The sequence below is a fragment of the Camarhynchus parvulus genome, chromosome 23 (assembly GCF_901933205.1).
Source record: "Camarhynchus parvulus chromosome 23, STF_HiC, whole genome shotgun sequence".
In the NCBI taxonomy this organism is placed as follows: domain Eukaryota; kingdom Metazoa; phylum Chordata; class Aves; order Passeriformes; family Thraupidae; genus Camarhynchus; species Camarhynchus parvulus.
Window position 1 is genome coordinate 12,652 of NC_044593.1, and position 60,948 is coordinate 73,599.

The following is a 60,948-nucleotide window of genomic DNA, read 5'->3' on the forward strand; positions in this document are numbered from 1 at the left end:
ATATGGCATTAAAAATGTCTTGTCCTTGAAAAGTCCTTTTCTGTTCTCTTTAGTGTTTTTTTCCAAGCGCTCTTGCAGAAAAGTTTCCTCCCAGGTTAAACAAAAAGCTGAGAATTTGTGGTATTGTCAGGTTTTGCCTCTCCTATGTGAACAGTCAGTTCAGGTAGATTCACACATCTTTGGTCTCTGGTTTTTGAGTAAAATAGTAAAAAAATCTGTTATTCATTTCATGATCTGCTAGATGTGCTTAGCTGTGCTGGGTAAGCACTTCCCAACCCCCTGCCAGATGTGCCAGGGGTGGGGGACTGGAGGGCCAGAGCTGTCACCCATCCCCAGGCAGGATGGGGCTGGTGAGGGCAAAGCAGTGACAGGGATGACAATGGGAATGTCTAGGGTGATGGATTGACTCTGCCAATGCATTTGACTGGAATAACAGGGATAACTGGGATAAGGCTGGGGATAACTGGGATGATGAAGGACATAACTGGGATGGTGGGGTTGATGGGAATAACTTGGGATGATGATAGGGATGACTGGGATAATAAGGATGCCAATTTAGCTTCCAGTACTGAGGTTTTGAGGGAAGATTCAGCCCCCTCAGGTTTGGGCTGAGGTTTCAACCTCCTGCACAGGGTGAGGAGTCCATCCTGGTGACCCTCTTGAGCTGCAAATGAAACTGCTGCTCCAGGAAAGAGGTTTATTGCCCACATTAGAGCAAATCATCCACTGCTGCTGATGGGCCTCCCCAGGCTGCCAAACACATTGCAATTGAGTGAGTGCCTTGATTGGGAAGTTATGCACTTGAACGGAACAATCTGGGTAGTGTTGATGGAGAGAAGAGATGGGAGGGGATGGGGCAAGCACAGGGCAGCTCCGCATTCCAGTCTCGACTCCCAAGTGGGGATGCCCTCTCCAAACCTCTTGGAAAATAAATAAGTGAAAGAAAAGTGAATAATAAGCGAAAGAAAAACTCCTGGGGCTGCTAAAAGCCACTGCTTGAAAGAGCCTGGCTTGACAAAGCCTGCACCCAGCTGTCCCTGCAGCCTGTGTGGGAGCTGGTGGGGGGCTGATGGGCTTAGTGGGGATGAGGGCACTTGCAGCCCTGAGCTCACAGCTGCAAATTGCTTGCAGGAGTATTTTTAAAAGCATCTGACAATACAGTGGCCATGGCAGTGCTGGTCAGAGCTGTGGTGGGGAGGGTGCTGGGCTTGGCTGCTCTGGAGAGGGATTCATTTGGAATTTGGCTGTGCTTGGCTCATGGTGTGTCCATTCACAGAGCTATATACCAGGGCCCTGTGTCTGCATCTGCCAGCTCCTAGCACTCTTGGACTTTGTGGCAAACTCAGTGTGGTCCCAGAGGTCCCTGACCCCCAGGATGCGCTCCAGCCGTGCTTCCAGACTACCTGGACGCCCCGCCTGGACGCCCAAGGGCACTTAGAGGTGGCATTAGGAGAAGAGCACGAGGCAAACACCCAAAATCTCCCTGGCAGTGAGGTCCAAACCCAAGCTGATCCCACCTCATAGCCCTTTCTTCCACGGACACAGGTCTCCCCTAGTCCTGGCCTAAACCCTGTCAACATGGAGCAACTCTGACAAGGACCCTGGGAAACTCCAGATGGCTTTGGCCATGGAAGGGGTGAAGACACGTGTCCCTGCAGCCCCTCCTGTCCCAGGGGCTTGGAGCATGATACTTGCTCATTTCATGGGAGATATTCTCCATCCCTGGAAGTGTTCAAGGCCAGCTTGGACAGGGCTTGGACCCACCTGGTCTAGCGGAAGGCAACCCTACCTATGTCAGGGTAGTGAAACAAGGTGGTCTATAAGGTCATTTCCAACCCGAGCCACTCTGTGATTCTGTGTTTAATTCCAGCATCAGTTGGAAAATGTGGGGCTAGACGGCGTGGTGAAGGGATCTGCGGCTGTCAGGCTGGCTAAAGCCTGGATTACGTGGAGTTACTCAGTAAAATAGAGAGGATGTTTGCACATGAAATCACTCTCTTTAAAATGGTTTCCCTCTCCTCTCTGAGCAGAACCAGCTGGAGGGGGTCTAATAACACTCATCCCTCACCCTGACATTATTCATGGCATCTGTCTCTGCTGCAATTACCTCAATTTGCTTTTTCAGACCAGGGCTCATTTTTGATGTCCCTTTTGAGTGGATGAAAAATCCCATTAGGGGTCAGGTCGGGTCAGCGAGTTACTCCCCCACACCACTCCCCATTGCCCACCCTCTTGGATGGTTAAAAACACACAGCAGAGCCCCACAAAGAGTGGGGAGCAGGGGCAGCAGAGCCTGATACCAGGGCAATGGGCACTCCGGGGTGGCTCACAGACACGTTTCAAGATGGTTTCCTTCCCTCCGGTGAGTCACCGCATTTATTTGTGCGCGTGCAGTGCCAGGCTGTGCTGACCTCTGGTAACAATAGCTATGGACTGAAAGGGATGGGGAAATGAGGGTGGAAATGGTTAAAACAATGTGAATTTGGAGGGTTTGTTTAAATCCAGCCACCAGCTCTGGTTTGGCTTTAGTGTTTTGGCCAAGCTGGGGTTACAGCATCACCTGAAGCAGTGGAAACTGGAATCACCCCACAGATTCTGGACCTACAGGACCAAGCCCCCTCCAGTGCAAAGGCGGTGGCCATGAAGCCCAGGCACCTAGTGAGACTCTTCTGCTCCCTCCTGCCAGGCTGGAGGTGTTGGGGTCTGTGCCCTCACAGACTGTGACTGTGAGCACAGCCCCATCCTTTGCTGCTGGCAGAGCTGTGGAGGAGCTCTGTCAGCCCTCGCTGCTGGCACTGGTCCTGTGGTCTGGTAAGACTTGGCTTTATGGTCCCATTTTCTATGTCAACCCATCTTAACCAGGCAGGACCACCCAGTGTCTCGGACAAAGGGACTGATGAGGTTTTGTACCTTAGCACAAGTGTGTGGCGGGATACAGCAGTATCTTGCCATGCCCCATCTTTAAAGTGGGGGGCATTTGGGTCATGTTGCTTGTTCTGGGGTGCAGAGACCCTGCAGACCCTGCCTCTGGCCCAGGGAAAGCCTCACCACAGGTGCCGAGGTCTTGGATGCAGCTGAAGTAGGTCTCTCGGCTACTGGAGCCGGTAGCCCACATTGGGGGGATCAGAGGACAGCTCAGCCGTTGTGGGAGATGGGGCTGGGCCGTGCAGTTTCTGCTCTTTGTTAGAGAAAAACAGAAGTCAGGCAGCTGCAGGAGGTGCTGGCACAAGAAGGAGCTGGGGATGGGTTGGGTGGGTAATTCCCACTGACGGAGTGAGGTGGCAGCAGCGGGAACCCGCCAGTCCCTGGCTGGGGCGGGGGGGGGGGGTCTGGACCCACCCTGCAAACAGGGCAGCTCGCAGCCCGCAGCGGCACCAGCCCTGCGGCTTCTCTTCCTCACAAAGGACAAGAGGCACCCACTTGGGGCCGGGCCGTGTCGCCCATGCCCCCCCGCCCCAAATGCCCAAACATCTCCCTCGCACTCCCCAAGCTGCTCCAGGCACACATGGCCTCTGCTTTCACCCTTTGCACAGCACCGCACCCCCCACACTTGTACAGCTTGCACACGTACTGCTCATACGCATATCGCAGCCGTCTCGATGCGCACAAGCAGTCGGTTCATACCCAACCCTCCTCCTGCTGCTGGCAAACTCACACCCAGTGCAGACACAACCGTTGCACACTCACTCCTGGTTCACGCTTACTTCTGCTGCTGTTTGACACGCAGCACACACTCACCCCTGTGTACACTTTCTCTCAGTGCAAACTCCCTCCTGGTCCTGTCTCAACCCTGGTGCGCACTCACCCCTAGTGCACATCCACTCCTGGCGCACAGTCAGCGTCACCAGCTCACACCTCCCACGTGCTGCACACTGACCCCCGGCACAGCCTGGCCCCATCGGCGCTTTCGCACTTGGTGCGCGCAAAATGCTCCCTTGCTCCCCGCGCATGCCCCACCCCTGCCCAGCTCTCACCTGACGATGCCGTACATGACCAGGACGTTGCCCAGCAGCCCCACCACGCACACCACAGAGTAGAGCGCAGTGATGACGATGGCGATGAGGATGGATGTAGCGTTCTTGGCCCGCTGCAGGCCCGTGTCGTTGACCCCATGTCCGGGCAGGGGGGCCCAGGCGGTGCCGTTGCCCCAGGGGGTGGCAGTGGCCGTGGGCAGCCCCGAGGGCAGTTCCACGGGCACATCCATGGTCACATCCATGGGCAGCTCCGTGGCCCGCGGGCGGCCGTGGCCCCGCTGGAGCCGCCGCGAGCATCCGAAACCCGCGGGTTCGAGCCCCGCTCCCGGCCGGTGCCACCGCCTCCTCCCGCACTCGCGCGGGCCCGGAATGCTTTATAAACCCGCGTGTCCCCCAAGCCACGTGGGGCCGGGGGCGGCCCTGCTCGCCCGCCCGCCCCCTCGCCTGTCTGTACCACTCCCGTTCCCTGCCTGCTGTCCAGATCCCCGCCTGCGATTCTCCCCCTTGCTCCCTACCTGTCCCCGTCGTCCCCGCCTCCCTCCACCTCGGTCGATGGCTGCCTTTCTCCACTCGGCAGGTCCTTGTCTTCCCTCCACGGTCCCGTTTTCCCCGCATCCCTGTCTGCCTCGCCCCACGCCTCCATTCCTGCCTGCCTTTCTCCCCCACGGTTCCCTCCTTGCGTCCCCCCTCTATACCCCCCCGCCCCAAGCCTGTCGCTTTCTCTCCCCATCCTTGCCAGCCTCCCCTCCCAGTTCTTGTCTTCTCAGTCCCTGCCTGAGCCCCGCTCTCCCCGGTCCCTGCCTCTTTTCCCACCACCCAGTTCCTTACCTGCACCCCCCTCCCTCATTCCTGCCTCTGCCTCCCCTCCCTGCTTGCCTTCCTAATCCCTGTCTCTCCTCCGGTCCCTGCCTGTCACCCATCCCCGGAGCGCACACGGCTCCCCAGCTGGAGGGAGAGCACGATGGCTCCAGGCGCTCTGATTGTTCTGGGTTTTCTTTGTCTGTAAGAAAGCAGGGGGACAAGCAGCCCTCTTGTCCACAAAGCAAAGACGGGCGGTCTCCAGTTCCCCCTTGGCTTTGCTTTTTCTTCCTCTCCTTCACTCTGCCAATCATGTGTTGTGGGGTTAGGGGGTGCTGGATGAGTTTGGGGGTGCTGAGGAGGTCTGGGAGGATGTTGCAGGGGGATTAAGAGGGATATTGTGGGGTGGGGGAAGGAACTGGAAGGCTGCTGGGGGGAGAATGATGCTAGAATGCTGAAGAGGGATTTGTGGAGCAGTGTTGGGGGGATTTAGGAGAAATGCTTGGAAGGCAGTAAGGAATGCTGGGAGTGCTAAAAAGGTTTCTGGGGGACTTAGGAGGGATGCTGCTGCAGGATAAGGGATTTAGGGAGATGCTGCAGAGTGAAGGCGCAAATACAGACGCAGCAGTAGCACCTGCTTAGCAGAGCTGGGTTTTGTGGGATGTTGAGGGTCACCCTCCCCCTTCCAAAGATCCTTTCCAGCCTTGGAGCAGGACTGCCTTTCTCTGGCAGGGCTCCCCCCTTTCGGGATCTGCAAAGCTGAGAGGCAGGAGCCTTATTTTTCCTGGAGCCCAAATGGAGGTGGAGGCTGTGGGTACACACACTTGGGGCATCCCCATCTCCTATTTACTTTGGGAATAGATTAATTCATTGCCCTGTGCCCTGGCACAGCACTGGCACAGAGAGAGAGGATGATTTGCTGCAATTTTGGGTACATTTGGCTCCAGAGAGACTGAGCAGGAGACACAGGACATGGAGGAGAGGCCAGCAGCTTGTTCAGCCCTGGAGATGGGGTTTTCAGTTTGCGCAGAGCTCTGCCAGTATCAAACTCCTGCAGTACTGAAGCATCCAGACATTTCACCGAGAGCCTCATAAAAACACCCAGGAGGGAATTAATGGCTTTTCAATCATCCCATGGTTCAGATGGTAACCATGAGATGAGAGCTTCAGGGCCTCTGAGCAGGGAGGCAGGAACAATGTGCTGTGTGTTTCTGTCCTCACGGTGTGAGGTGGCTGTGGTCCTGGCTGTGTCCCACAGGGCTGGTGGGATGGGTAAAGGCAGGAATTGGGAGCACAGGGATGGATTTAACATGTATATCTTTGTCCTTTGGATGCATCAGCCTCCTTACGTGGAGGGGGTTCCCATTCCTGCAGTGCTTTTACAAGCCCAGGCAGGACAGAGGGGGACGTTCTGCCCCTGTGTGTAGTCCAGAATACGGGATTTAAACACCTTCCTGGGTGAAAAGAGCCTCCGAGACCCAGAGTGAGGTGTTGAGCATCTGCTGTGCCCAGCTCTGGTGCAGGCTGGTTGCTGATCTCTCCCAGTGGGAAGGAAACATCAGGGTGGGGAGTGTGAAATAGCTTTTAGCATGGCTGAGGAGCTCCCTGGAAAAGAACTCATCCCTTTGCTTGGCTCCCGGCATGGCCAGGGCTCCCACACTGACCCTTTTCCAATGGGTTATCTGCAAAGGACTAATCATCCTGGCAGGTTCCAGCAAACATGCCCTCTTGGCTCAGCTCCAGCATTTCTTTAGAAATTTTTTTCAGCTGGAATGTTAAAAATAAACCCAGTGGACACATAAAACAAATGGAAAATCTTTAAAGGGCTTTGGTGCTCATCTGCCTGCTCTCAGCTGCTGCTGCTCCAGCTGCCAAGCCTGGCTGCCACCATGAACGGAGTTCCAAAATTGGGGAAACTGAGGTATGTTGGAGGGGAGAGCATCACCCTAATGCAACCTGGTGGGTCTAGCAGGTCCTGACCCCCAGCACTGGTCCTGGGACTTCTCTCTGCATCCCGAGTTTGATCAATGCCACTTTGGCCACCCCGGGAGGGCGGTGAGGCCCTGGCACAGGGTGCCCAGAGAAGCTGTGGCTCCTCCATCCCTAGGAGTGTCCAGGTTGGAAAAGGCTTGGAGCAGCCTGGGATAGTGAAAGGTGTCCTTGCCGTGGCAGGGGGTGACAACTGGAGGGGCTTTAAGGTCCCTTCCAGCCTGAACCATTCTGTAATTCTGTGATCTTGGATCAAGTCCTGCTCTCTTGCAGGGATTGCTTCTCTTAGGAAATTCTGTGTGGCAATGCCTTAGCTCTTATTTTCTCACCCACACCCTGAAAAATAAATAATATATCAAATTGTGCTGGTGAGAGCAATGCTGAGGCTGTCGAGGAGCACAATTCATGTCGCTCCTTTGCCTGGTGAGCTAAGGTCCATCCAAGGGGATTTACAGCTGGAGCCACTAATGGCAGTGTTTTGATTTACTCAGAGACTGAGAAATTGGCAAAGTGTATTTCATGGTGAGAAGATACTCTCCTCTGGAATTTATTGCTTTAAATCAAAATGGACATAAAAATAACATGCAAGAGCCATTAATCTGCTCTGGCTGGACTCCAGTCAAAATCCATGGGAACTTCTGGAGCTTAATGAAGGAGGAAACAGGGGAGATGAATTCTTCATGAGGATTTTTGGAAATTCAGAAGGACACTGAGACTCCCTAACAGTACCATGGCTCTCACCTTGCCATGATGCTGTTGGGGAGAGCCTTGCACTGGATCTCTGGTGACACTGGGACGGCTGTGTCCTCTGCTGAGGTGGGGGCCAGGGCATTCTGCCCTGGTGTAGAACTATGATAGAAATAGAAAAATATCTAAAATATAAATATATAAAAATATCTAGATATCTAGATAGTGCCTATCTTCATAGAATCGTGGAATGATTTGGGTAGGAAGGGACCTTAAAGCCCATCTAATTTCATACCCTGCCACTGGCAGGGATACCTTCCACTAGACCAGGTTTCTTCCTTCCTTCCTTCCTTCCTAGCCTCCTCTCCTCCCCCTGTGCTCCTGTCACCATTCTCCAGTGTCTGATCCCACCCATCCTAACTCAGAAAATCAAGTAGTCAGCACAATGGGGGCACCAGTAAGGAGCCCAGCTTGTGGCGAACCACACTGTGGAGGCTCTATTGGCATCTAGCTTCCTTCATTTATAAGGACGACCCAGGACATGCACAGAATCACACCTTGGGGAATTGCAGCAGAAAATGTCACTTTGTTTTCTGTAGCTCTGAGGCGTTTTGGGGTTTGGGAGAGAATGGACCAGATGCTCAATGAGCATCAGCCCAACTGCACTGGTAACCACCGAGTTGTGAGTCCAGGCTGCTCCTCCATCTCCCCAGGGCTCATCACTTCCCCTCCCTCCACTGACAGCTCCAGATAAATCAGCCTTGAAGAGGAAAATGGGCTGATTTGTGTGTTTTGTTTTCCCATGTCAACATATCTGAGTGTTTTCATACCTTGCGGGGCAGCTGCTGCAAAGAACAAAGCCCATCCGTCAGGGGAGTTAAAATTAGATGAGATTCTTCTCTGCCTCACCATTCTGCGTGGCTGCGTGTGAGCTGGGGGGTTTGCAGCATTGTTTCCTCGGCGTTGTGTGTGAAGGGGCTGTCCCTCAGGGCCGGGTGTCTACACACTGAGATGGCCAGAGTCGGAGCTGAGTCCAGAGGCTGGATGGAAAATCTCTGCTCACCAACTTGCAGGCAACAATCCCTCTCCCATAGGTTGGTGATATCTTGAGGGTGATGCCACCAGTATCCCTGAGATGTCCTTGAATGTGAGAGGGGCTGTCCTCCTGCCGGGCTCAAGCTGGTGACAGTGCCAGCCTGCCCCAAGCCCGCTGCTCCCACCAGGGCTGGGGGCAGCAGGGTTCCTTACAAACACAGGGCGAGTGCATCTGCTAGTTCATCCTCTTGCATGAAAAATGCCTCCAAAGTGATGATTATTTCATCGGAGGGGTTAATGAGCCCTTTCCCTTCACCCAGGCTCATACTTGGCCTTGTGGCAGGGACAGCGATAGTGAATGGCTTGTGGGCACCAAGCTGTGCTGGCAGTGAAGGAAGGACGGCCATTGCACCCCATCCCTGGGGAACTCAGTCCCCACAGGAGCCTTTTTCCCTGACTGTTGCTTATTTAGGTATTTTGACCACCCCACTGCCCCCTCTGTGCTGCCTTTGTCTGACAATGGAGCATTGACAGGGAACTGGCAGCATCTCCCTGGATTTTGGGGAGCTGGGAGCCTCAGCTGTGCCCCCCTCAGCTTGGTGCTCAGAGGTGACAGAGCTGCTTCCATTCAATGCATTAACAACCTGTGAGTCATCTCAGAAATGAACCATCACAGGGAGCAGGGAAACACAGCAGCATGGAAAAATAAAGCTTTTTGCTGCTGGTGGAAGGAATTGGTGTCAATGTGATCCCTGGGCTCCCTGAGGGGCTTTCAGGGTTTTTCTGGACAGGGAGCAGGTCCTTTGAGACTGAGACATGGGCACTCAGTGTCCTATTGCTTGGGGCTGGTTGTAACATTGGAACCAGGTGTCCCGGTGCCTCGGGCTCGTCGTGACATGATGGAGGGCCGAGGACCCCGTGCACGTGGGCAGACGCACATGCAGTGCTGCCAAGGGACAGGTAGGACTGTTAGGTCTGGGTTTCCCAAGGGATAAGGTCTGTTTGTCTGTCTCCTGTGAGTCTGACAGGAGATTTGCCAATGTCTGTTACTGTACCAAGAGGATGGGGGTTAGACCCATGCCAAATGTGGCTTAAACCCCCAGGGCCACCTTTGACCGCCCTGATCATGGAGGAGGCAGGCTTCTTTCTCAGCATATAAATGTTACATTTTGTGCAGCTTTTTAGCTCTGAGCCACAGTGCAGGGGAGATGGTGCTGCCATCACCCACAGCCCTGGATGCCAGTACCAGATGAGATGGACACGTGGCTGCTCAGCTCATTGATTCACCTCCTTAGAGGGCTCTGGAGATGCTGGGGAAGAAGCAGGAGTTATCTTTGATGTTGGGAATCCAGGTCAGCTGCAATCCTGCTGCTCTCTAACTGTGCCAAATCACAGAGCGCAGCTTCAGAGCCTCTTGCTCTGGACTCAGACCCTGGGTCTTCCCTCCCCTTTTTCATGCTCCTGCAGAAGTCCATGGGATGATTAGGTTTGGGGCTGGGAGAGGACAGGAAACCTCCTTTCAGTGTAAACCTGGTGGAAAAGCACAGGAAGGTTTGGATCCGGTTTATTTTGGGGCTAAAGGATTGAGATTTAGGTGATTTGTACCTGGAGGCGTCAGGAGCTGCAGAAAGAGCATCAGCTCCCACCAGCTCTTAGTTTTTGTGCCAGTCATTCCCTGCCAGGAGCCAAGATGTAGAGGTCAGGGAAGCAATGGCATGGGAGCAGTTGTTGTTACAGGTGTTTTAAATATGTGATTAAGGCTCTTTCCTGGTTATCTCTGAGCTCTTGGTCAGCAGCTGCCAGCTTTTCACCTGGCTCATCCCTGACTTGTCTGAGCTGGATCTCCAGCAGAAAAGCCAACAGCATCGCTTGTTGGTGATGAACATTCGTGACGATGCCACCCCTGATGCAGCTGCCTCTAGGGATTCCCCCTCCAGCCCTTTGTCAGAGCTGGGGATCTTGCTTTGCTTCAGTTCCCACCCTGATTCCACCAGGTGCCTGCTCCCATCTGTCCTGGCTGGTCCTGGTGGCCTTGGGAGAGCACCCAGGGAGGGCAGCACAGGGTACATGCCCTGTGCTGTGTTTTTCCAGGACAACCATCTGCTTCCCTTCCTGCTGCCAGGGGCAAAGCCAAGCCGTGGGGCAGAGCCTCTGCCAACATTGCCAGTCCATCAGCCAGCACTGGAGAGCAGGTGGGATGGCACAGCTCTTCCATGGCCATGGTGATGCCCAGGGAAAAGCAACAGACACCAGGGAACGGAGTTGAAACCCATCAGTGCTGGGTCTCAGAGGAAATCTCTGGCTCTGTTTGTATCCTGTCATGAGAGCACCACTGACATCTCGATGTTGGGTGTTTTGGCCATCCTGAGGGTGGGCTCCCAAACCAGGATGAGGACAGGAACAGGAAAGAGCCGGAGGAAGAGGAGCAGCGACAGCAAAGGCTGCTGTGCTCAGCCTCTCCCAGCTTCAAAGGCAGCTCCCCCTCCTCCAGCCTCTCTAGCCTGCAGAACCTCAGACAGCTGATCAGAGAAGGTGATTTCTCTCCCTCTTTTCTTTCTTCTTCTGAAAGGCACAAAACCCACCCTTTCACTCCCTGCTCTTTGCAGATGTGCTGGGATCTTCCTCCCACCCCCTCTCCCACTCTTCCTCTCTGAAAATATCCCAGCCTAGCAGGAAGCCAGTATCACACTCCAGCCACATCATTGTCCCCTTCCTGAATGCCTCTGCCTTGGGAAGATATTTTCAGGGAAGATATCCCCTCTGATTATCAGATTGTGGTATTTTTTTTTTCTTAAGACCCCTAGCAAACCTGCTAGGCTCAGCTGGGCTGTCCCCAGAGAGCACTTGGCCAGCCTGGCCTGTGGTTAAATGAAGACTAGTAATAAGGAAAAATTGAAAGTGGTGATTTAATGATTGGAACAGCTCTTCTTCCACAGCTATCTGTCTGCCTATCTAAATACAGATATACATTTTCTAAACACAAAGTGCCAACATCCCTGCTCTGAGATGGGTGAAGCAGCTGAGAGCCAAACACAAGGATTTGAAAGAGCAATACTAAATAACTGATGTCCAATGAAAGCCTTAGGTGGAAGGAAATACTCTGCAAATAGGTACTTATTTACATGGAGAAGAAAACAGCTGGAAACAGGTTTTTCCTCTCTCCCAAGGTTTTGGCTTCAGCAGGTTGAGGGAGAGGATATTTGATGTGTAAATCCCTTCCCGCTGCCAGGTTTGGTGGAGGCAGAGCCACGTCAAGAGCAGCCCTGGCTCAGGATGGTGCTGGCTTAGAGAAAATGCTGTTGATTTAAAGGATTTTTTAAATTTGTGTTTTTAACTTGCCCTTCTTGGCTTGCCCTCCCGTGGCACAGTAGGCAGCAAAATTTGGTCAGGGATGGCCACAGCTCCCAGGAGCTGTCCCCCTGTCCTCATCAAGGAGCAACACACACACATCCATATGGATGTGGCAGAGAGACTGGGAGCATCAGAGCGGCAACGTTGCCAGGGATAAAGGGAGGCAGTGTTTGCCCATAACCATCTTCAAGGTGATGTTCCAACCTAATTCCCAATCCCAGAATGGATTTTTCCCATCAGCCTGATGGAAAGACCCATCCTCCTCCCTTCCACTAATAACTGCACTCCATTAACAACTTGAATGTTCTAGGCTGTGTTCCCATTTCTCCCACAAATGGGGCCCTTCTTACCCACACAACAGCACAACACCCTCTCTTCCCCATGGCTGTGGGACCAGAGCTGAGGGTGGGGTGCCAAGGGGACAGTTTTTAGTCCTTGCTATAACCAAGATATCTTCTGAGCAAAGCAATTTTTCATTTTGCCTTGTGCTTCTACCTTCCCCGTATCCAAGCACAACCGGGATCCTCTGAGGGCCTGGATGACTCACCGCAGCAGAGATGTAAGGGCATTAGCACGATTCCTCCCTGGGCTCTGCATCTCCCGCCATCAGGAGTTTTTATATTCCAAGTATCTTTCCTGCCCCGAGGAATTGTCACATCTACCTGCAAAACGTCTGGGCAGAGGGAGCATGTCGAGGAGAGAGCAGGGATGGGGGCTGGACCAGGGAGGGTGGTGTAGGGATCAGAGGGATGGGAGCACACACACGGAGTGTCACAGCCACGCTGATGGCAGCGTGACACACGTGTTCCAGCACAATTAGTGCCCTCATCCTGAGTTATAGCTGGAAGCTGTGGCGGGTCCCTCCTCCGTGGCTGCCCTCTTCCCACAGCCCCAGCACTGTGGCGAGTGCAGTTGGCTCACTAATTACGTGCCATGCCTAGACTGGCTGCTTTGCACAGTGCTATTAATTAGCATTTGTTTCCCTGATGGCTGCTGACCCTGCCAGAGTTGGGAATAAATCGGCTGCTGCGGGTGATGGGTTTGCTGCGCGTGGCCGGCGCTGGTGGCACAGCTCCTGGGTAATGGCGTTGTTACAGGACACACTATTTATATTCTCATTTTGGAAAGACAAGGCGTTTTGCTGGAAGAAAGTGGCCCTCAGTGCCAGCTGCTCTCAACTTTCAGGCTTCCAGAGACCTTGGAGAAAAGGCAAAGAGTTGAGACAGGTAGGATTGTTCAGCCTGGAAAAGGGGCTTTGAGGTCACCTAATTGTGGCCTTCCAGCATCTGAAGGAGCTGTCAAGAAAGACAGAGAGACTATTTACAAGGGTCTGGAGTGGCAGGACAATGGGAATGGCTTCCCACTGCCAGAGGGCAGGGTTAGATGGGGTATTGGGAAGGAATTCTTCCCTGTCAGGATGGAGAGGCCCTGACACAGGGTGCACAGAGCCCCTGTGGGTGCCCCATCCCTGGAAGTGTCCAAGGCCAGGCTGGACAGGGCTTGGAGTTACCTGGTTTAGTGGCAGGGGGTAGGACTGGATGGGCTTTAAGGTCCCCTCACACTCCAAGAACTCCATGGTTCTGTGACTATGAAAGGGGGCACAGATATGACTGGGGGAAGAGCTGCCAACCTGCCCTCCTGGGGCATTTTTCCTCAACAAATAATTGATGTGGGGCTGGGAGACTGGGATGGTGTAAAGCAGGTGGAAAGATACTTTGGGGACATTACAAGCAAATGAGGGTTAGAAAATGTGCAAAGATGATTTTTCCTCTGCAACACAAGCCCTGCCTGGTCCATGCATTTTGATGCAGAGGATCACAGAGTAGGGATGAGCCTGAATATCCCACTGAGCCCCCTAGGCTCCTCCTCCTCTTTCCCATCACTTTGGGTGCTCTGCCTGCACTAAACCTGTCCTAAACCATGTCAATCTGTAGAGCAACTGTCCTTCCCTTCCCCTCCTCCCTTGTTCACCAGCTCTGTCCTCCAGCCACCTGGCACTTCATTATATCACTCAAGATTAATCCACAGCTCCTAATTGCCGAGCGCCCAAGAGCTCCTGGCAGGGAGGGAAAAGAGTGTCAGGCAAAAAATCCAATGTCTTTTTTTTCCTCTGCAATATTTAGGTCGATGTGGGAAGCACAGAGATGGGAATTTGTGTGGTTTGAGGGAATTGGGAGGGTTTATAGCATTTATTGGGGGTTTTTTTGCTGGCTATAAGAGGGAAGAGTGCGCATGATTCCAACTGAAAGTGAGGAAAAAATTTATTTTGTGGAGGGATTTTTGCATTTAATGGGGGATCTTTGCTCAGTTCTCTGAATATTCAGCTAATGGAGGGAAAAGAATGGTCCATGCCAAGCACTGTGATTTTAGGCAGGCTTAGATCAAAGTGCTCTGCAGACTCAGCAAACCTCTCTGGCCAGGAAAAAGAAAAGGCACGGGGTTTTTCTTTAGGAAAGGTATATTCTGTAATTTTCCATGCAACACATATTTCACTTTAGAAATAAAGGTCTGGGTCCAGTTTGGGCTCTTTTGATGCTTTTAATCGTCACAAAGCCTGGTATGTAGAATTGCAGCCATATACCTCGACGAATCATTTCCTTCCAATGGTCTGCAAACACTGCAGATGAAAACTGATTTTCCTCCTCTTTTTTTTTTTTTTTTTTTTTTCCCAAGAGAAACACCCCAAAGCAAATACCCAGTCAGCTCAAATCCATGGCTTTGCTCCAAGTATTTTGGCTTGGCTGAAGAACCAGGCTGGATCATGTGGCTGTCCTGGGCAATCACGAATTTTTTCAGAGCTGCTCCAAGGCAATTGAATCACTCACATCAAGACAAAACAATGAAAGAGAAAGGAAATTCCATTTGCATCCCAACCTGGGGCTGGAACCAGAAGGAGGCTCAGCAATTTTTTTCTCCTATTTCAGTGTTATTTGTGTCTCATTCAATGCTAGGAGTGTCCTGCCAGTTACCCCTGCCTGGCTCCTGGGGTGTTTGGGGACCACCATACCACTGCATCCTTTGACAAGCACCCCTACAGAATCCAGACCCAAAGCCCTGCATTCTCCTGCCCTTCTAGCAGAGGCAGCACCTTGAATTTAGGAAAACCAGTGCTTAGGGGTTTATTAAAACAAAAAGCTTGAGGTCTGGGGAGGCAGTGAGTGCTTGTGCCTAAGGGATCATTACCTACTGATTGGAAGAAAGTGTCGGAATGGGCAGGGGAATCCGCTCAGTTTGTCGCAGAGACTGCCCGTCATGGAATCATGGAATGGTTTGGGTTGGAAGAGACCTTAAAGCTCTTCTCATTCCACCCCTGCCATGGGCAGGGACACCTTCCACTAGAGTGGGTTGCTCCAAGCCCTATCCAGGCTGGCCTTGGACACTTTCAGAGATAGGGCAGCCATAGCTTCTCTGGGTACCCTGTGCACAGCAGGAGCACTAGGACCCACACAGAGAGATAAAGACTGGCTCCAAAACTGCTTTAATTCAGTTCAGTTCAGAGACACGAACCACCAGCAGCTACTCCATTCCTTTCCAATAAGCCCAGATGCTTGGGAAGCCCTGGCTGAGATAAGACAGAGTGGAAATTTTCCAGAGGGTCCCTCTGGGATCAGCTGTCCTGGTGGTGGACAGGACACATCATCTCCTGCTCCATTCCTGTGCACAGGGACCTGCCGCTGTGCTTTGGGGGTCGGTGACCGGGGCCGATACGGATGCATAAATTGAGAGGATGGGGAAATGGGGTTGCCAAGGAAACCACAGAACGGCAAAGTTCTGATTGTTTTCTCAAGGCTGGAAAAATGCGGGGGAGAAGGGCAGCAGCAAAGCCCCATGCTGTGGGTGAGCTGGGGGGCCTGGACTACGGGGGATGGTGACCCCTGGGCAAGCCAGGATTACAAAGTAAAACTGGCCATGTGGCAGATTCTGTGTCCCTGAGGTGGCCGAGGGCTGTCTTTGGGGAAGGGATGTGGTCTGGCAGCACCAGTTGTGGCTGTCCGCTCAAGGGGAAGCCTGGCTGGAGTTGGACACTCTGTGGGGTTGTTTAAAGTGTTGCATGTTGGAGGTTGAATATAAAAATTCCATCAGATAGAAGATTCAGCATCTCCTTGGAGTTGCCTGGAGGGATTTAAAAGACATGTTGATGTGGCACTGGGGACATGTAGTGGTGGGCTTGGCAGTGCTGGGAGAGCAGTTGTGCTCGATTATCTTGGAGGTCTTTTCCAACCGAAATGATTCTGTGATTCATGCAGAGAGAGGTAGGGAGAGGCAGGAAGAGACACCAGCCTCTGCTGAAGCTTTGGAGCATCCAAACCTGGAGTCTCGGGGTGGGTAAATCAACCCCTGGCAGGAACTGTAAGAGCCTTTCCATAATTGCATGGCCATGACCAGCCCCACGTGGGGCTGGAGCTGCAGCAGAGATCCCGAAGGCTCTTGTGAAGGACAGAGGGATGCCAGGAGATCCATCATAACACGCTTGGAGTCTGGCTCCCTCTGGTATCACTTAAACACCTTTATTAGACTGGACTGAAAAAAAATTTAAGTCCAAATCCCCCTGTTTCAGCCTTGTCCCAGGCAAATACGCCCTGAGGCACCCTGGGGATGGCCGAGAGCCCCAGTCCCCCCCTTCCTGTGCTCCCCTCACACCTCAAGGTCACGCTGATGTTTTATTCATCCCCTACAATCCGTTATATTCCTTAATTGCAGCCTCACACACTGTCACAAGTGTAAATAATTGCCTTGGAGGCTCATTAATCACTCCAGAGTGTTAACAAGCACCACAGCCCAGAGAGCTCTTTCAGGGGGCTTAAGGGTGGTGGGGACCCCCCAAACACAGAGGGTTTAGCACCCGAGTCTGGGTACAAATGGCATGGCCTGTGAAAAAATTCACACTTCAGGCCAAGATTTAAAAATTAATGATGGGTTAATTAACAGCTTCACCGTCCTTCTCTGCTTTCACACTCTGGCTCATGAAGACATGGGAGCAGCACACTCCACGACCCTGAGGCTCAAGCTGGAGAGCTATAAACTCGAGACAGACATCCCAAACCCATCTTAGGAAGCAGTCAGTGCTGCAGAGATAGTTCACACCTTTATTACTCTGGCTGGAAGGGTTCTTCCTTGCTCCTCTCCCTGCCATCCTTCCTTCTTTCCTGGGACATGGTGCCTTCAAGCCAGGATGGATGGTCCATTTGTCACAGAGCAGAGGGGCACAGTGGCATCCCAACAGCACCTGGCCATGCTGCACCCACCCTGTCCCCTCCATGTCTCTCCCCTCCGTGTGCACTTAGGTGAGGAAAAAGGTGTTTGGGTTATGACCTGGCCCTCTGCCACCCTCAGCTCCCAGGCACAGCCCCATGTCCATGGAGCAATGTCTCTCCTGCCCCCAAACCAGGAATGAGTCTGTTCCCAGTGGGATCCCAGCACACCCCAATCAAAGGGCAGGAATTTGCAGAGAAGAACCATTGAATTCACAGGGACCTTCTTGAGTGAACTTGACATTGCCGGAAGCCAGGTCCCCAGGATGTTTCAAGGAGCCCAGTGCAAGGGTACAAAGACCTGGTGTTTAGGGACTGGTGCCACCCTGATCCCTCCTCCCCAACCCAGCTGCCCAATGTGGTGTCACAGCATCTTGTCTTGCACCATGTTCCCTCCAGCCCAATTGCCAGCCGCATCAGCAGAACTGCAGGAGAAGCAGAGCCCAGGGCAGGTGGTAAGCCCTCACCCAGCACCCAAAGCACCACATCAGGGGGCTCTGCTACCCCTGAAGGCTAGGAAAGGGGTGGGTTGCCCAGAGCCTCTCCCCAGATGGTCACAGACCTTCCAGCGGTTCCCACACTCGTTGCACAGCACGAACGTTGTCATGGGCTCGTCAGCGCTGCGCGTCTGTACCTGGGGTGGAGCAGCACTGCCTCAGTGAGACCCTTACAGCATCCCCCAAGGCAAGCTCCCCTGCAGACCAGGCCTGACCTGGTTGTACGTGCAGTTCTTCTTCTTGCATTTGCCACACTGGAAGAGGTCGGTGACGGTGCCACCTGTCTTGGCCATCTGGTGCTCCCGGATGGCCTCCTGGGTCATGGCATTCCGCAGCTTCTTCAGCTCATCACTGGCCATCTCCTGCCACCAGCATTGGCCCACATGGGTCAGTGTGGCCATGGCTCTGCTCACATTCAAGTACCACAGTCCAACACCTTCCCCATCCTCTCCCAAAACAGGATTAATCCTGCTGTCTGTGCTCACTGGAGGGCTTAGACCTATTCTGATGAAAAAATCATCCCATCTTCAAACTACAACTGCTGTCTGCAGGGATCTGTCTCCCCACAGGGGAAACTGGGCTTCTGAGGAGCCTGATTTGTGGAGTCTGGTTGAGGAGGACAAATGGGGACACTCCAGCCTGATTCCTGCCAGTGTGTGACATCCCACAGCCAGATCTGTGTTAGGCTGGGGGTCTGCAGGGCTTTAAGGGGACCTAGCAGCACTGCCAGCTTTCTCCTAATGCTCCCCGTGTCTCATTCAGCACTGGAGTGGGACAGGGAGATGCTGGGACATCCCCAGTGTGGACAGCACCAAGCCAAGACCCAGCACTTGGGCACCACAGAGGCAGCATAGAAGAGATCCAGGGGCACCAGCCCCATGCACCCCAGTGCCCACCTCAGCAGTCATGCGGGCGATGAGGCTGGGCTCAATGGCCCCACACAGCACATTCCTCCGCAGCCCAGGGTTCTTGGGGTCCTTCAGGTTGCTGATCCTGCTCCGCACCCGGTTGCGATACTTCATGTCTGTGCTCTTCAGCTCCTGGAAGATATGTGGGGTCCGTCAAAGAATCAACACAGGGGGATGGGGGATGCCAGCTTGCTGCTGCTGTCACCAGGGTCAATGGTCACGTGGAGGTGGCTGATCTCAGTGGGGCTTTCCTCCCTGTGGGAAGTGTCCCGATCCTTGGCTTTAAGAGGATGAAGCACAGCTTGAGATGTGGGGAGGAAAATGACTTTCCACTGCCTTGGAACATCTAACACCCAGGCAAGGCTATGGAGCTCAGGGACTATCACCAAGTCCTGTGCTGGGACAAAAGTTCATGGTGCAGAGGACTCTGTCTACTCCCTCCTCCCAAAGAACATGGGTATGGACGGGTTGATGTAGCAGCTTTGGCCACAGATCTGGGAGGCACCAAAAAGGGCACCCAGGAGGTGAACCACCCTGGGGCTGGTCCTGGTCTCAGTGGCCTGCCAGGAGAACCCCAAGCCTTGAGTTGGGGGTGGGCAGAGGTGGCTCCGTCCCTTCCAGCATGACACAGCCTGGACATTGTGACAGACTGGTTCTAGCAGGAGACACAGGCACCTACAGCAGGCTCATGGGAAAAGCTTTGGCTGGGTTTGGATTATTTCCCCAGGGATGAATGCAGGTCCCTGACCAGAGGGGACTGGGGAGGACGCACAGACCCCTGGAAAAAGGGAGGTGCTCAGGAGATACTTTGCTCAGCATCACCTTCAGCCTTAGCCTCAGCATCCTCTCACTGAGGTCTGGGCTCCCTCTGCAGGCAACGAGCACGGCAGAGTCTGTCACCCTCTGTCCTTGTCCCTGTCACCCTCTGTCCTGTCCCCAGCAGCACTCTTGAGCCCACGTACGCACCCCCCAGCAGGTGAAGCCTGGGGACCCCTAGGCTCCCAAAGGATATGGTCTTCAATGTCCGATGCCATCTTCTCGCAGTTAACACTGAACTTCTTGTAGTCGTCTAAAGGGTAGAGAGGTTAAGGGGTGACTTTCAGGTGTGAAACCAGCCACAGGTCTCACTGTACCTCCCCCAGAAAATCTCACCTCTCCCCCTGTACTTGCCCCAGACCCTCTATCTCTAAAATACCTAGTTTTACCCATCTTGAACCTTACCAAGATGCATCCTCACATCCAACTCCCTTATCATAGACCCTACCAACCTTCTTTTCTTTCCTTTGGGGCTGAATGCTCCTATTAGGACTGTCCCATAGGAGAAATAGCCCAATCTGGGGTCCAGCACCCCCAGAACTGCTCACCGTCCATGCGCAGTGCAGCTGTCAACATCTCAATGCACTTGTCCCGCACCGAGTCCCCTGTGAGGTAGCAGGGGGCCAGGAAGCAGGGGCTGGCAGAGAAGGAGGGGCTGCTGGGGGTTCGCGGCACCTCAGGCTTGGCCTTGCTGCTGTTGGCTCTGCAGGGGCACATGGAGGGGCACGGGCAGGCGGCAGTGTCCTGGCACAGCTGCAGGGACCTGCCGGGGTCCCTTGGAAGTGGAGTGGGTCTCTCCTACCTTTCCTCCTTGCTGTCACTGGAGTTTCTCTGGGAGCTGGTGGGAGCTGGAGAGAGGCTGGTGCCCACAGAGGCTCTCCTGGGAGTGGCATGAAACAGGACAGTGGGGATAACACCAGAGACAGGGCAGGCAGAACAGGGGGCAGGGACTGGTGGCAGGACCTCAGGCATCAGCACATCGATGAGAGTACTCGTTCGGAAGCCAACAGGGATCTCCATTTGCTCCTCCCAGGAAATATCCCAGTGCTGTGCAGGATCAGGGCTTCCAGCCACTTCTCACCCCCTCCATGTTCATGGTATCTCCAAGGGGGACCCTAAAAGCATCCCCAGGCTGCCCAGGGACACCCCCTCCTTACCTCTCTCCTGACGGTCTCTTCTGTGTGGAGGAAGAGGAGGAGACAGTTGAGGACCTGGAGTCAGCAGAGGCAGTCCTGGCAGGACAAGTCCTGTGTGAGAGGGCAGTAGCTGGGACAAGTGATGGCTCCACACCCCAAGCACAACCCACTGAGGGGCCAGGGTCTTGCCTCTCCCATCCTCATGTAGCCCAGGACCCACCTCTCTTTCTTGCCGTCCAAAAGTGATTTCTTGGAGGACGCAGTGGGGCTCCTGCCATCACTGGACTCTCTTCACCACGGCCCAAAGGAAGGGAGAGAAGCTCTCAGCAAACCCAGCACACTCTGGCAACCTGTGAGCTGGATCCTGTCCATCTGCATCCCCCATCCCTGAGCACCCCCCCCAGGCTGCCAGCAAAGCCTCCTCTGGGCTGGCGGTGCCTGGCAGAGCCTGGCGTGAGGGTCAGGGCATCCTTCAGCAGGTACCTCTCCGGGCTGGAATCAGCAGAGTGGCCCTGGGTGGTGGTGGCATGAGAGTCACACTTGCTGGGCTTCCTAGAGATAGAGAGAGCACGGGTCAGATGAGCACTGTCCAAAATGACCTAGTTTTAGAGAAGGGAAAATAGAAAATATCCACTTCTCCCTCCTCCAAAATCGGCCCTGGTGCTGTCTCAGAGGCAGTTTGGTCTCCAGAGGTGCTGCCAGCATCCATGGGTAGGCAGAGATGGATAAACTCTTAAAGACCAAGCAGAGGGTGGTCTCATATTGGCCCTGGTGTCCCCCAACAGCAGGCAGGAGTCCTCACCTCTCCTTGTGCTTCTCCCTGTGCTTCTCAGCTGTATTCTTGCTGTGCTTCACCCCTTCACTGGGGCAGCTGGAAACATCCAGCCCCTTCTTCTTCTCCTTGTCTCCATCTGTTTCCTTCTCCTTCTTCTTATCTGCATCCTTCTCTTTTTTTGTGGCGGTGGACTCTGTGGGAAGGATTTGGGTGTCACAGTCACAGCCCAAACCAGCATAGGGCACCTGCACAGTTGCATCCTGGGGTGGGGAATGATTGTCGAGATGCTCAGCCCTTGGTGGGGCACACATTTATTTACACCAGCCTATCCCAGAGTGAAAACAAGCCTTTGGAAAATCTGAGTTACAGGTTATAGGAGCCTGCATGCCCTAGCTCTGGACTGATTCCACTCCATCCCCCCAGAAAGCATTCGGGCTTGAGGTGCAGGGATGGCTCAGGCAGGATTGAGATTTGGGGGGTTCTCGTCTCCCTCCAGCATCGCTCACCCAGAAGCCGCTTCCAATTTTTGATGAGGATTTTGGCTGAGGCCACCACCTCTTCATCTGAGCAGTGTTTCCGCACTGAGTTCACAGCCACTCCAATCCGTGTGGTCTGGGGACACACACCAGGGACACATCCTTAGGGATGTGGTGGCTGGCACAAGGCACAGGACAAGCTACCCCACGGGGTGTCCCCCCACCCAAACCCCCTCACCTGGAGCAGCTGGATGGTCATGGTGTAGCCAGTAAGGGACTTGAGCAGATCCAGTGCCCCTTCCTAGAGCAGGGAGAAGCCACAGGAGCCCTTGAGGAGGCACCAGGCAGCACCAGGAAGGGCATGACAGGAGCACCCAAAGCAGCCCTGGGCTGCTCCCTGGGGTTGCCTGACCTCTCACACCGATAGAAAAGTCCCACACCCAAATCCTGCTGGATCATCCCAGCCCCAGGTCACATCTCCAGCTGGATAGCGCGAGCTTTTCTTAAAACTTGGGAAAACCCCCATCTGCAAGAAAAATCTGGGCTGGTGGGAGTTAAGGACAGCTGGGGGATTTCCCAGTGTCCCCCACTCAGGCATGTGAAGGTCCATGGGACACATCCTGGTACCCTGCAGTGGCAGCTGAGATAAGGACAGTCCAGCACAGAGCCTTCCTCCTCCTCCTCCCTCTCTTTCTCCTCCTCCTCCCTCTCTTTCTCCTCCTCCTCATCCTTGGCATTTTTAGAGCCCCAGCAGCAGACACCAGCTCCCAGGTATCCCCCTCCAGGGCACTGTTCCATGGAGCCCCACCATGAGCGGCTGAATCAGATCCCCCCGGTTTGATGGATGCAGGGACATTCCTGCGCTGTAGGTGGACCCTGGCTCTGTCTCATCCCAAAGAGCAGCAAGAGTAGTATGGAACACCCTGGAACACCCCTGTCCCTTGACCCCTAGGTAATTCCTGGCAGCAAGCAGAGCCATGGGATGTGGTTTGATACCAAGCGTTGGCATCCCAAAAAGCCACCAGATCCATGGAGACGGCAGTGCTGCCCCCCCAGCCAGGAGCCTGCACCTTGTCAGGGCAAAGGCCAGTGGAAACAGTCAAATATTAACTCTGAGAGCTGGGCTTGGCACATATAACAGGCTCACCAGGATCCTCACTTGGCACAAGGGTGGCAGGGCTGGATCCTGGCTTCCCCAGAGCACAGCCATCCAGGAAACAGCGTCTGACCCCTTCCCCTCCCTTTGCACACTTGTGCAACAGGCAGGGCTGTGCCCGAGGGTGTTATATCCCCCAGCCCAGAGCTTTTCCTTGCCTGTACACGAGCCTCTGGCCCTGGCACTGATCAGGTGTTGGTGCACAGGCTGGGGGCCAAACACCTGTTGCCCACAATCCGGCACTGCCAAGCAGCGTCAGGAGCTGCCACCCATGGGACACACACCCCCTTACCCCCAAATCCCAGTGTCTGGGAGCAATGGGGTACAGGAGAGCCCCAAATTAGAGGCAAAATTAAATCCCCTGGGTACTCGCTATGATGTCCTGAGGCTGGGCTTGGGTGACACAGGCAGCAACCCTTAAACCCACTCAGCACCTCCAGGGACAGCGTGAGGGCTGTGAAAAGCAAACCCCCCACCTTTTCCAAGCCACACAACATTCAAACATGCATGTAAACAAGCAAGTGTGTAAATAAGCATGTGTGTAAATATGTACACATGTAAATACGTATGTTTAAATACGTGCACATACCCCGAGGAGATCAGCCACCTTACCGTGCTTTTCCTGGCCACCATCTTATCCAATTTCTTGGCAATCCGGACCAGCTCCTCAGTAGGGCCCATGGCGGGGCTCCAGCAGAGCAGGACGCTGGCTGCGGGCACAGCTGGGCCCTGCTGACATGGGGTCCTGGGCAGCGGGGTGGAAGGGAGCAGAGAGCAGGGGAAAAGGGGGAAAGGGACGGGAAGGGAAGAGAAGGGAAGGGACAGAAAGCAGAAAGGAGGTGGGGCTGTCCCGGCCAGTTATAAACTCCTGCCAGGAAAGCAAAATAGCACATGGGAGGGCTAAATATAGCCGAGAGCCACGGCTGCAGGAGCGGAGGAGGTGCGCGCTGGGGCACTCCAGGACACGTGGCTCGTGGCTGTGGGGAGCCCAGGGAGGCATTAGGGCCCGGGATGGAGCTTTGCCATCAGCATGGCTGAGGTAGGGAATCCTCAGGGGCATGGGCACAGCACAGTGTGCCACAGGCTCAGTTTTTCCCAAAGTTGATCCAGCAGCGAGAGCCCTGGGGGAATAATCTTTATACTCCATGCATTGGAATGTTCCAATATACGTGGAATTCCACTATACAGGAATAGTTCTTATACTGGAGTACTCCACATATTGGAGTATTTTGGTACTGAGAATACCCCCTCCCTGGAAACGTCCAAGGTCAGGATGGACAGGCTTGGAGCAACCTGCCTGGTCTAGTGGAAGGTGTCCCCCGTACATCAGGGGGTGGACGGAACGATCTTTAAGGCCCCTTCCAACATTCCGTGATTGTGCGATGACAAATGACACGCTGCAGTCTTTGAAGCACAGCAGAGATGGTGCGCCAGCAGAGCCAGCTGATAGTGTGCCAGCCTGGGGCAGGAGCAGGAGCCCTTCAGGCCTGGCTGGACAGGCAGCAATATGGGGCACAGGCCACTGGGATATGTAGGTGGCAACAACCTTGCCATCCTTGCTTGTCCCTGCTCCAGCACTCACATGGCGGGGCTGTAGTATGAGCATCCTGCTCTGGATCCATGTCCCAGCCTAGCCCTACATGGCTGCCCCCAAGGGTGATCACAGATGCCAGGGACTGGGAGCCTTGGGAACACATCAGCAGCATCACCATGCTGGGGATGGCAGGGCAGGGGTTGTACCTCCCAACACACTCCCAGGTGCTTAAAAAATGATGGTTTATTAGAAATCAGACAGAAAACATTTTAAAAAAGACTTTTTTGAGATGAAGCATCTGACACAGAAATGAGAAGGGTAAAGTGAGGGGGTATGGAGGCAGGTGGCTCCCAGGGGACACTGCTACAGGGGTATGCTGGTCCTAGAAAAAGTTGCAAAACCCCCTCTGAGACCCCCGGAGGGAAGGGGCAGTGATCCAGCACCCACCCCATATGAGGGACATGGGGCAGGGGCTCTGTAGTACCACCTGAAACATACCCTGCCCTCCAAATCAAGGAATGGCATTTTGCTACCAGTTTTGGAGAAGCTTTGGAGCATCCCTGAACTCCACCAGTCCAGGCAGCTCCCAGAACCTGGGGTGGGGGATGGACACAAAAAAAAAAAACCCTCTCCTATTTCTTGCCCATCCCAAAGGCTTCACAGTTGGGGTACAGAAGGAGGCTGGTGGTCCATGGCTGCCCCCAGGATGAGGAGGAGGCTTCATGACTATCTGGCAGAGGGTAGGGGATACCAAATACAGCTCCCCCATCCCAAATTCCTTGCAGAGAAGGAAGAAGAAAACCCAAAGGATGGGCAGACACCACAGGAATGACAGAAGAGCAGCGGGAGCAGGGGCTGGCACAGAAACCTCAGCCCACCAGTGCAGCAAGCGTGTCCATTCTCTGCTCCTCAGCCCCCCACTGCTGTCTTCCAGGGATGGTTTTCCCAATGCAGGGAATCTCTGGGCCCCCTTGGAGGGCAGTGGTCTCATGCCAGGATCCTGGGCACATGTCCCTTTGGCCTGGCTCTACCAAGCCCCTAGCAGGGAGCTGGCTCTACTCCCAGTCAATGGGACAGTGACAAATGGGCCACCCCCACATGGTCAGTCTTGCAAGAGGTGGACGAAGCTGGCAGGGAAGACTCCAGTGCGGGAGCCATCACCCTCGATGAAGCCAACCTGGGGGTACAGAAAGAGGGTTCAGGGGAGTGCAAGTCTTATCTTGAGATATGAGCCCCAGAACTTCTTCCCTGCTCAATTCCAACAGGTATTTAGAGAGGCAAAGCTGTGGTGACACATCAGCGGAGCCCTCCTAGCCCTCCTTCATGCATACATGGGGCAGAAGTCCCCCATCTGTGCCCACCCAGAAAAACCCAGCCTCCTTCAGAAGAGAACTGGAGGGGGAAAAGGCCCAGGATTTGGATCCCAGCACCTGTCCATGCCATGGTGACTCACCCAGATCTGCTCGTCCTCCTCCCGTGTCACCACAATGACCTCCCCCTTGGAGAAGGTCAGCTCTCGTGCCTTGTCTCCCTTGCAGTCAGCCACTGCCTTTACTCGCTTCTGCCTCCCCTTGGCCTGAAATGGGATCGAAAGGGGGTGACAGACCCCCCCCGAAGCCATCCAAAAGGTGGCAAGGGATAGGACCCCCTGATCACTCCATCTGCCACCCCAGGATAAGAGGAGCTGGGATGCTCGGGGATGCAGAGGAGGATTTGCACCTACCGGAGCAAATCTTCTGGGCATGGGCACAGGGGGCATCTTGCTGAGAGCAGGGTCCTCGGGGCCACCAGGGCTCTGGGGGGACCCAGACGACCCCATTTTGCCCACCGTGCCACCAATGCGCCGGTACGAGCGGGTGCTCTCTGAGCTGTGGGTGACAGTGGGAACAGTGTCACCCCTCCTCTGCTGTTGCCTTCCCCCACCCTGTTCTCCATCCTGTGAGGTCTCAGGGAGGTTAGGGCTTCCCCCATGGGACCTGATCTCACCCACAGCCCCCTGGATGCTGATGAAAGGGGTCTCCAGCACCCAAACTCCCTCGAATGAGCCCATCCCACCACATTTTCCCAAAGGAGAGAAAAAATACATATAACTGGCAGAGGATCTTGGTGTCCTCCCAAATAATCTGCATCATTGTCTCCAAGGACAACCCAGCATCCCCATAGCTGCCCTTATCTCCTCCTGCATCCCAGGGTCACCATCAGTTTCTTTGGAGATCCCAGAGGGTGAGGACCCTTTTGCTTCACAGCAATTCTCCATGTCCATGGGGGTGGCAGAGGTTGAAGTTCACCCACCAGCACCGTACAATGATCCCCCAACACCAAGTGCAACCCCAGTCTGGAGCAGGGTCCCTACCCAAACTTGACAGGGGGGATGTCAGGGACTGTGCCGCCTGGCAGGGGCTGTGTGGGTGGGGGACTCAGCTCTGGCCCCCGCCGACTGCTGCTCGTGTCCGTCTCAGAGCGGGTTTCCCAGTAGGCTGCCCACTGGCTCTCGGTGGGGCTGCGGGTGCTGGGGGTGCCATCCAGGGCACCCGTGCTGCTGGCACAGGGCAGGCTGTGTGGTGCCACTGCCTCCGCTGGCCCAGAGAAGTGAGGCTCCGATGCCTGCCGGGGTAATTCAGGGCGCTCTGGGGGAACACACGCAATGGGGACAATAAACTTGGTCTCTGGGGGAAGGCACAGCCCCACCATGATGACCCCCTCCTTCAACTCACCAGTGGGGCTGTGGCTGGGTTTGGGGCGAGAGCTGCCCCGCGTAGGGTTTTTGAGGGGCAGCGGCGGGGGGATCTCCTCGCTGTGAGCCCGGCGGGGTACAGTGCATGAGGGCACCAGGATGCTCTCGTAGGTCTTGTTGGTGATGTCCATCCCCATGCAGCTCCAGCGGGTCTGGGGGCAGGCAGGCAGTGGGCTGGTGGCCAGTGGCGATGTGCCCTTGAAGGAGTGCTGGAGGGGGCTCACCTGGGGGTACACACACAGCTCCAGGGATGTCCCACTGCCACCAGCCCCCCAAAAGGGTCTGCACTCCCACAGCTCCCTTACCAGGGATGTGGAGGCCCCACCATCCCACAGTACCTTCTCCTCCAGCTCATCCTCACTGTCATAGGGCAACTCTGATGGGGGCTCCCAGTCATAGTCCACATGGATTTGCAGAGATAGCTTCCCTGCCTGTGCTTGCTCCAGCTGCCAGAGGGATGGGGCAGGTCAGGGGGATCCCAGGATGGGGCAGCCCACAGGGGTCTCGGCACTGGAGGGACACGTTCCAAAAGCCCCCCGCCTTCATGCCAGTCCTCCTCAGGCACTTGATCCCCTCTCCCCACTCTGAGCTTCTCCCCCATTCCTCCATCCCACCTACCAGCTCCTCACACTCGCTGTACTTCAGCCTCCTCGCCACATCCAGAGCTGTCTCGCCTGCCGCATTCACTGCCCAAGGGACAAAAGGGGGATAAATCCAAGTTGCAGCCTTACCACTCTCACCAAAGAACCCCAAAACCTCTGTCCCAACCTCATACCTGTGGTGAAGGTGGCTTTCCCTTTCAGGAGCAGCTTGAGGCAGTTGGGCTGGTTATAGAGTGCACCATAGTGCAAGGCCGTGTTCCCATTCTGTGTCACCCGGTCCAGCGTTCCCCTGTGCAGGGCCAATGGCAGGAAAGTCAAGGCTTTAATACAAGCTCCCTGTACATTCCTCCCATGAGAGAGAGGGGCAGGGAACACTGGGAGCCCTTGGGGACACACCCATTCTGGATGATGAAGTCCACCAAGGGAAGGGATGATCTGTCGGCGTGGCGTACGGCCATGTGCAGCGGCAGCTCGCCTGCATCCTGCCAAGAGATGGGAGGGAGAGATGACCCTGAGAGTGCTCATCTTTCCTCAGGATAAAGTGAAAAGAAGTACTGGATCCAAGAATGCTCATCTTCCCCCCTGAATGAAGGGAAAAGGAGTGCTGGACACATGTATGCTCATCTCCCAAGATATGGAAGGGAGAGGAGAGCTGGCCTCAACAATACTTCATCTCCTGTGTGTAGGAGAGAAGAGAGCAGGACCTAAGGATGCTCACCTTTCAACCAGCATATCCCTTCTCAAAGCCCAAGGCAACCCAGAGCACAGCCACCCAGAGAGGGAAAATCCATACCCTGTTGGGTGCAGGCCTCACCTGACCCTCAGGGCTGGCCAGGGGCTTGGTCAGGTCATGCCCCTCGGCAAAGGCCTTGAGCAGGGCCAGGAGGTCACGGGCTTGAATGGCTTCCCAGAGGCCGTGGGGGTTGTCCTGGCTGCTCTTCTGCACGTAGCGTCGCTCCATGTACTTGGCCATGATGTATTCCTTGCGTGCAGCCCTGCCGGAAGGGGGGCTTGGATAGGCATGGAGACAGGCTGTGGAGCCCTGTGCTCCTGCCTCCTCCTGAAGCCTCAGGATCAAGGGTAAGCCTCCAAAGAGGTGCAGATCCCCACCACAATCCAGCAATGACATCAGGATGCCTCATCCCAGGCCTGTCTTAAATGGGCAGTGGCAGCATGGGGACAACAACAGGGCACACACCATGCACTCTTTTTCCTTCTCCTCCTCTTCTTCCCAGCACACCCAAGTCCCTGACTCACATATCACTGCTGGCTGAAGGCTTGGGACAGTCCTGTGTGGGTAGTGCGGCCTCCATGATCTCATTGAAACGAGTGTTCCCAATGCTAACAGCCAGCTAGGGAGAGAGGAGAACAGAGGGACATAAACCCTCCTGGTCACACTCACCCTGTTCCAGCCAGATCCCATCCCAGAAGGAAGGAATCCATTGGATCCATCCAGGGCTTTCCCAGAGCAGCATCTTTGCCAGGATGATGCTCTCTTATGGCAGTGGAAATCTATTTTAGGAGGGAGAAAATCTTGGGGAGCTGCCAGCAGCCCCGTGCTTAGCAAACAGCTTCGCAGAGCCCCCCTTGCCCACACCACTGTGCTGGGGAAACTGAGGCAAGTTTGCAAGCCCTGGAGCAAACGGGACAGATGGGATGGAGGAGAAGAAATGATCCCTGTGTCACAGGAGGTTTGGGAGACACAGAGGATGGTTCCCAGGGTGCCAGGAGACCTCTGGGCTCAGAGAACAGCTTACCAGCAGCTCAGAGGTGCTGAGAACATCCAGAGTGAGGGACTGGATGCGGGAATAATGCACACCCAGCTCCCGATGGATGCCAGAGCACTCGATGCACGTCAGGATGCCAAGGTTGGTAGAGAGCCACGTGGGATCTGCAATGGGAGCAGCGCGGGGCTCAGCAGCATGTCCGGCCCCCAAAGATGCTGTGACCCCCATGAACCCTGACTCACACCTAGGGTGGAGGGACACCCCAGGCCCTGACGTACCTGGGGCACTGCAGTCACAACACTGCTTGTTTCCCGGCATGTTCTTCACCTCACTGATAACCAGCCTGGTGAGCTCCTGCATGCTGCCATCCACCCCGGTGCCTGCCGCCACCCCGCCACTGCCCCCATCCCCCTTGAAGGCATTGCTCAGGGCTTCATCCTTGCTGTTCTGCAGCACTGAGACCCACCTGGGCAGGAGGGAGGAGGAAGAGGAGGATGAGGAAGGCAGAGCAGGATCTGGCATGTCAAGGAGGAGGGATGGGCTGTGGCACTTACACAACACACTCTTGCTCATCCTCTGCTTGGAAATGATAGGTCCTGTTGTCTGCAGGGATGGGGAGAGAGGAGAGAAGGTGAAAGGAGAGAAGCTGTGTCTGCCACATCCCTTGAATTGTTTAAGCTTGGACAGGGCTTGGAGCAATCTGGTCTAGCGGAAGATATCCCTGCCCATGGTGCGGGGGTGGAACAAAACAGTCTTTAAGGTTACTTCCAACCTAAACCATTCTAGGATTCTGTGGTCTAGGGATGCCAAGGAATCAGCTGAAATCTCTTCAAATGAGCTGATTAATTACAAATTAAATCACTGCACATCACTCTCCCATCACCTGAGCCCTGTCACAATCTCTTTTTGTCTCAGGTTTCTAGCAGTCACTGGATTGGTCCTTCATCTGTAAAGACAGCCAGGAAGACACCCAGAGCCAGATTAAAGAGGGTGCCACTGTGTTTCAGAGGGAAAACCCACTCCAAAAAGGGAGAGGTCCCACCAAAGCCTCCACCTCCAGATCAAACACCTCACACCCCAGCCACTGCACCTCATCCCAGGTACTCACGTGTCACCAGGTCAAAGCATTTTTTCTCCTCAGCATGGGGCCGCACCTGGCAGGTGAGGAGGTTCAGCTTCACAGGGGGACGGTTTATCTGCAGGGTGAGAGGACCGAGGTGGGTTAAAGGACCAGGAATGAATGGGATGGGCATCACCATCTCCGGTGGCAACTGTGGTGGTACAACCACCACCACAGATGGTTTCTCTCGGGATAACCATGCAAATCAGACCCTGTCTGACTTATTTCAGAAGAACAGGAACCCTCTGCAGGAGAACACGTCTCCAGGAGGTCCCTCTGTCCCTCCTGCAGTTTCCAGCCTCCACCGCCAGGGGGCAGCCCTTCCCTCCCAACCAGCCCATCCCCTTTGGGCTCGTCTGGACCCGCATTGTCCGTCTGTCCGCCCCTGCCAGGATCGCCTCCTCTCCCATGGACAGACACGAGGACACCACCCTGGGACCCTGTCAGACACGGGGACACCACCCTGGGACCCCCATCAGAAACGGGGCACCACCCTGGGACCCCTGTCAGACACGGGGACACCACTCTGGGACCCCCATCAGAAACGGGGCACCACCCTGGGACCACCGTCAGACACGGGGCACCACCCTGGGACCCCTGTCAGATACAGGGGACTTTCTTTAAACTGTTCAGTCCCATCCTGCATTGATTTTTAAGCCAGGCAGATTTGTGATCAGTTTTGGCAAAATTAAACCTGAAATCCAATGGACACCAAGCCCCAAAGGGTGCACAAAAAAGGGTCAGGGCTGCAGCCCCCACACTCCCCACCGTGCTGTGGGAGATGGTCAGGCAGCCATACTTCACACCACACTTCCTCTTCTGCCACACTTTGCGGATCCTGAGAAGAAGGAAGAGGAGGAGTGAGGATTGCACAGCTGCAATCACCCACATCCACATCCCAAACCAGCCATGGCAGAGGCCTGATGGGAGTTCTGGACATGGGGTTATGCTTTCTCTAACTCATAGACTACTAATATTCCTGTGAGCTGGATTTCAGCTCTGGGCCTCCCATGAGCACCGACAATATCAGGATGAAGCCAAGAGCTCTCCAGGATAACACTCATCCTCACCCATCACTCTTCTTGTACAGGAATCCTGACTTCTCTGTCCCGTACTGCTTGTTGCCTTGGTGCTGGTGGATACTGTAGCCACTGCCAGAGTTCTTCCTGTTCAAGTTTTCCTGAAAAAAAGACAATAAAAAAGCAAAGTGAGAGGCACAGAGGCGGCCGCTGCCCCAGGTGACCTTGTCCTTACGGGGGTACAGTATGTCCAAAAGATGCCAGACAGCCCCATTCCCTCCCAGCATCCAAATGTCTCCAGGTCCCTGGAGAGGTTAACCCAGCTCCCCCTCTCCCAAACTAACCCCAGCGTACCCAGCACCTCTTGATGCTCCTTCCCAGCTCTTCCCTGCCCATCCTGGGGTCTCACCTCCTTGTTCTCCAGCTGCAGGATGTTGCGGAGGGAGTCACGGGTCTGCGTGAGCTGCTTCACCTCCTCCTCCTGTGCTTGGTGCAGCTGCAGAGGGAGCAGCTGCCCTCAGGGCTGCCCTGAGCACAGGTGCTGGCCAGGGCTGGCACAGGGACGGGGGCATGCCGGGGGACAGGCTGAGGGCACTGCAGGGCAGCGTGAAGGCCTTACCGCGTGCAGGGACATGGCGAGCTTCTCAATGAAGGGGTAGAGATTCTGGGCAGCCTTCCAGCCGTCTTGGAAGAAACTGGGTGTTTGTTGAGGGTGATTAAGATGCAGATGGGGAAGATGGAGGAAAAAAGAGGGTTTTTAGAGAAATTGTGGCAGGAGATCATGGTGATCCCCTCCCTGGTACTTGCTTTGTGGCTCCCTGGCTACGGGGATCTGGAGAGAGCCCAGCAAAGGCCAAGCCTAGCCCATGGGGTTTGGATACCCCAAATATTTGGGATGTTTGGCATGCAGGATTGGCCTCTTGTTTAATCCCAGCTCAACTCACTGGGGAGCAGTGCTGCCAAAAGCCACATTCTGGGGGGTCCCTGGGTCACAGTACCAGTCAAAGACATGCTTTTAACCAGTCTCAACCTGCCTCAGTTTCCCCACTTGAGAGCTGGAGGAGATGATGACTCCCACACTATTCCAGCCTCACAGAGCAACAGGAAAGGCAAGGGGATGTTGATCCTCACTCCAAACACCCTTGTTACAAGCCCCATGGCTAAAGCCAGAGCTGCTCAGCTGAGCTCATCCCTGGAAATCTACCCAGAAACCAAATAATCAGATACATCTCAAGCCAATGCCCCTCCCACTGCCCCATGGACACGTTTACAGATCCTCAAAACAACAAAGCACATTTCAACTCCCCAGAGAAAACTGAGAAGTGATGGGCTCTGGCCAGTATCTCCACTAACAGCTTTATGGCTCTGGGATGAGAGCAGAAGACCTCAGACCCTCGTGGGACCACCCAAGGGTGACAACCAGCCCCATCTTGACCCAGGTGGCACCTACTTGTGCTGAGCGTGGAAAAACTTGATGAGGCTCTGCAGGAAATCTGGTCCCTGCTTCATCTGAGACTCTCTGGCTTTTAGCAGGTACTGGAGGGGGAGAAAACACCTGGTTAGGTGACAGAGACAAGGACCAGCTGCAAATATCCCAGAGGAAAGAGCAAGAGCCTGCCTAGCCCTTGGTTCCCTTCCCAGCACAGGAGGAAGGTTAAAACACTGGCTGGGTTTCAAGAAGTCAAGTCATGATGTTGGATTTGAAGGCAGCTCACTGGGGACCACCCTCAAAAACCTGGCTCTGGAAGTCCTCCAAGACATGGAAAGTTCAAGGACTGAGGCAGGCCTCCAAGTTTTCCAGCCAAGCATGCTTCTCCCACTGCTCATTACTTCTGGAGTTAATAAATAACCAAAACTCAAGGCATCTTGCGAAGGAAAGAAAAAACACGACAAAAAAGGCCAAATGTTTTTTAAGATATGGCCCTTTTTTTCCCAAAAAATCAGATTCCAAGAAGCGAGCACCTGCAGCACACCAGCACTGGAGGTCTGCTGAGGTGCCCCGTGGGATGGGGAATTTCAGCTTTATGCATCAAACCCGTCCATCAGCTGCAGGCAGGGAAGGAAACACACTGACTCTCGCTCACCCTAAGTAAAAGAAGGAGGGGAAGAGATTTTCCCCCTGCAAGCTCCTCTCCAGCTGCTGGAATGGTTTCAAGTGGGGAGCGAGGGGAGGGGAAGGCAGCCCTGAGCTCTGGGGGCTTTCCAGGGTGAGACAGAGCTCCTGGAATGGAGCCTCACCATGGCCCAGGCACTGCAGACACCCTGAGGGGTCACTGGACTGGGCACAGCTGTTAAAGTGCTCCATGACAGCTGGAGAGGCCAAGTCAATGTCAGAGAGCACGTCCCACCCAGAAAAGGCCACATGTGCCCAGCTCCTGTGGGATGTCCCTGCCCTGCCACCCACATCCCACGGTGACAGTGGCAGCAGAGCATCCCAGGCAGCGCTGGCTGGGACCTGTGAACAAAGGGATGCTCCCAGCAGCCCTGGGCCCATGTCCAACTGCTCCCACAGCCCTGAGGGTGTGAGATGGCCCACGATGAGGAGACACCACCACCCCATGGAGTAAAACAGGACCCTGGAAGTAGCAAAACCCACTTTCCAATAAAACTATGTGCATCATATGGGCCCCCAGCCCCCCAGAAGAACTGCCCTCCCATTTCCAGGGCCAGCAACAGCTCTCATGCATGCAGAAACACGGGTGCACATGCCCAGCTCCAGCTCCCACCTCTCCATGTGCTGTTATTTATCCCACAGTGGAGCTATTCAAGGGAGTGACTCATCTGGCCGGGTCGAAGCTCCGAGGCAGGCACAGCCTCCTACCCACAACCCCTGCTCTTTGCTGGGCGGGCATGGGGCGGCACCAGGATCTGGCCCTCGGGAACATGGGAGACCTCTGGGACAACCCATGGCAGACTTGTTTCCTGCTCTGCCACTCTCGAAGTTTATGGGGCTGCTGAGTGTCTGGAGCCAGGACACTTGGGTTCCTCCTCGCTGCAGGGCTTCAAAATTGAGTCTCCTTCATTTATTCCCATCTGACCTCTTGAGCATGGACTGCAAGGACCCAGAATTGACAAGGATCTGGGGTGACTTGTGACCCCCTTCATCAAAGCCAGGAGCAGTTTTGAGGATAGGCAAAAACCACAAAGCCAACCTCACGGACGTTAGCCAAAAAAGCTCACTTTTTACCCAAATGCCACCCAAGGAAGGGTAGGAGTGGGGCTGGGGGGACATGGAAGGAACCCCCAGGCCACCCTTGTGGGCCACCATGGGTGCCATTTGGAGCTGCATCCCACAGGGACCTCAGCAGGGGGGGGGGATGGGATGGGATGGGATGGGATGGGATGGGATGGGATGGGATGGGATGGGATGGGATGGAGATTCCCGAGCTGGGACCATGCTGGGGCACAGGGAGAAGGGGACGGACAAGGGTCCCGCACAGCACACAGGTGGGGCTGCTTTGGTGTCAGATACTGGGAGAGGCTCTGATGTCCCTGCACAGCTTCTAGCAGAGCAGTCCCCCATGCCCCCCGGGACTCTGTTCCTGGGGGGAAAAGTCCCCAATCCCCTTGGCACAGCCCCCACCTCACACATGTGGAGCTGCAAGAGCCGCCGCTCCTTCTGCATGTCCTCGGCCACCTCTGCTGCTGGTGGTTCCGCCTGGATGACTCCAGCCACGCGGGCTCGTTCCTTCTCCTTCTCCATCTTTCCCCTGTGGAATGGGATGAAGGTGGGCTGGGGACATCCCTGCTCTGAGGGGTGTCCCATGCAGGAGGCTACAGTGGGGATGGGATCAGGAGAAACATCTCCAGGCCCTCTCCAGCCCTTCCCTTTCCCCTTTGGGAAAAGCTGGACCAGAACCCTCCCCATGACAGACTGACACCATCGGTGCCTGGCTCCAGTCCAGGGACAAAACACCTTTGTGCAGCGTGGGATTAGGTAGATTTTGCCAGAGGCAGCATGTTACTTACACTTTAGTCTCATAATCCTTCCAGGCCTTTTCAATCTGCTTCTTGGAATCCTGTGGCAAAGGAAAAAGGGGGTGGCAGCTGTCAGGGAAAGCAAAAGAGCCCGTGGCACTAAATGGGCCAAGAGCTTTGCTCTGCATTGCTGCACCCCTTGAGGGTGATGAGTGTCCCTATCAGGTCTTCACCCCTCACTTCTGTCACTCCCAACCCTCACTGCTTCCTTCCATGCCCTGGTGCTAGCTCCTCCCTTCTCCTGGCCACAGACAGGAGCTGAATCCATACCAGAGGTCTTGCCGCAGAATGTCACCAAACGAGTGACCCTGGGGACAGGACTTACCAGGCGGCCATCCTTCAGCTGCCCCTTCAACAGGCTATCCAGGGGGAAGGACACGATGTTATTCAGGTTCTGCACCTGCCGAAGGTAGACAAAGGGCCACCCCACGGTGAGGGAAGTCAGGGAGCTGGAGCCCCAGGTCTTCCCCGGTGCCAGGGACCTCCCCCCAACTCTGTCACTGCCCCAGGAAGGGTTAAAGAAGCTGGAAGGGTGGCTGAATCCAGGATCCTGGCAGAGGGCACGCTGGGGCTTGTTGGAACTGGCTGCAAGATGTCTGACGAATGTGGCCCTTCCCACAAACCACACCAGCAGCACAGCTGCCAAAAACAAAGCTGTCTTCCCCCACTGACACCTCATCCCTGTCCCCATTCCTGTCCCCAGCATCCAGCAGCACGACCAGCCCCTCCATGGTCCTGTGATACAAAGAGCTCACCCATGTCAAAGGGGCTTCCCAAAATGCCTCCCTTTTTTGGGATCTGGGGATAGCAGCTCAGCCACCACTATCCCTGCCAGTCCTGTGCAGGGGTCTGCGGTGGGGACATGGGAGCCCACTGCTGTCCTGGCCTCCCTCCATGCAGCCCACGGAGCAGCACCCCATTTTATAGCTGTGAGAGCAGCTCCAGCACCCACATGGGACTTCCCCAGTGTACCCAGATTTCTTTTAAGGGTTTTGGTCCTCTGCAGCACCTGAGGAGAAACCCAGCCCCAGGGCACAGGACTACCCCCAAACCAGGGGTAATGGGGGACTCCAGGGAGACTCTAGGAGGGGAAACAGCTTTTTGGATCTGGTTTTGGCACAGAACTCACTCAGCAGCATGTGGGGCAGGAGGTGGGGACCCTCAGAACTGGTCCAACTCCTCCATCAGGACAGTTCTGCAGAGCTCTACTGGAGCACAGGAGTCCAGCAGGCTATGACAGCCAGGATGGGGAAGGGGAGGAGGAGGGAGGCCCAGATTGGGGTAACTGGGAGAGGAACACATCAAAAATCTGAAATTCTTGCTGGGGGAAGGGCAGCAGAAATCAATTTCCTCCTTAAGCAGAGCCAGGGGCAAAAAAACACCCTTTGGAGAGGGGGATTTGAAAGTGAACAGAGAGGGGGCCACATGGGACCCCCCAGGGATTTGCTGCTGGGCATGCATGAACCCAGCTCCATTCAGGACCTGAGTTTTCCATTGGAGCCATTCCTGGCTCGGCTCGCAGCCGCCTCTGCCTGCTCCTCGCGGCCCCACTGTGCAGCCCAGCGTGGCTTTGATTTACTCTTGGCAAGCGAGACCAGAGATGCAATTGATGTGAGAAAAAAACAGAAAGCAAGAAAAAAGGGAAAAATGAAAATAGCAGCCCCAGCTTCCCATTAGATCCCAGTGTCAATGGCCCCAGGGAGCTAGGAGTGAGCTATAAATCCAGTAACAAGGGTATCAGATGGTCTGAGAGCACTGGGAATGTGTCCTTGAGTCCAAGGTAGGAGGTAGGGATTGCTGCATGTGGTGGAGGGCAGCTAAATTGGAAGGAGGGGAGCTGCACTGGTTGGTAGGGGATTCCAAATCCAAGTGGATTTGGGACAGCTCACCAGGTTCTTGAAGAGTGCAGTGACCTCACGGGTGAAGACCGCCAGGTTTAGGAAGCCGGTAGAGAGCTCATGGTTGTTCTGGGAGAGGTGGTTGTTGCCAAAGTTCTCCAGGGCCTCACTGTACTGTTCTTCATTCTCCACATGGGCTGTATGGAGAGACACCAAAGAGGGACATGCGGTGACCCTGCAGCACCCGACACATTAGGGTCACACCATCTCTCCATCCCCTTCTAACAGAGCTGGCCCAATCCTAATGCAGGACAGCAGCAGTGCCACAAAACAACCTCCCTAAGGTTCTCAATTTTTCCTTTTCATATATATTTCAGACAGTTTTTGGCATCTAAGCACATTATCAGGTCACATCATGTGGTTCCACCAGCAGCTAGCATCCACCTCCTTACTTTTTTTGGGTTTGCCACCCACCTCTGTAGCAAATCTGGACTGATCCCGCTGGACAACACCACTGGAATATCCAAAGCAAGCTTCCTAAGGCTCTCCATTTCCCTCTTTATACAATTTTAAGACAATTTTTGGCACCTTAGCACGTTTCCAGACTGGCGGGCTGGTAGCACCCAAGCAGCAAATAGCCCCAGGCTCAGCAGCACCCACAGCTGCCCGGTGTGACCATTGCTGGTGGAGGATGGGGCTATCACACACCCCCAGCCCCATGCTCTGGGAATGCCCATTATCTCCCTAAGCCCAACTCACTGAGCCCGGAGATGTGAATAGCTTTCACATATTTCCTGATCCTCTGGAGCACAGCTTGGTCCCCATCCAGGCTCTGCAATAGCAAAGAGAGAAAACAAATGGAGCTCATTAGCCAAGCATGGCTGCCACTCCCCCAGCCCAGCTGGCCCTTGGAAAAGCTGCAACTCCACTGTGCAGATGTGTGGGGTGGGATCCAAGCTCCCAGGGCTGGGAAAGGAGCTGGAGGCATCCTGGGATGCTGGAACCACAGCGTCCAGCCGGTCTCCTGCCAGGGCTGTGGTCCCAATAGCTTTGCTGCCAGGCAGGGCTTTGGCTGGCCACAGAGAGGAGGGTTTGAGCAAGACAGCAGGAGGAGGTAAGAGGCTCTTTGGATCCCAGCAGCTTCTATTAAGCACGGAAAGCTTAATAGAAAGCCAGCCTCTCTGGCTCTTGCAGGGACTGTTTCAACCAAGGAGGAGTTGAAGCATCATGTAGCACATAAGCCCATCCCCATGGCTCAGAACCAGGTGAGATGTGTGAGCGTGCTCAGCTCTCACAGGACCCACATCCTGCTGATGGGGACCTAAATCCCATAAACCCTTGTGCTGATTGTGTGCTAAACCACAACAATCCCACAACGAGCAATGTGACTTTCCAAATCCCCCCAGCTCACGCATGATCTTGCCCCACGGTCCCCAGCACCATGAGTCTCCCTGCAGCCCCATCATCCAGATCCTGCTCTGGTTTGGAGCTCTCCCCATCCGCCCATCTCTTCCTACCTGTATAGCCCTGATTTGCCCCCTAAGCACCACAACAAATTCAACCCCACCAAGGTCTGTGACAAACTCACCCCACTCAACCCAAAGGCAAGGAGCTGTGGTGCTGCCAGCACAAGCATCTGAGCACACGCTGGCCCCAGCATCAGGAAAGGGTTAATGGTGGCTTGGCTGCAGGTACCAGAGCCATGATAACAGGCTGGAAATATTTAGAGGGTGTGAACAGCAGAAAGGGCAGGGATGAAACCTCGGAGGAATTACAATAAAGACGCTCTCTCTCTGCTTGAGCTCTGTTGAAGGTTTTCGGGCTGATGTCAAGGCTGATTTCCTGACAGCAGAGTCAGCCCAGCTTCAGCACTGCTCTCTTCGTCCGATGGGATGCTGCCAGGATGAACTGGCTTGGAGCAGACTGGGGCTGAGGTGGGAGCCAAACCCCCTGCTCAGGAGTCTTGCAATGCATCTACAGAGGGAAGAATGTTGGGGTGCACCAAAGCCCCTCATGGCCCTTCTCTGTGTCACATCCAGGTGCACCAAACTCTCCAGAGCAGAGATATTCCCTGTCTCTGGGGGAACTCAGGGCTGGATGCCTGGATGCTCCAGGCTTGCAAACCTGGCAGAGTCTTAGGAAGGGGAAACTGAGGTAGCATGAGATGCTTTGGAAGCATCACTGGGAAAATGTGGGAAGATGCTCCTTCAAGTGTCCAGGATGGAGCACCTCATCCTGGTGCCAGCTCACAGCTGCTGGATGCAGAACGCAGGGCTGGCGCAGAGCAGGGATGATCCAGGGAAGGGCACAAGGGCTTTCAGGAAGGGGTCTGTGCATCTACCAGTGGCCACAGGGCAAGCAGAGACAAGTATTTGGGTGGTTAACACAGAGGGAATCACTGTACAGTGCTGCCAGCACCTGCAGGCAGCACTGGCATCCCTAGTGTAACATACTGGCTGCTGGGAACACAGTCCTTGGCTGCTCAGGAGTGGAGGAGCAGAGATGTCTGGAGCCCCCGATGGCACCCATCATCCCCCAGGCCCAGCTCAAGGGCTTCTGGTCAGGGGACAGCTGAGGACATTGGCATAACAGGGACGTCAGCAGGAGGAATTCCCCATGGGATGGAGGAAGGGATGAATGCACACCTGCACCACAGCTAGCTGGGCTCGCAGCCGGGAGACCTCAGGCAGGATGCTCAATGGAGGCCATTCTTCTCCCTCCCCCGCTGCTGCCGGCTCGTGCTACCCAGCGAAGGAGCCGCCACGGGTGCCAGAGCCAGGGTGCCAAGCTGTCAGGCCGGGAGCAGTATGTGGCACTGCCCTGGGGGACAGGGTGAGCTGGGAGCTCATCTGCCAGCAGCCTCTGCCATGTCACCCTGCCCTAGCCCAGAGGTGCCCAGTCCCCTCTGATGTGCACACAGCACCCAGCACCAACCACCAAGGGCTGGATTCAGCCTTCCAAGCCCACTCCAGAGACCTCAGGCTCTCTCTCTGCAGCAGCCCCAGGGATCCTGAAGTCCCACAAACCCCGGGGAGAGGACCCTCTTTAATCTCAGGAGGTAAACTGAGGCACAAAGTAGCTCTGGGCAATATCAAGATGTCTCCTTAGTGTTGAGCAGCAATCTCCAGTCCTCTCCCTGCTCACTCCTGCCCCACGATTTCAGACCAGCTCCTATCTTGGGTGCATGTGGCCATGCTTTGTCCCAGGGTCCTGGTGGGATGTAGCCATCCCTTCCCACCCAGCAGTCACTGGAGTTCGACCAGCATCCTTCACTCCCTCCTGCTCACCAAGCCACCTGCCAGTATTTGGGGAGGTGACAGGATGGATTATGGCTCGGTTTGGTCACAGAGAGTCTCTCCCCTCCCCCAGTGATCCCCAAATCCGCCACTGATTATCCCCCTTGCCTCATGCTATCACCATGTTGCAGCTCCAAAGATAGCAGGGAGCTGGCTTGCTCAGATTTCCCTTCTCCCCTCGTGCTGGGACCAGGGGGATGCCAAAGGTCTAGCAGCAGGTTAGCCTCCTCCCCAGAGCCTCCAGTGGCATGGAGGGTTCAGCCCTGTGCCCTCCATGGCACATATGGCACAGCAGTCACGATTCCCAGCTATCTCTCATGGTTGCTGGAGCTTTACTAAGCCAATCCCAGAGACCCCCTGTCATTCCCGATGGACGCATCTCTCGCCAACCCTGCATCCCTTAATCACAGCCTCTCCAAGCAGCCAAACAAAATTCCTGCTGTTCCCTCCTGGCTAGAGCTGCCTCCTCCTTCCCCACTGGGAAGAGGATCCATGACAGTGACCAGCATGTGCTGATGGAGACCAAGATGCTACATGGTGTGTTCCCAGATTGCCAGGCGTGGGACACCCATCCCACTGCCCCCAGGTATCCCAGCAGCCCTGGCACCGGGGGCCCCCCACTCCCTGCCAGCTCTGGCTCTCCTTCAAAGTCATTCCTTAGCTAAGAGGAGTTGGCAAAAGCCACAGGACCAGCTGGAAACTGCCTTTATTCCAGGCGGGAGGAGGATGAAGGCAACCCACCACCTTCACCCTTCCCAAAAAGGCTGGCGATGACTTTGGGGAAGGTTGAAAATACTCCCCAAGGAAGAGACCCCCCAGCGACACCACATCCCATCTATCCACTATCGAGCTCCAGTACAGGAGCTCGATAGTGGATAGAAATGTGGGGCTGATTCTCTGGGGGCATGTCCTGGCCCCCGGGACAGGAGTGGTGTGCTGGTCCTGGTGGGAAAGAAGGATGCCCTGGCCCCGGGAGGGATGCTCTGGCCCTACAAATAAGGAAATAGGCCGTCCTGGCCTCGGGGTGATGGGGGATATGTCGGGGGCCTCGGGGGGGCACTTGGAGCTTTAAAGAAGCTCATTTCTACAGGCTTAGCTCCCCATAAAAGTACGATGGGGCTGCTCGGGAGATACAAACGCCCCCCCCCATCCTAGGGTCCCAAACCACCCGTTCAGGATGACCAGCGTAGTCTCGGGATGAAAGGGTGGGCTCTAAAAAACAGAAGCCCGAGGGAGGCGCAAGCATCAAGGGACTAGCACGTATTGGTGCGGAGGTGTTCCCCGGCGGGATGCGCAGTCTGACCCCCCGACCACACCCCCCGGCCTCTCTCACCTCCTCCAGAGCCCCCACGGCCCCCCGGCACTTCTGCATCTTGGAGGCAAAGGCGGCGGCCGGGGAACCGAGGTCCTCGCTGGCAATGGCCAAGAAGTCGGCCACGCTGAGCTGCTCGGGCATGGTGCGGAGGGCACCGGGGGCACTGGGCGGCAGCGGGGCCGGCGGGGAGCGCCTCCCCTGCGGAGCGCCCCAGGGTGCCGGCTCAGCCCGGCTCAGCGCCCCGCACCGCGAGCCCCGCACCGCGCCTCCCTCCGCCCGCTCCCGCCCTCCGCCGTCACGCGGCGGCCCCGCCCGTCCGCACGTTAAAGGCGAAGAGCCGCGGTGCTCCCCAGGATCTGCTCCAGTGACCCCCGTTCCGGGACGCAGGGCGTGCGGGGTTCCCTCGTGCTCTGGTGGCGCGAAGAGAAAACCCTGCGGTTTTTCTTCTGGATCTGCGCCCTCGACCTTGCCTCGGCACCCGCCTTTCCCAGGCACCAGCATCCCCCTAACGCCAATACCCCCCTTTCCGAGGCACCCAGCAGCCACCTAACTCAAGCACCCAGGGACCCCAGCACCCATCTCCGCCCGGAACCCACCTCACCCCAGCACTCCAGTACTCACCTCTCCCAGGCACCCCAGCAACCACCTCTCCCCATCTTGGTAGGAGATGGAGACACGCACAGTGATGGTTTAGGATTATGCCCAGTCCACTCCAAACACCGGTTTAACTGGAGGTCGATCCCACCCTGCCCTTCCTAGGACCGTGAGGGTACAATCCTTGGACAGGGGATAACTACTGGAGCCTTTGGCTTTTTGTCCCGCTGGAGGTGACCTCTTTGTTCCCTTTCCCGTACCCTCATTTGTCTCACCTCTCAACTGAATTTGGTGTCCCATTCCTGTTTATTTGCTCTTCATGGAGGATGGGGAAGCCAGGGCACCCCAGGTGCAGGCAATTAGGTTGAACAGACACCGAGCAAATTCCTCTGCAGGGCTGGGGTTGGTGACAAACTGGAACAGAAAGGGGCAAAAAGCCTCACTGTGACTGGTTTGCCATGAGAGACGCCAGGCGTCTATGCTGACATCACCAGAGCAAGGCCAGATGCAATACAACAGCCAGCATGGGTGCAAGGGGGCTTTGCAGACCCCTCCCCATGCCCCTTGCACTGCTCACCCATGGTGAATCAGACCCTCGACCCTTTCTTTTACTGAGCTAGGAGTGGGGCTCAGTAAAACAGGTATGTGCCTAACCAGGGCCAGCCCAAGTCCTCCTCTAACACACTGTTACTGAGGCGCTGAGAGGGACTGGGGTACAGGAAGAGCCATCACAAGCCTTGGGTGAACAGCTACGCTTGAAAGATTCCACGTCTCTGGCACCGGCAGGTAGGCGAGCCCACGGTTTGGGGTGTCCTCCCTCCGTTTGGGAGCAATCAACATCTGCCAAGCTCCCAGGACGTCTCCCTCGGCAGGGCTCTGGCAGGCAGAGGGTTAAAAGGCTGCAGCCCAGGCAGGACTGGAGCAGCAGGGATTTGGGGTAAGAGCCTCTGAGCGGACAGGCAGCCCCCGATCCCCCCGCTGCCCCCGGGGTACCTGCGGTCCCTTGGCCGGTGTGGCCCTGCCACCTCCTGGCTGGCCTGGGGACTGCGCGGGCGGGGGCAAACTGCGCAGGGGGATCCCCTTTCGTGCGGTGGGACACTCATCTCCACGGGGGATGTGGCCTCTGTGCCCCTCGCCCTGCTCACCTGGCCCGGGGCTGTCCTCCTCCTCCTCCTCCACATCACCAGACTATGCAACGCCAACGCGTGCCACGATCCCGGGTACGACACATCACCAGGTGCCATCAGCCATCACTGGGTACCACCAGGGATCACTCGGGTACCACCACATGCCACAGGACATCACCTGGTACCACTGACCATCACTTTGCCACCAGCACTGGTGGCATCCCCAGGTCACAGGAGACACATGGGGAAGGACTTTACATGGACACAGCTCCCCCAGGATCTTGCTCTGCAGACCCCAAATAGGGGCGCACAAGCCCACCCAGCCCCAAGATCCATAGGGAGCTGACCCCCAGCCCTGGTGGGGCTTTTCCCACACTCCTGTTTGGAGGGGCTCTAGCTCAGGCAAAAGCTCATCCCAGCCAGATTTGGGCTGGAAATCACCGATCTGAGCAGGTCAGACTCATTCTCCTCACTCCAGTCAAAGCTTCATCTCCAACCCCTTCTCTACAAGTGCCTACAGAGCAGGCTGGCCCGTTAAAAAGCCCCAAACCAGGCCATTGAAACAGGAGCAAAACCAGCTCAGCTCCTCTCTCCAGCCAAACCGTTCCAACATTTTGCTGCTTAGAGGAAAACAGCCCTTTATAAAACCAAAATTTTATTTTATTTCAACCCCGCCTGGGCAGAAAACACCAAGTGCCACAAGTTTATTCAGGCCAAAACATATTCTCACCCACACCATCTCTTGAGCCAACCTACAGGAGCACCAACAACCCAAGGAAGGACAACTTAAATAGACCCACTGACAAATCCAACCCCTCCCAGCCCTGCCAGCCCCACACCAAAGGGGGAACCCGGATAAATACAGTGCAATAATTACAGATATTTAGCAAAGAATGCTACAGTTAAAAGCCCTATCCTACCCCATGTCCCAGGGCTTGTCCCAAGCTGTTTCCCAAGCTCCTCTCTGGAGGTCATCGCCTCCCCCAGGCATACCTCTTCCCAGTATATTCCAGTTTTGATACTGCCAGCACCAGCAACTCCAGGAGGCTGGAGGGGGCTGGTGCGCACTGGGGCAGAGGGGCTGCAGCCCCTCAGGGAATATGGCTCCAAATGTGGCCAGAGATTTGCCAGAGCTTCATCCTTCCCTCACCCAATGACTTCAGCTTTGCTGCCTCAATGGTTTTTTAAGGATATTCCAGCCGTGATGGGGAAAATGCCACTGGAAATGACCTGTTGTGACTGTGAAGAACCAGTTTAACTGAGGAGCAACTGGAGTGACCCCAAACCATGGCACAGCCCATTCTGGGCAGAAGCTTCTCTGCCACCCAAGGGCACCCCTAACCCATGTGGGGCATCCAAAGGCACTCCCAGTCTACCAGCATGCCCAGGGTGGTGGGAGGTTATGGTGGGAAGCATCGGTGCACCATGGATTTATTGGGAGATGCTGGAATGGGTCCTGGATGGATCACAAGGCACTCTCAGAGCCCAGTGAGGTGACAACCAACCCAGGAAAGTGCAGAGAAGCCACACTGGGTGAGCAACACAAGGCCCCCTCTCCCCCCAATCCTCAGAAAACCCAGTACTCCCCAACATACCCCAATCTCTCCAGTCACCCCACAGAGATTCCACATGCTCAGGACACAAGTGGCCAGAGGGAACAAAGGCAATGGGGACTGGAGGACACTCAGTGCTTCAGCAGGTCTCCCAGGTCATATGTCTCAAAGAGGTCTGTGACACCCTCGCCCTCAAGTCCCCAGAGATAGTCATCCTGTTCCAGAGGGGGTGAGAAAGCAACGAAGGGTCCCAGGTCCAGGCGGGAGGGGGTGCATGGCAGCTGGTCCTCTGTCTGCTGCAGAAGGTGGGCAGGGGAGCCCAGGAGCCCAGGCTCCATCTCCAGCAGTGAGCTGGGTCCCCCTTGGATGAGGAGAGGCAGAGATGGGGGTGAGAGAGGAGTTCCTGTGCTGCCCCAGCTCTGGGAGATGGGGTGGAGTGGCTGTGTGGCTGATGGGGAGCTGTTTGTCAGGCAAAGGGGTACGGAGTGGTCCTGTGGGGAAGTGACAGCAGAGGGGACAGGGTGGTCCTTGGTGGGGCTTTCCTCCATGATTTCCTCTGGGCAGAGGTACACCTCGATGGGGCCGTTGGTGCTCTTCAAGTAGAGCTGGAAGTTCTCCTGGGAGGGCAGAATAAGGCTCAGGGGGGGCACCCAGAAGGTCACCCATATCCAACTCCACTAGCCCCAACCCATGAGGGATCCAACTGGGGCATTGCAACCCTTGAAGGACCAGCTCAGGGTCAAACAGCCCCATGGAGACGCCCCAAAACCACTCAGGGTCATGCTGGGCTGTGTCCTTGGGATACCCAGAGGGACCCATCGAGCGTGTCACGGATCCAGCAGCACCCACACGCACCTGGCTGAAGTCTGGCACCTCCAGCTGCGTCTCAGGGGGAGCCTTCACAGCAATCACCGTCTGCTCCTGGAACCTGCTGATGGCACGGAGGTCCTGGTAGGTGACATATGCCAGCGTGGACAGGGATGAGGTATAGGAAAAGGAGGGGCTGTAAGCAGGACATAACCATTGCATCCCTCCAAACACCCCCCAAGCCCAGGGGAATACAGCTGGAGGAGAAGGGGCTCAGAGAGATGCCCAAGACCCTGCCCTCCCTCCCATCTCCCTCAGGAAGGATATCTCTGGTTGGACTCATTTTCAGCCAGCTGCTGGATCTGCAGGGCACAGTCCTGCACGAGCTGGTCCAGCATCCTCTCTGTCCTAACCAGTTCGGCCAGTTCCTCACGCAGCACTTGTTGCTTCGCCACCATTGCTGCATCCTCAAAGATCCCTGTCCCCCTGCCAATGGAGATGGCATCTGAGTGATGGCACAGCACACCCTACATGTGTCCCCAGGCCACGTGTCCCCCACCCTGCCCCATCCCTGTGTCCCATCACTTACATCCACTGGATGTGGTTCTTGGATTTCTTGCGGATGAGCTGGATGCCCTCCAGTACGTTGGTGATGTCGTAGATGCGACGCTTCTGGACCTCCAGCACCTCGGCAGCCCGGTTCAGATCCACAACACCGTCGGGAGACTCGTTCAGCAAATGGATGAATTTTTTGGTGAGCAGCCCCAGTGAGGTGTCATAGCGAGTCTTCTCCCCGGGAGACTTGGGGGCTGTGGGGAAACAAGAGACCCCCCATCCTCTCCTAAATTTGGGATGTGGGATGGAGGTGACATGGGGCTAGACATGAGAGGCCACATTTTCCTTTCTTTAGTGTCAGATCTGGGACAGAGATTATATAGGGTTGGAGACAAGAGATCTCCCCATCCTCTCCTTAGCCAGGCCCGTGGGATGGAGGTATCACTGGGCTGGACTTGAGAGACCCCCCTCCATCCTCTCCTTCGTGTGGGATATGGGCTGGAGGTGACATGAGGTAGTGCCAGAGGGGACATGGTTCTAAGAGGGAAGAGAAGCGGGGTCTGCTCCCCCCAGCTTCCCCTGCCCCATCTCACCCCACATCACTTACTCCTGGGGCTGGGGACCTGTGCCAGTGTCCAGCCCTTCCCCTTGGGCGTGCGAAATTCAGGGCCCTCCAGGTCCAGCTTCCTCTTGGCCTGGAGCATGAGAGAAAACCCTGCATTGTGGCCAAGCCAGACACCTCTCTGATTTCCCCACACTGCCCCAGGACCATCAGCCAAGCCCCAGGTGCCACATCCTGGGGTGAGGGAATCCTGCAAGAGGCTCATCCAGTTGCAATACTCCTTTTGGGAAGGGGCACAGCAGCACCCAGCAGTGAGGTGAGAGGCCACTGGGAGAACTGGACAGAGAGGAGATGAGGGGACCCGTCACCCTCCATGACTTCCTGCACACCCTGGCAAGTCACAGGGAACCCACTGGGATTCCCCCTCACCCCCAGCTCCTGGCAGGGCTCCATGGGCTGATCCCTGGGAATGCAGCAGCTCCAAAGCCAGATTCTCACCCTCCCACCCGGCCCACTGGGGTGCAGGATTTCACTTCCCCCCTCCCACCGGGTCATGGTTGAGGCAGCCGAGGGCACCCAGCTGCCACCAGCACACCTGGGACCAGCTGGGTTCAGCCCCCCCGGGACCCCTGGACACGTGTATGCAGCTGGAGGGAAACTGGGGTGAGGGAGATATGCTGGGTTCTGGGAGGGGAGACAAACATCCCTGCACCTGCTGTCCCCTTACCACGGCAAGCAGCTCCTTGAAACCCCCCAAAGGAACCCTGAGAAGCACTTGGGCAAAGGGCCCCAGGGAGAAATACAGCAGAGTAAATCCACAGGAGAACTGGAGGGTGTCACCAACCCCCCCCACCAATACAAACAAATCCCCCAAGACCCCTTCACACCCACACACATGCGCAGGGTGATTTGTGGGGGAATGCTTTGGCTCAGCAGCAAAAAGAAGCCTCCCAGCCCCATCCCAACCCCCCAGCAGTACCTGCTCCCAGGCCGGGCTGTCCCACAGGGTCCCCCCCAGTACGTCCCGCATGGCACCCAGGTCCCTGTGCCGGCTCTGACGGCGGCTCCCTTGGGAGCACAATGCACTGTGCAGGGAAGGGTTGGGCACCTCGGCCTCGTTCCCACCCGAGGGGGCTGGCGGGAGAGACGCCAGGGGCTGTTTTCCTCCCCCCTCGAGGAAGCCAGGTTGGTCCCGAGCTCCTGTGGGAATCTGTTCCCTCCCACCCTTCCCCGAGCAGGTTTTTCCCAGTGAACTTGCCTCCAACCCCAGCCTCGTGGCCCCAGATCTGCCCCGCAGCTGCCGGCGCCACAACAGTTAATGCTGAGCGCATGGGAAACACCTGCCTCAGATAAGACCCCATCCATCTGCCAGCACCCTGCCCCCCCGCCGGTATCCCTTGCTTCTCCAGCATGGATGGCCATGGCCAATGTATATTCCCATCACTGTTGGGGAGATCAGCTGCACCCCACCTACCCCAAGCCACAGGGAAACTGAGGCACAGAGCAACCCACAGCAGGTCCTGGTGTTTCCAGAGACCTCCAAAGCCCCCGAATCCCCCGTCCCCATGTAGGAGGGGATAAAGGGGACCCCTGCTTCCCCAGGTGCTGTTTTGGGGGTTTGGTGGGCTCAGACAGCGGCAGGACCCTGAGTTCCGGGACCCACCAGCAAGGGACAATGGACAAGGGGCTCACTCTTGTGACCCAGCTGCCATCCCCCGAGCTGGGCAGGATTAGGCACACAACAGCTGAGTGGGGCACAGCGAGGGGCTCCCAGTACCCTACCAGCACTGGGGCAAGGGGGGAGGGAGATGAACCAGAGTAGGTAGGGGAACAGGGATCACACCCGAAGACTCCCTCAAGATGTGGCAGGACCACCCCACACCACTTGCCAGCCCCCAGCCATGGCTCCCCAGGATGTGGGAACATACCATCTACACGCAATATGGTGGTGGGGGTGGGAAATCAGGCTTGACCCCAAAATTTCGGCTGTATATAAGGCAATGAGGGGGCAGGCTGGGCCCCCTGCCAGCTCTGCCTGCCAAGCAGCCCTGAGCCCAGCCCTGGCGCCAGGGGCTACACCCTGAGCCCAGCCCAAGCATCAGAGCATCCCTCACCCCCCCGCGGAGGGCTCCTCCTGCCAACCTTCCCTTTCAGCAGCATCCGCTGCCTTCTCCGGGCTTGCCCGGGCTCTGCCCGGCCCTTCACGGGGCTCCCCCCGTTCCCCCTTTCACCGGGGGCGTGGGAACGCGAGCGCCCGGGGCTGGGCGCCAAGGGCCACTCCAGGATCCTGCTGCTTGTGCTGAGGGGCTGCTGGGTCAGACAGCAGGGTGGGTCCCTCACTACCTTGGAGTGGCTGAGGGCTAGTAGTGCACAAGAGGCAGACAGGGGAATGGAGGCTGATCCCAGGTCTGGGAGACAGTGAGAACACTATGCACTGGAGAAGCAGACAGTACCCTCAGCCCAGGTGCTGCTCCCTACTCTGGGGTGCACCCAACATCTGCATCCCCTCCAACAGCCCCACCCTGGGAGATGTTTCCCGGTAGAGAGGAGCTTTAAAAGCCATAGCCAAACAAGCCTCTCCAAGGGCAGCAGCACAATCACCACTTCCGCACCCATCCCTCCCCCAAAAATCCCCCCTTTTGCCTACGCAGAAAACCCTTTGATGGGATCAAGGTGGGATGGGACTATGTCACCCCTGTAGAATCTGGGGGGCTGCTGAGCAGGTTCTCCCACAACCCAGCACCCACAGGGGCTGCCAGTCTTGGGTGCTCTTTGCACAGATGGCTCAGCCCTGCCAGCTCATTCAGAACCACAGAGGACTCTTGTCCCTGTTCAGGGTGAGGAGCTGGGATCCCACGGCAGAAACACCCCTCTCTCCAGTGCTCTTGCATAGCCCTAAGCCCCTATAGACACCAGACATGGGCAAACACTGACGATGAGATTGGCATGGGCTAAAACCACTCCAAAATACACCTTTTTCCCTGAAGGAAAACACATTTAATTACTCCAGAACCCTCAAATTGGAGAGTACGGTAAGTATAAGGCTTTTTCGGACGGTGAGAGACAACCCATCCTGCTTTCCCGTGGCGTGATAGGCTCCTCCATGTGATCCCAGATCACTCATGTGGCACATAGCCGTTAGGAGCGGCTGCAATTGCCCAGCTTGGGACCTGGGAGGAAACGCTGGTATCTGATTGCCTCGGCTCTGCACACAAAGGTTGTGCCATAAACAGGGTGTGTGCAGCAGGAACCCCAGCTGTCAGGGCTCTGAGTGCCATACTGGGGCTGGAAACAATATCTTCAGCATCGCAAATGGGATAATGGCTGCAGGAAGTGGGGAGAGGGGGCAATGCCTCTCCAAAGCCGCCAAGGGGGAGAGAGGAGCGTGTTGTGTCCCCAGTTGTCACATGAGCCCCCAGACCCTGCTCAAGGGATAGCTGTGGGCAGCTGCACACGGAACATCTCCTTGTGTGGGTGATGATGGTGGTGATGACAAAGAGGCAGTTAGCCCAAAACCTCTTCATCCCAGATGTCACTTAAGGACAAGCGCTTCATGTCCCAAGTGTAACACAAGACCCCCAGGCCACTCCCCAGCCACATTTAGGGGACAGTGGCAGGAAGGAGTACCCTGAGCACTGGAGTGGGTGATGATGATGATGACAAAGGGGCCACTAGCCCAAAACCAGCTCTTCACGTCCACAGAAATGGTACTGGGAGTCTGTGGGGTGTTTTTAAGGGAGGGGGCAGAAATGATGGTGTCTTCTTAAACAACAGACCTTGGCAATGCAGGATGTCTCGCACAGTTTGGAGACAAAGAGGCCGGAGAGGAGACAGGTGGTCCCAAAGTCCCCCGGGATGGGACTCGAAACAGCCGCATCCAGCCCCCCAGCCATGGCACAAAGGGGGATGCAAGGACACTCCCTCTCCCTCCGCTGCAGCAATGTCCCCAGCTGGCACCAAGCATCAGGGATTGGGAAAAGGGGAGGGGGCGGGAGAGGAATAAATAAATCAATCAAGCTTTGGGAACACTAAATCAGTGTTAGTGGGGTCTGGGATCCCTCCCAGGACCGAGGAAAACAGAGGCTCACAGTGAGGGCTGGATGTGTGCCCAGGCTGCAGCAGGCAGGAATTAAATGCCAGCTGCTGGCGGGGCCGACGACTCAGAGGGGGCCCTCCGGGAGCAGGGACACGCTGGGCAGAGCCTCCTGTGTGCCCTGACAATGGGCACGGGGCCAGCACCCGGCTTGTGTCTCACTTTCTCCGTTTAGGGGTAGCTTTGTAGCTTACTGTTGGGCTTTATAAACACAACCGTGACCCCGCGGCTTGGCGGCAGGGATATGGGACAGCAACCCCCTACCCAACTCCCAGCACCAGGGTCTGAGCTATAAAGCCTTGGGGTGATCCATGGAGGATGAGACCCCTCCCAAAAAGCTGATGTTGCCAGCCCACTGTAGCCACGGGAAGAAACCAAGGTTAGAAAGCAACCCCTGTTCTGTGTCCCCCCACCTGCCCGGGTCACCTCTGGGGATTACAGCTCCAAAGTGGGGAGAGCCAGTGGGTACGGCTGTTGCCCCCCGCCCAGATCAGGCAGGGGCTCTGCCTGTACCCATTCCTCATTTCCCACCATAGAAAGGGCTTCTCAAAGCGCCTGGGATTGCTGACTGGGTGTCGAGGCACAACCCAGACTTTTTGCAAGCTGGAGAAAAGAAATGAGGCCAAAAAAGGCCAAGAGGCGGAAGCTGGAGCCGCGGGCACGCAGGGGCAAGGGGAAGTTGAGAAACATCTGAGCCATTTCACTGCGACTTCTGATTTCAGACCTCACCCTCCCCCGCTCCCAGAAAGACACGTTAGAGGGTGCAGACTCCGATATAAGCTGCAAAATTTGAGAGGGGGCTGTACATGCTGAGGTCACTCACCCCTTGCTCCCCACCCAGCACCATCCCCAGCCTCCCGTGCCCCTGGAGCAACACCCAAGAAAGAGACGGGATGCAGACATCTTACCGGCAGCCGTCCCGCCGAGGCCGAACAGAGGGTCCTGAGCTCGGGGCCTTGGGGGGTGTCACAGAGGCGCCCGCCCCGCGAAGCGGGGGTGCTGACAGCCGCTGGCGTGTAGACCTGGGTGAAACAGCCTGCGGATAAAGGGGGGCTGCCCCGGCTGGGAGCCCCCGGATCACAGGAGACCATCACTGACATGACCTTCTTCGGGTGGCGGTGGGGAGGGGGGGGCGGGAGGGCGGTACCCCCCCTCCCCGGGGAAGGGGACACTCCCCTGGGGACCCGCAGCATTGCAAAGTCCTTTTCTGAGAAGCCCGGCCCGGGGAAGGGGGCAGGAGCAGCCCGCGATTCCGTAGCCGGGAGCGGGGGGTCACAATCTCAGCCGTGGCATTTTGGGGGAGCGAGAAGGCCGAGAAGGCGTTACGGCGGGCGATGTCACCGGCCGGTCCCCAAATTGCCCCCGAAAAACCCGCAGAGACGAATGCGGCGGCGATGCCGCCGAAACCGGCGGAAAATTCGCTTTTGGCCCCAAAAATCAGCCGCACTGGGGCCGTATGGGGCCGGGGCGGCCGGAGAGCGGCCCCGCCTGGGCCGGGCCCCCCGCGCCCGGCTCCACTCCCGCCCGATCGCGCCCGGTCCCGAGCGCTTCTTTTTTTTTTTTTTTTTTTTTTTTTTTTGGTCTTTTTTTTTTCCGTTTTTTTTTAAAGCGCCAAAACCCGTGCCGCGAAATTCGGAATTCCCGCGGAAAACGCCGCCTGCTGATTGGCTGTCGCCGCCGTGGCCCCGCCTCTCCGCTGCGGCCGGGAGGGACCTTAAAGCGGCCGCGCGGCGGGTGGGGTCATCGATGCAAATAAGGGGAGGGGCCTTCTTGAGACCACCTGCTGGGGGTAGGTGTGCCTGTTTTGAGGGTGGGGGGCTTTGCGTTGGGGATCAGGACTAGGATACATTTTCTGTTACTTATTTTTTCGAAGATACTCCCCCCCCCCCCATCAATCTGGTGGGGTCCACCCTGGGGGCTGCGACCCTCCAACCCCATCGTCCCGCATTCCTCACCATCTCTTATCTCCATCAAGCCCCAGTCCTCATCTTCTCATCCTTATCCCACTCTTCCCATCGCTCCCCCACCCCTATCCCCAGTTACAGCAACCCAGGGTAGAGGAGAGGGAGCCACCTCTATTTAAAACAAAAATTTTGGCCTCCACCAGCCAGAGGCTGTCAGGCACCTCCTCACCCTGCAGACGACAGTGCTGTTGAGGGAGGGCAGGGATCTCAGAGGGACTCAGCATGAGGAGATTTGGCCCCTGGTTCACTCATAGTTAATTCAACCCGCCACCCGTTGCTCCACATGCACCCCACCCATGTCCTTGGAATGAATGCACCAGGTCTTTCTGGCTAAGTGGAGAGAGAAAAAGGGGATGAAGGGCAGCCGAGCTGGCCTACAGGGTATTTCAGAGTGCGGCAGTAGCAGGAATCACCGAGGCAATGGCAAACCCCTGAGCGAGGGCAACTCTGACCCTTACTGGCACCAATAAAAGGCCACCACAGCCACTGAGACAGGTCGGGGTTTAATTCAGCTGAGGCCACCAAGCCACAGCAGTTGGTTTCCCTTCATCCCTCTCTATCACCTTGTTTGTCTCTGTCCCCTGGTTCCTCTCCATTCCCTGATTTGTTTCCATTACCTGGTTGGTAATGGAGACAAATGCCTCCACCCATTCATTCCTCCCCATTTTTCTTCTCTCCATCATTCTCCTCTCCAGGAAGAGCCAACTCCGTGCTCAGGTTGGGATAAGGATAATCATGTGCAGAGATGGACTTTTGTGTGAAGAAGCCTCCTGGAATACAGACAGATGGATACACGTGCTGGGCATGGCCTCTGCTATGGACAAGGACGGACACTCAGCTGGAAGATGCACCTAGAAATGTGCCAGGAGCCTTGGATCAAGGATAGACATTTGCCTCCCACCGTGCGAGACTTTGAGGCAGAACAAAAGGCCTGGCTGCAGCGATGCTACCCCAGCTGGGCCGTGCAACCCCTGTGCCAGGAGCTTGGCAAATCAATCCACCCAGACCTTCTTCTTCCTCTCTGTGGGAAGAAGGCAAATGCTGTCCTGATCCCAGCGCACAAAGACAAGGCCAGGACCAGCAGTGTGGATGAATTTGTGTCAGTTGCCTGCCTTGGGCTCGCTCCAGTGGGTGACCCTTGGGATAAGGACACTGGGATGTGGGGTGGGCCTGGCAGCTTGTGTCCTCAAATCCTCCAGTTTGGGCAAAGCAGAGGTGACGTCCCCACATGTTGGTAATGTGACCTCACTGGGGTAAGGGCTGACCCAGAAGGTGGGAAAACTTGTTGGCCCTCATCCCCTCAGCTGTGCTGTGCTGTGAGTCAAGGGCATGTTTACCACTACCCAATATTTGCTCAATAAGCCTTTTACAGCCATGGCTTTCCACCAGCAAAGTCCTCTCCCAAACTGGAAGACACAGATTTGTATCTTCGTGTGACACCAAGGTGTCCAGAAGGACAGGCCCTGCACCAGCTTCCACCCTACAAGCCAGAGGGGTTCAGATTGGAAAGGACCTTAGAGACTATTTATCTCACTCTGTCATGTTACAGAGGTCTGGAATGACCTCGTGGATGGCCTGAAACACCCCTAATCAGCCCCCTGACCAGCCTCCTCACCCTGGAGCAAGGTGAGAGATCCCATCACTGCTCTGGCCATAGTGAGAGGAGGAGCCATGAGACCTCTCCTAGCTTCTCCCCTGAGGGTCTTGGGAGGGTCTGAACTGCACCCCAAAAGCAGGGTGAAGAGCTGATGGCGAAGAACAAGAAATTATGTTGTTTTTCCCAGTGCAGATTCAGCACATGGAATAGTGGCGCTACACCTGGGCCACTGCATCTCTGCCCAGACCGAGAGGGCACCACCAGAGGCTTAGGGCTACAGCCCCCACACCATCGCTCACCTCAGGATCTGGAAATTCTTTTGCATATTCAGCTTGGAGGTGAGGGACCTCATCAGGATGCAGAGCACAAGGAGGAGGTTGACTATATCCCAAAAGCAGGGGGCTGAAGCTGGGCTGTGGACCCCAAATGAGATCCCATCCCCTAATTTTCCTCCCCAAGGAACATTCCCAGGAGACAGAGGGTACAAGGGGTGCTGCTGCCCTATGGCTCTGCCCAGACTGGGGGGAACAACTGTCCAAGGAGCATGTGATGGGCCACTAGGCAAGCACAGGTGGCCAGCAGCCCCCATAGCCCAATGCCACACATCCCTGTGCCTGCAACGGGGGCAACAGAGGAGGTCCCAGTCCTTTCTGGAAGGGCATCAGAGAAGGTCCTGATCCTTCACTAGGAGAACAGCAGAAGAGATCCCAAATCTTGCCGGGATAGGCATCGGGGGAAATCCTGGTCGTTTCCAAGGGTACACCAGAGGAAATCTGAAATCCCAGATCCTCCCGAGGGGAGAACCTTCCCGGTGAGCCGGGCTCTTCTTCCTCTGCCCTGGAGACGGCAGCAGCGAGTCGCGGCTGCGGGGCCCGCACCGTTGCGGATCCACCCTCCCTCGTCCCTGGCAGATTTTGGGACGTGCGTGAAGCCTCAGTCCCACTGTGGGACAAAGCCCTGATGTCACCTGTGGGAGAGGGAAGACAAGGGCTGACAGGAACAAGCGGGTTGGCTACCACGACGGGGATGGGGAGGGAGGAGGAATAGCTTCCTCTAATTCCGCAGCATCTCTGGGGGGTCCAACCAAGGGGGTGCCGAGCCCCTACGCGGGTTGGTTTGCAGGATGAGCCCTCCTGTGCATACATGCACACGTGTGTAGGCACGTGTGTAAGTGCACCCATGTATGCATATATGCACCACATACCACACCACATAAGTGTGCCTGTATTTTAAGCGTGCACAGACATGTGTCAGTGCCCGTAGGTGTATTGTAAGTATTTACGAGCATGGGTGTAAATGCATGCACGTGTGTGAGTGTGCCTGGACACGTGTCAGCATCTGAATACACATGTGTGAGTGCACATAGCTGTGTGTAACTGAACACAGTCATGTATGCACATCTGCCCGTGCGACGTGCACTTACACGTGTGTCAGTGTTTGTAAACACGTGTGTAAGTGCACACAGGTGCGTGCAAATGCAGTCACGTGTGCATACATGGACACACATGTGAATATGCTCATGCCACACGTGTCAGTGAGTGTATGTGAGTACACACGTGCGTATGCACACCCACGCTCAGCGGCCAGAACCCCCCTCCCCGCGTGAGCGCGCCTGGCCAAGGTCACGCGTGTGCGCGCAGCATCTGTGTCAGCGCGGCTGGCGCGGAGCCGGGCGGGGGGGCCGCGGGGCCAGGCCTTGGCCGGGGCAGCAGCGGGAGGAGGAGGAGAAGGAGGAGGAGGGAAGTGCGGCTCAGACAGCGCGGCGCCAGCAAACACCTGCAAACAGCTCCGGGCACACAATGGCAAATACAGGTGGGAACCGCCGCCTCCGTCAGCGCAGCGATTGCATCAGACTCCGGCGCTTGCCAAGAGGCGAACGAGCCGGATCACGGGCCACCGGCACCGCGGCGGGGCCGCGCTCGACCTTCACCACTCACCCCCCCGGTATTCGTTTTTGCCCTCCTCACCCTCTTTTCTCCACCCCTGCAGTGTAGAAGTGGTAAAAGTAACGCCGGGCTTACTCGGCCAGGAGCATTTTTCTCGTTCCAGCTGTTCTCCCCGAGGTAAATCTCGGCCCTTGCGGCTATTTTTAGCTGCGTGTTTTTTTTTTTTTTTTTTTTTTAAATCAGGGTTTTCCAGGAAAGCATCGGCATCCTACAACAGCCAGGATAAATCTGCTGCATGGGGTAAATCCTCTCCCCGAGATAAATCCCATCTGCCCCACGGGGTAAATAATCCCATCAACCCCCCGAGGTAAATCCCAGTCCCAGCAGTTATTTTTAGTTGTGGGGGGTTCCTATTTTTTTTTTGTAAGAGGCGTTTCGAAGAAAGCACTGGACACTGACAGCCCAGTCCAGAGAACTAGTGGGGTCTGAACACGGCTTGTGCCAGAGTCTGGGAATGCCGGGGTGGCTGTTCCGGGCAAGGCGCCGGGATCCATCCACCACGGGGGAGGAGGTAACAGCCCTGGGAGGCTTCTTGGGAGCTAGAGCCGAACCTACACCCTGCCGAACCCCCACAGCCCCTGGCCTCGGGAATCCCCTGCCCTGATGCCTGAGAGGGGATAGGGGCAGGGGCCACCTCCACTCCCCGGGGACTGCAGTCCCCCTCCACCTCCCCAGTGTCATTTCCATCCAAAAAGCCCCAGCAGGACTGCTTTCTCCCACCCTATCCTAGCCCCGCTTCTCCAAGTAACTCCTGCCCCAAAGTAGGCCTACTAATGCTCCCATGAGTCCAGGATTTCCACCACCATCATCTCTGATGAGGGACCCATTAGGACCTGGGATGGAGTGCTCACACTGCAAGAAGCTCCACCTTCCAGGTACCAAGACTCATCCCTGTCCCCTGGCTCATGCCCAGGATGCTTTTCCCACCCATCCCACCTAAATCCCTTTGGCACATCAGCACTGGCACAGCTGGAGGACCATGACACCCAGGTGAATGTGGGGACACTCACCCCTAACCCACCCCTTGCCTTTTCCTCCAGAGCCAAAAACCAGCGGAGATGGCAAAAGCTAATTTTTCGCTGTGAGCATTAGAGGCTGAAGCCAGTGTGTGTGGGCGTAGCTTTGTATCACTCTGTGCTCCGAGACCCTAGTGTCTTCTCCTTTCTCCTCTTCCCATGATGCACCCCTGGATGCTGGAGCCCCCTGGGGACACCCCAATGCCACGGGGCAGGATCAACATCATGCCTGGCTAAGCCCACAGCAGCAAAACCAGAGCCCAGCACAGGGAATAAAGATGATGGTGCTACAGGTGGGGGTGAAGTCAATTTAACTTCATCCTGTACAGGCCAACACCTTCCCCAGGGAGCATGATCCAGCTCCACAGCTGAGCCAGCCCGGGGTCACATCTGTTCTGCTCCCGGGCCAAAGGGAAACCACAGCATTACCCAAGGGGAGGGAAAAGCATTTTTGCACCCAACACCTCTTCCCTGCAGTGTTGACCCCGAGGAGATCGGGCCAGGCAGGGGCTGCTCTCTCAATACTACCTGAGGCAGCAAAAGCAGTCCAAAAACTCCTCTACCCATATGGGGTATATCCCAGGGGAGCAGCATCACCCCTTCCAGCCCAATAGAAGCTCAAATCCAGCGTCATGGCACCTATCAGCCCATTTTCACATGGCTAAAAGTGGAAAAAAGCGTATTTTCCCCTTCTTCCCAGGGCTCCAGCTACACCTCTACATGGTCCCCGGGGCTGCAGCACCGTCTTCACTCCTTCAGTATCAGGTAAGCACAGCAGCACACAAAATAGCTGGCAGCCACCTCGGCCAGGAGCCGGCAGCCCAGGGTTAATTCCTCCCATACCTGAGCTGACATTTCAACGCTATTACACAATTACGGAGATTCCTACAGTAACCCTAGAAGTTCCCATCAAAGTTTGGGAGGCTCCCACCCCTCCAGGGGGTTTTCCCTCCCAGAGGCACACTCCAGCTCCCTCCATCCCAGCGATGAAGGAGAAAAACCAATCAAAATTATCTGGTTTTTATTATGCAAAAATGTTAACTTTTATAAAAAGTTTATAAAGCAAGTACAAGGCATATTCGCAGAAAATCACCTTCCTGCACAAAAGGTACAAAAAGTTATACTCTAGTATAGAGCTCCACAATACACGAGGCCACAGCCCCAGAGAGTTTAGTTCATACTCAAGGATGTTTATCCCCCCTTCCCCAAAGCCCCCTAATCCCCACCCCGCCATCCCATTAAACACCTTTAAAAAAAAGGACTCGCTGCTATAATCCAAAAATATACAGACAACCTCCGCTTCATCATCACTCTATCATTAAAAATATCTCATGTGAATTCGGGTCCCAAGCTGGGATGCTGAGCTCCGTGGGTGGGATGCTGGCGGTGGAAGGCTGGGGGGGTCGGAACCAGCCGCTCCCCACTCGAGGTGCCCGGGCCCGGGGGAGGCGATGCCGGGGCCGGTAGGTCGCAGACAGCCCGGCGCCACGGAGGAAGCTGCTATTTACCTCCGGCTGATAACGAACCAGGAACCAACACTCGCTGCCTGTTTGCTAATTGGCACAGGGAGGTGAGAGAACAGAGGGGGAGGGAGGAGAAAAAAATAATAGTGGTAATTAGTGCGGTGGTAAGTGGAGTTGGGGATGGAAATTTGGGAAGAGAGGGTGGGAGCCAGGAAACGAAGTTCCTCGGGGACTGTATCTCTCTCCCGGCTGGGGATGCTGGGGGTGGGTTGGTGCTGGTTCGAGACTGGAGTTCAGGTGGCAGACTTGGGGGAGTGCAGAAAGGGGGAGCACTGGTCTGCATTATTTGGATCGGTATCGGTGGTAGGTTGGGGAGGTTGACTGGGTTGCGGGTGGTGAAAAATTGGAGCGAGGGGAAATTAGGGAGAGGGGAGCATGGGTTGCTGGGGATCGATCCGCTGGGGATTTTGATGCTGGGGGCGGGAGGGGGCCCCGGGACGCCACCTGGGCTGTGGGCACATGGGCAGGGGAGGACTGGGCTGCGGATGGTGGTGGCGGTGGTGATCGGAAGCGACACTCACCTGGTGGAGGTGGCGTTAGTGACACAAACTTCTCTCGTCTTTGGTGCGGAGTTCTGAGGCGAGTTCAGCCGCCTGCAGAGAGAAGGGACGGGGCTTAAGATTACCCCGGCATCTGGTGGTCCCCACTCCTCCCCATTCCCCACCGTGCCATGACCCACCAACACACTCGGGGACCCAGCAGCACCCCTGTCCCGACTTGTTATCACCTCCAACCTAACAGATCCTCTCTCCCCAAATCGACACACCTAGCCCCCAGTCCGAAGCGACCCTTACCTTAAGGGAAAATAGGGTGGCCTCGGAGGAGGGGTCGCGGCCCTTGGACCCCTCCTCCAGCACAATCTGGAGGTCGAAGATGTAGTCTATGACGTGCTGCAGAATCTCCACCTGGCTCACCTTGGTGCCTTGAGGGATGCCCGGCACCAGCTCCCGCAATTTAGAATAGCAGTCGTTCATATCGTAGAGCAAGTTCATGGGCTCTTCCAAGGCCGGGCTCTTGTTGTGGCTGCCCCGGGCGATGGCTAAACTCTGCTCCGAGAGGCAGCAAACAGCCTCGTAGCAGCTCCGGACGGATCGCACCGGACTGATGGCTTTCATGGTGGGCTCAGAGCAGGTCTGGAGATGCAGGAAGGGAGGATGCCTAGGAGCCTCAGGTGCTGTTGCGGCAGCGGGGGTTTTGCTGGGACCTTCGAGCACCAGACCGCCAAAGAGGGGAGCTCTGAGAGCTTTGACTCTCCCCCCCTGGACTCCCAACTTTCGTATTTCGCTGGCAGATCGGAGAGGGTCGGGGAAAATGGGAAGTACGCGCGCCCTCTTTATATAGGCAGAGCCACTTGACCGCGCCCACTACATGCAAATTTTGAGCAACACAACCCCCTTTTATGTAAAATAACCATTAATCTCTTCCCTTTTATGTAAACGAAGCCCTAAACCCCGCCTCCGAGTGTCAATGAAGCATCAAACTCCACCCCTACACATAAATGAAGTCTTAAACTCCTCTACCTCACCCCCCCGCTCCCCCCCAGGCCCCCAGATTGACCCTTGGTGGCCCGACGGGGGATGACATGACCACGCAGGTCC

The 60,948-nt window shown here is 56.0% G+C and overlaps 5 protein-coding genes across 6 annotated transcripts in view; all 5 read right to left on the bottom strand.

The window, feature by feature from the left end:
* The window catches only part of OPRD1 (opioid receptor delta 1), an 8,898-nt gene extending 4,525 nt beyond the window's left edge, over nucleotides 1-4,373 (bottom strand). The window contains exon 1 of the mRNA XM_030964740.1: nucleotides 3,975-4,373. Coding sequence (XP_030820600.1) covers nucleotides 3,975-4,216 — 242 coding nt within the window. The 5' untranslated portion in view covers nucleotides 4,217-4,373. The remainder of the gene's footprint in view (nucleotides 1-3,974) is intronic.
* A 12,545-nt stretch (nucleotides 4,374-16,918) lies between these two features.
* On the bottom strand, nucleotides 16,919-23,772 carry TCEA3 (transcription elongation factor A3). 2 transcript variants are annotated; one of them, XM_030964586.1, is made up of 14 exons: nucleotides 23,463-23,772; nucleotides 21,933-21,995; nucleotides 21,725-21,830; nucleotides 21,246-21,411; nucleotides 20,927-20,995; nucleotides 20,664-20,732; nucleotides 20,465-20,539; nucleotides 20,110-20,187; nucleotides 19,856-20,010; nucleotides 19,504-19,560; nucleotides 18,480-18,634; nucleotides 17,799-17,945; nucleotides 17,649-17,720; nucleotides 16,919-17,511 (listed from the first exon to the last, which is right to left on the bottom strand). In XM_030964586.1, exons 1-14 carry the CDS (start codon nucleotides 23,529-23,531, stop codon nucleotides 17,503-17,505), a joined length of 1,290 nt encoding a protein of 429 aa, XP_030820446.1. In that variant the 5' UTR covers nucleotides 23,532-23,772; the 3' UTR covers nucleotides 16,919-17,502. The 2 variants fall into 2 exon arrangements, with proteins under 2 accessions (XP_030820446.1, XP_030820445.1); XM_030964585.1 differs by having other exon boundaries at nucleotides 20,465-20,554.
* A 474-nt stretch (nucleotides 23,773-24,246) lies between these two features.
* On the bottom strand, nucleotides 24,247-42,278 carry ASAP3 (ArfGAP with SH3 domain, ankyrin repeat and PH domain 3). Its single transcript, XM_030964689.1, has 26 exons — nucleotides 42,032-42,278; nucleotides 38,162-38,234; nucleotides 37,454-37,599; nucleotides 35,890-35,964; nucleotides 35,556-35,605; nucleotides 35,170-35,296; nucleotides 33,037-33,122; nucleotides 32,206-32,281; nucleotides 31,996-32,082; nucleotides 31,638-31,747; nucleotides 31,336-31,405; nucleotides 30,556-30,643; nucleotides 30,002-30,050; nucleotides 29,726-29,913; nucleotides 29,478-29,611; nucleotides 28,978-29,072; nucleotides 28,535-28,715; nucleotides 28,117-28,202; nucleotides 27,894-28,009; nucleotides 27,737-27,804; nucleotides 27,457-27,564; nucleotides 27,099-27,342; nucleotides 26,738-27,011; nucleotides 26,108-26,252; nucleotides 25,838-25,960; nucleotides 24,247-25,561 (listed from the first exon to the last, which is right to left on the bottom strand). The coding sequence occupies exons 1-26, from the start codon at nucleotides 42,152-42,154 to the stop codon at nucleotides 25,487-25,489; spliced, it is 2,997 nt and encodes a 998-aa protein (XP_030820549.1). The 5' UTR covers nucleotides 42,155-42,278; the 3' UTR covers nucleotides 24,247-25,486.
* A 2,153-nt stretch (nucleotides 42,279-44,431) lies between these two features.
* E2F2 (E2F transcription factor 2) lies at nucleotides 44,432-52,817 on the bottom strand. Its single transcript, XM_030964601.1, has 6 exons — nucleotides 52,213-52,817; nucleotides 47,257-47,344; nucleotides 46,684-46,903; nucleotides 46,422-46,580; nucleotides 46,143-46,257; nucleotides 44,432-45,904 (listed from the first exon to the last, which is right to left on the bottom strand). Exons 1-6 carry the CDS (start codon nucleotides 52,495-52,497, stop codon nucleotides 45,419-45,421), a joined length of 1,353 nt encoding a protein of 450 aa, XP_030820461.1. The 5' UTR covers nucleotides 52,498-52,817; the 3' UTR covers nucleotides 44,432-45,418.
* A 6,242-nt stretch (nucleotides 52,818-59,059) lies between these two features.
* On the bottom strand, nucleotides 59,060-60,653 carry ID3 (inhibitor of DNA binding 3, HLH protein). Its single transcript, XM_030964622.1, has 3 exons — nucleotides 60,145-60,653; nucleotides 59,872-59,943; nucleotides 59,060-59,380 (listed from the first exon to the last, which is right to left on the bottom strand). The coding sequence occupies exons 1-2, from the start codon at nucleotides 60,463-60,465 to the stop codon at nucleotides 59,887-59,889; spliced, it is 378 nt and encodes a 125-aa protein (XP_030820482.1). The 5' UTR covers nucleotides 60,466-60,653; the 3' UTR covers nucleotides 59,060-59,380; nucleotides 59,872-59,886.
* Between the last annotated feature and the right edge of the window lie 295 nt (nucleotides 60,654-60,948).

Bases quoted from the DNA above. Each gene is read 5' to 3' on its own strand.
- TCEA3 (XM_030964585.1), bottom strand. From the start codon at position 23,531: ATGGGCCCTACTGAGGAGCTGGTCCGGATTGCCAAGAAATTGGATAAG. The intron at 19,561-19,855 runs GTGAGCAGTTCT...TCTACCCTTTAG, and splicing joins AGCTGCACTGCGCATGGACG to ACGACTACAAGAAGTTCAGT. The intron at 17,946-18,479 runs GTGGGCACTGGG...TGCTGGTGGCAG, and splicing joins TCGCCCGCATGACTGCTGAG to GAGATGGCCAGTGATGAGCT.
- ASAP3 (XM_030964689.1), bottom strand. From the start codon at position 42,154: ATGCCCGAGCAGCTCAGCGTGGCCGACTTCTTGGCCATTGCCAGCGAG. The intron at 37,600-38,161 runs GTGAGTTGGGCT...CTCTCCATACAG, and splicing joins TATTCACATCTCCGGGCTCA to CCCATGTGGAGAATGAAGAA. The intron at 35,297-35,555 runs GTAAGTAACATG...CCCATTCCACAG, and splicing joins AAGGATTATGAGACTAAAGT to GGGAAAGATGGAGAAGGAGA.
- E2F2 (XM_030964601.1), bottom strand. From the start codon at position 52,497: ATGCTGCGGGTCCCCAGGGGAGTGTCCCCTTCCCCGGGGAGGGGGGGT. The intron at 46,581-46,683 runs GTAAGTGATGGG...CTCCATTGGCAG, and splicing joins AAGAACCACATCCAGTGGAT to GGGGACAGGGATCTTTGAGG. The intron at 45,905-46,142 runs GTGCGTGTGGGT...CTGCCCTCCCAG, and splicing joins AGGTGCCAGACTTCAGCCAG to GAGAACTTCCAGCTCTACTT.
- ID3 (XM_030964622.1), bottom strand. From the start codon at position 60,465: ATGAAAGCCATCAGTCCGGTGCGATCCGTCCGGAGCTGCTACGAGGCT. The intron at 59,944-60,144 runs GTAAGGGTCGCT...TTCTCTCTGCAG, and splicing joins CCACCCTATTTTCCCTTAAG to GCGGCTGAACTCGCCTCAGA.